General features: G+C 46.4%; 1 protein-coding gene, 2 long non-coding RNA genes and 1 pseudogene across 11 annotated transcripts; 3 read left to right on the forward strand and 1 right to left on the reverse strand.

Moving 5' to 3' along the window:
• The first annotated feature begins 28,648 nt into the window (after nucleotides 1–28,648).
• Nucleotides 28,649–29,653, forward strand: LOC120651692. Its single transcript, XR_005666280.1, has 3 exons — nucleotides 28,649–28,986; nucleotides 29,192–29,245; nucleotides 29,465–29,653. It is a non-coding gene; the product is annotated as an uncharacterized LOC120651692 (long non-coding RNA).
• A 1,075-nt stretch (nucleotides 29,654–30,728) lies between these two features.
• LOC120698456 lies at nucleotides 30,729–33,584 on the forward strand. 7 transcript variants are annotated; one of them, XR_005684863.1, is made up of 4 exons: nucleotides 30,729–31,006; nucleotides 31,128–31,284; nucleotides 31,380–31,477; nucleotides 32,503–33,081. It is a non-coding gene; the product is annotated as an uncharacterized LOC120698456 (long non-coding RNA). The 7 variants fall into 7 exon arrangements; XR_005684856.1 differs by adding an exon at nucleotides 33,131–33,584 and having other exon boundaries at nucleotides 30,747–31,284; nucleotides 32,503–33,057; XR_005684859.1 differs by lacking the exon at nucleotides 30,729–31,006 and adding an exon at nucleotides 33,131–33,584 and having other exon boundaries at nucleotides 31,013–31,284; nucleotides 32,503–33,034.
• A 10,823-nt stretch (nucleotides 33,585–44,407) lies between these two features.
• Nucleotides 44,408–47,047, forward strand: LOC120698486 (protein DETOXIFICATION 16-like). 2 transcript variants are annotated; one of them, XM_039982117.1, is made up of 8 exons: nucleotides 44,408–44,802; nucleotides 44,905–45,445; nucleotides 45,576–45,662; nucleotides 45,761–45,817; nucleotides 45,938–46,176; nucleotides 46,299–46,417; nucleotides 46,557–46,643; nucleotides 46,748–47,033. In XM_039982117.1, exons 2-8 carry the CDS (start codon nucleotides 44,907–44,909, stop codon nucleotides 46,808–46,810), a joined length of 1,191 nt encoding a protein of 396 aa, XP_039838051.1. In that variant the 5' UTR covers nucleotides 44,408–44,802; nucleotides 44,905–44,906; the 3' UTR covers nucleotides 46,811–47,033. The 2 variants fall into 2 exon arrangements, with proteins under 2 accessions (XP_039838051.1, XP_039838056.1); XM_039982122.1 differs by having other exon boundaries at nucleotides 44,537–44,802; nucleotides 44,901–45,445; nucleotides 46,748–47,047.
• Nucleotides 47,048–47,193: 146 nt separating this feature from the next.
• On the reverse strand, nucleotides 47,194–52,058 carry LOC120698475 (annotated as a pseudogene). The gene is made up of 3 exons (XR_005684867.1): nucleotides 50,161–52,058; nucleotides 47,994–48,838; nucleotides 47,194–47,582 (listed from the first exon to the last, which is right to left on the reverse strand). The product of XR_005684867.1 is annotated as a nucleolar protein dao-5-like (transcript).
• Nucleotides 52,059–71,859: the final 19,801 nt, after the last annotated feature.

A 71,859-nucleotide genomic window follows, 5' to 3' on the forward strand; every position in this document is an offset into this window, starting at 1 on the left:
AGCAACCAAGCGGGACGACGCTTATAGCCCTTGGACGAGTGCAAACACTCCTCCAAGGCCTCGGGGGCTACACCCGCGGGTGTGCTGACGCACCCCCACGGAGGAAACTTCAGACATTCGAGGACCAAAATCCCCTGCAGGGGTGGTACCCACCCATATACTTTCGGTCGTCCTCTCCGCGAAGGAGAAGGAGGCTTCATTGCTCTTTACAAGCAAAGATTACAAAAGGGCTACCGACTTAAAGCTGTCGAAAAGTACAAACGCATTGCCACCTGCATGGCAATTTTCCCTGTCTTGGGGAGGAGCGAGCGATGAAGAAGAGCACCGAGCCCTTGGCTGGCGCGATGGCCAAGCTGCTAGGGATTGCGAGGAACAGCCCCCAGACCGCACGGGTCCAGCGGGATGCCCTCCTCACAAGCTTTCTTCTAGCATCTCCTCCACCGAAGACCCTGCGGGGGGTCAAGCTGGCGAACAGCACCCTCCACACCATCTCCCCGAGAGCGACGTTGTCGCCAGGGGGGACGATGCGAAGAACGGCCACAAAACCTGGCACCAACGCCATGGTCAGGCGTCTCAATCCCCCTTCAGGCTAAGGGACATCGCAGAAGCAGGGCCCCACGGGTCCAATGCTCTTCTGCTGGTCCCACTGAAGCTAAGGGATGGTGTGCACGCCCTCTCCAGCTTTCCCCTACCGCTCGCAAGCATTCTTCTAGCATCAAAGCCTAAAAAGGCCAGGCCACCCCATCTGGGGGCTGGTCGTGAAAGGCAAAGGAAAACATTACGAGACTTAGGCGATGCTAGAAGTAAGAGCAGGGAAGTTGGAGAAGAAAGGGAGTCCCACGACCCCTATTTATAGTTGCGTCGGGCGCTAAGCTTCAAGCCTGTCGAAGGGCGAAGGCTTGGACCGCCCGTGACGACGCGGTCCCCCACGAGCGAAAGATACCCTCGGCTACCGTGCTGAGACATGACAGGACAAAGCAAAGATGAGCCCTTGGATGATGAGCAGCGCAGCCTCGGCGTTGGCCGACTGCCCTCGAATGGCACGCCGCAAGGCGACCATGGAAAGCAGGGCCGAGACCCTGAGCGTGGGACAGCGTGGCAAACGCACCAGCTGCAGAGCAGCAGGCGCCATCGTGGCCCTGGCCCGATCAGCACACTGACGCGTCTTGTCCCCGGAACAAAACAAAAAGGGGCGCGCGCCTCGGAGTACTCTCTCCACAGGCGCACTACCCCGACCGACGAGTTGTCACACCCGCTGGGCCGGCACCCAGGTGCGCCTGGCGGGAACGCAGCATCGATCGATCACGTCAAGAGGTAAAATCGCCGAAATACCCTTTGGACGAATCCCTTGACTCGACCAAAGCCTCGGGGACTACTGTCGGGGACCATGATTAGGGGCACCCTAATCGGGGTACTAAAATCACCCTAAAAACGCAAACACACATTAGGCAACTGGGCCCACGAAGGCCTACGGCTTCCTTCCAATCTGGAAGAAAGGAAAGGACTCAAAGAAGCCCAACACGCGGCCCGTCCGCACTCCCCTCGGACCCGCGGGGTGATCTCCGGCTCGCTCGAGGGCTCCCATCGAGACCCTCGACCGCGCCCCGCGTCTCCGCCTCCCTCGAGGGTAGCGAGCCTACCCTCGAGCGGCGCGAATCGTCTCTGTCTGGCTCGAGTCTACCCCTCAATGAAGAGGACAAGTGGCCCTTCCGCTCACCCGCCTGTCGTACGGAGGCATTAAATGTCAACCACTCCTCCACAGGACCCTGGTCAGACGGCGTCAGCCCGCCATTCCCCACACTAGCTGTGACCGGAGTCCCGTCCGCCAACTCCGGTCACTGCTCTGCCATGCCGGACACTGTGGGAACCTGCGACGCAGAACGAGACGTGCTCGGCACAGCTCCCTGCCAACTCCTGCTGTCCGGACTCCACCTCACCACACCAACAGCCCCGGACCCGTCCCCTGCTCGGGAAGGGAGTCCGGTGTCGCCACGTGTCCCCCAGGGAGGGACGCTCAGTACTAGCAGTCGGAGGCCCGGACCTCCTCCCTCGAGGGGGTCTGGGACCTCCACGTGACCCCCGGACCTCCTTAGTGCACGCGCTAGCACTCCGCCCAGGGGGGGTCCGGGACCGCCACGTGCCCCACTACCGCTGGCGCACATATATATATGCGAGACCCTGGCCTGCAGGGCCCACGGAGCGCCACCACGCCACATTTGGAAGACGGTACACCCTACAGCGATGACCACGCCGCCTGCTGGGGGCTGGCAGGACGCTGGCGCGATCTCCGCAAGACCAAGGACGATATCCAGGACGACTGCCACGCCCGACGCCATGCCCCACAGTGTACTTCCCACAGTGCTCGACCACTGCACCCCCGCGATTCGGGGGAAAGACGACGACTTCCACGATCCCCTGCGCATGTACACCGTCCCTCCTTGTGTCTATAAAAGGAGGAGGCAGGCTTCCTTTAAGGGGGTCGTCGCGCGCGATCAGATCCATTCGATACTACGCAACACTCAGCACCACCGAGCACCCGATATTGGCACTCGCCTCAATCAACTTCTCCTCTAGCAAAGACTTGGGAGGTTAGCTCCCTCTCTCGCCTCGCCTGTACCCCCTACTACAGGCACCTCCGGTGCAAGATAATACAATGCCCTCGCACAACCCCTTGCTGGACGTACGGCCCCGCGGCCGGAACCAGGATAAACCCATGCGTTATTGTATTGCCTCTTGCATCAACATCTAGGACGAGGAAACACGCGGCATCATCACTGGTTGGGTCCGGACCGCCGGGTCAGGACACCGACAACTATCATGGTCAAATCCATAGGTGTCATGTCCTCATCATTACAACTATTTTCACTATACATATATAAAACAAAGTGACCATAGAAAAGTTAAAGTGCAAACATATTACACGTACATCGGAGGCATATTGATATAAACACGGGCGCGTGGAGGTGCAACAGTGGGACAGGGGAACAATAGAGGGAGGATAGGGGTTCGGCAGTGCCATGGGGGCACCTGAAGAGGCCAGCGTTGGGGGAGGGGGGATGGGGAGCCAAGCAGCGCGGGGTGAGGTGTGGCGGTCTAGGACCCGCTAATTTATGGTGGTCCGTAACCTAGCAGTGGATTCCAAACAACAGGTCATATCATTATGATTTTACCACTGCACGTGACCGCATTTCCTTTCAGCGTCCCCACGCTCAGCTCAACCCAAACCGGGCATGAAATATCTACAACGAAACAAAAACAAAATATAATTTGAAACAAAAATATCCTAAGAACAAAAACTGGGGAAAATTTTGGGAGACGAAATTAGAAGCAAAACTGTCAAAGAAAAAAATTACGAACAATTGGAAGGAAAAGTTTAAAAAAAATTGGAACAAATTTTAAAAGTAACATTTGAAGAAAAATAATATAAAAAATAAAAAATATACAAATGGAATTTACTTTTTTAGAAAATTAAGTACATAAATTTTGGAATACCTGAATTTGAAACAGAGCTCGGAATAATATTCAGAAATAAAAATTATGCAAAACAATTGGAAAAAGTTAAACGAAAACAAACAAAAAGTTAAAGAAAACACATTGAAAGAAGGAAACATAATGTAAAAAATTGGAAGAAAAAATATTATGAACAAATGTACAATGTCCAGCTCAGGAGTCTGCAGGCTCCCGCTTGAAGTAGGCGGCTACGAAGTCGACGACCTACCGCACGCTGTCCCGAGCGGCGGCCTCCGTCTCCGCCACTGGACCATCGATCACGGGGCAAACGAGATGGCCGGGTCGTGGCGCCGAAGGCAGGTCAGGATGTGCTCCGCCACCATCCGGATCAGCTCGCGGCCCTCGGCTTCAAGCTGGCCAGCAAGGACCGGCTCCAGACGCCGGAGCCTATCCAAAGCGGAGTTCAACACTGGGAGGGTGTCAGCAATCGAAGCTGGTGGCTCTGCCACATGGATTGGGCTCATTCCAAGTGGCACCAGTGCTAAGCTCGCTTCGGTCGCCCAGTCAGCGATTCGCTGGGCCCCCACGCGCTGGTCCTCCTACAGCTTCCAGACCGCCTCCTGGACCGCCTCCTGCATCCGGGTGTCCAGTGCTGCCTTGGCCTCCTCCACCTCGCGGGACCTCTCCTTGAGCTGGGCTGCCTTCTTCGCCGCCGTCTCCTTCATAGACTTGGCGGCCTCGTGCTGGCGCTCAAGCTGTTTGTTGGTGGCGTGGGATTCCCGCTTTGCAAGGGACTTCCTATCCTCCTCCAACACTGACTCGGCAATAGCCAGCTTGCTGGCCCTCTCCTCCAGCTGCTTGCGCCATCCTTGCAGGGTCCCAGAGAGCTTGTCCAGCTCCTGCTTACGGATCTCGAGACCCTGGCTGCGAGTCTCAAGCTCGGACCGCTGGGCCACAAGGCGAGTCTCAAGTTCGGACCGCTAAGCCGCGAGGCTGGCCACCTCCTGGGCAAAAGCCTCTTCCCGTTGCACCAGGGTTTTTTGCCGGCTCGCTACTGCGAACTCCCGGTCGAACACCTTCCGAAGATTGGCTCGATAGGCCTCTTGGTCGGCTTTGAGTTTGGACTGGGCTTCCGCAGCATGGGAGGCTTCGGCCTTCGTGTGCGCCGAAGAGGCGCTGGCGCTCGCTCTCCAGAGCAGCCCACTCCTGTAACGCCCTGGGTGTCTGCACAGTAGTTGTGTATATTTTATATTCATCATGTGCTTGAATTGTTTGAAAAAGGACCTTTTTGTAATTATAAAAGGTTATATGTGTAATTATGATTTTATGCAACTGCAGTTATGTTTGATTTGGGTGTGCAATTATAGCTTTTGTGGATGGTGTTTTTGCAAAATTCAGTGCATTTATTGCATGGCAGCAAATTTTGCTTTTAAGTTTAAGATTAAAGTGAAATTTCTTTGAAAAAGACAAGTTTCCTTTGAATTCAAAATCCCTTCAATGTTTTTAATTTTACCTCTTGAATCTTTGGTCAAATAAATTTTTGCACAACATCAAAGTTGTAGATATTGAAAAGTTGAACAACTTTCATGTTGGGCACTTTTCCATTTGAGCTTTGGTTTAAAAGTTATCGCTGGTTTATAGTTTAGTCCCTGGAATTTTCAAAAATTGCAAACTAGCCCTTATCCCCTTCCTCCAGCTCCTTCCTCTGTTTTTCCACCGACGACCGACAGCGCCGCCTGCCGGCGCCGTGGAGAGCCTTCCCGGCCACCTCTTTGCTTCGCGCTGGCGCCCACGAGTCGCGTTGCTCCTCCTCCTCCGCCTGTTGCCTCGCGCTGGAGCCCCCCGGCCGTGCCACGCGCGCCGCCGAGCCCAGAAATGTCCGCGCCGCCGCCACCTCGCCGTCGCGGTGGCGAGCCCGCTGCAGAGGCCGCCGCCCTCTTCTAGCGAGCGCCCGAGCACTACACATACCCCAGAAATCGATTCCGTTCGCTATTTTGCTCTCCTCGCTCCGACGCCACAGAACGCCGCCGCCGCACCACCCCGAACGTCGGCAAGCTTGACGCCGCCGCGGAGCCGCCTCACCGCCGCTCCTCCGCCCGTGCTAAACCCCTAGAGAACTCCGCCGCGAGCCCGCGCAGCTCCCAGACCACTTCCCCTCGCTCAACCCTCACCGGAGTCACCCCGCCGCCGTTCTCCTCCGCCGCAGACCCGCCCTGCTCCGTCGAGCTGCCGCCTCCGAGCCTCTCCCCGCACCCCAACACCACCCTGTGGTGCGCCTTGAACCCGTGAAGCTCCCACACCCCTCCACTCTCGCCGCCGGTGAGCCCCTCGCCGGGAAACGGCCGGTCAAACCCTGCCTCCCCCTCTGACCCGGCCCAGGGACCTCGGGTTTAGAATTCCAGAAACTCCAGGGTGTTATTTGAATAGGCCTAGACTCATGTGAATAGTGCTCTAAGGACTTCTTTGTAATTTTTAGCTGCAAACTTTGAAATTCAGTATAAATTCGTAGGAAATTCGTAAAATAGCAAATATTGATGTTCTGGAATCCTTGTGTAAAGCTCTTTGCAGTAGAACCATAATATGTTAGGCTTTTGTTGCAAGTTTTTTCTGTAAAAATGGTTTTGTGTCACTAGGTAAATAAATACTAGATGTTTAATCTTTTTCTTATCTGATGATTTAAGCCATGTCTTGACGTGAAACTTTTGTGGTAGTTTGTTCTCGTAACAATAGTGTTGCTATAAAAATTTCATGATCAGTTCTCTTGTGTAACTATTTCTTTGATTTAAACATTGCTTATTAGACTTTAATTATGATAAATAGTTTATGCTGATGATAAATCATGAAAATTTTCTTGAGTGTTCTTTTGGAGAATCTTAGCTTGTACATGAAGTTTTAGCATCAGTTCTTGACTAGAACAGGAGCTAAAAATGAATCTTTCTAATCTGTTATTCTGTTTTGTTTATTTTCTCATAATTATTTCTTTGTAGATAAAATCATGAAAATTTCACAGTAGCTAAATCAAACCTGTGTAGGCCTTCTGTTAAATTTTGAGCCTTTTTTTTACTTTAGCTTAATCTGTGTAATTCAATCTTGTTCTAGGTGTGATCTGAATGATTGAGTTGTTATGAATAATTGGCTAAATGTTTTGGCATGATGTTTACAGGAGAGCTTACTCTGTTCATGTTTTGTTTAGGGTAATTTTTTCCAAATTTATTACTGTTTGTGATTTGAGTTATTAATTTATTAGCAATCCTAGATTTTATTGTTATAGGAATCAACCACCACTCACTCTATGAAGTTGGTATAGTTTTCTTGTGCTGTTGATCATGATGCCTTGTGTAGTTAGAATTGTTATTTAACTACTCTATAAACGATTGCCCATGTGTGTTTATAATTCTGTTCTTGCATTACATATAGATACGACTACTTTGTCGGACGGAAAGTACGAGCTGATCCCGGAGTCTGACGGAGGTGATCTCGAAGCTCAAGTGAACACTGCGGTACTAACTGAAGCCCCGGACCAAAGTTCGGAAGAGCCTAGAGCTGAAATAGTTAGCGACTACCGAGAAGGCAAGCCCCGGACATAACCTATATTACAAATTATTGTCATTTACTGTTATTACTTGCTTATGCATTTACAGTTCTTAGGTTTTGAATTGAAACCCTAGATGCATGATCCTAGGAACCTATGTACTGAACACTAGACTTGAGTTCGACTACTTGCTAAGCTTATAGGACCGGTAAAAGTCGAGTGATTGCCTGTCATTCGCGAGCTTTATAGGAATTGTTTGTTTACTTTCTGTTATCAATGTAAGGACGACAGACGGGGATTGTGTTCGATATCATGACCTTATGTGAGACACTGTCTGTGTTGATGAACTTGTTAAGGTCGCGGTGTGTGGTAGCAGTGGTTAAGGTTTTGAAAGTACTAGCCACATGCCGTAAATATGGTACGCGGCAAGCCTAGTAGCCGATTGGACCGGGGAGTGGATATACCTCCCACTCTCTCTTAGGGATATGTTTTATTTTTATGTTGCGCAACACTACGACTTCTAGGGACAAGGTTCGGCCTTGGAGCCCTGTAGTCGGGGAGAGTGGCAGTATCCACAAGCCGGAAAGAAAGGTCAACGGTTGTTTGGGAACGACCCGACGGTGTTCCAGACGTGTGTGTTAGGTTTGCCTTGCTGTTGAAACCCTTTTTCAGGTATGAGTTTTGAGGAACAGATCGCTAGCTTGACCTATCCTTGCTCATTGCCTCCTGGCTGGTCCGTAGAGTGGGATACGTCTTCGACCGGCAATGACTATGACGAGTGATACCATGCTTGGGCTAGCCTGGTGTCCTTTTGCGACGTGTTGTAGCCGTCATGTTTTACCTTCCGCTGTTTAAACTCTGAACTTATAGTTGTGGTTTGTATAACTGTTTTACCAAAGTTGGTTTTGTAATAATGATTTGATCTAGTTTGTAATCACTACTGAAACTGCCTGTGTTGTAAAATTGTGGTTGTAATATCTCTGGACTCGCCTTCGTGCGGGGTATGCTTGTTCGATCCGAGAACCGGTGGTTGTATCGGGACGTTACCCGACAGACCAAGAATTGTTCCGTTTGAAGTGTGTTTGAGCTGGTGTTGCCTTTATGGTGATGGCCTGCGCACTTGAGCCGGGATAATTCAGGTGGTTCTGCCACAGCTGGTATCAGAGCTGCAAGCGTACACCAGAGATGTTGGAACCTTAAAAATCATTTTCCGTATAAAATTGGACCAACAAGGTATTTCGGAAAACTACGTTGGATTCGTTAAGGGTTATGCATAGAACGTAAAGTCCTTGGGAATTTACGGGAATTACTAGTGGTTATTTATGTATGGTTTATGTTATCTGACTTCCAGCACTTTACATTTTGTTAAACCATACTCACAAGCAACTCTTAATTGTTGTAACGATGCACCTACGTTGAGGTAAGAAGGTAAGGATCCTCAGTCAGCTAAGGGAGTCTGACCTTCCCGTCGGTGATGCGAGCCGAACGCTGCCCTCAAGCAATGGCTTACTTGAGGTGCTTCCAATATACCGACTATTAGTTGACTATATTGGAAGTAAAGTGTGCTCAGTCAGCTGAGGGAGTCTGACCTTCCCGTCGGCGATGTGAACCGAACGCTGCGCTCAAGCAGTGACCTACTTGAGCTGCTACCAATATATCGATCTCGGTCGACTATATTGGGAGTAAAGGAACTCGTGAATACGCCACTGAGTAGCGTATGTTAACGTTGGCCATACGACGGGAATTGTATGGCTGCCGCTTCTATAGTGAGCGGTAATGTTTGGGGACGTTTTCATGAGTGCTGGCATGAAAGGTTCATTGGATATATATGTTCTGTCAATCTTCTGCAGGTACACTAACCGTAATTCGATAAGTTAAGAACGGTTAGAATGTATCGACTAGCTATATAGGGAGAGCCGTATCTATGTATGCCACCATGCTAACCACGTAAGCCCGATGATAGTTGGCAATTGTTTATCTTGTGAGGACGGTCAGGACGTGCATGCATATTTGGTTAATGTTTGATTTGGTTCCTAGTGTTTGAAGTTGTTACATGAGCTTTTTAAGGAATTTCTAGTATGAATCCTCATAGATAAATGTTAGTGTGCTTAAACCTTGAGTGAGTTAAATTCTGATTCTAGGAGCATGCTTGTTAAAATACTCAGACTTTCTTGGGTGAAAAAGTTGGTTTTGAGTCGTGTCTTCATTCTAAGCCCCATCTTGTTGTTATAAGGATCTTTTTATTCCTTAGAATCTCAAATGATGAACCAGTACCAATTGTGGTTTATTATTTTCTGAGTTTGGAACCATATCATCTTTTGAATTAGAATCACATTTGCTTTACCGCAGTCTTCTTAAAGCTTTATTTGAGAAGTCTTGAGATAATCATATTACTCACATTTGAATCCTTTTTGATTCAGATGGCGGCTTGTCCCCATATCTTTTGGGATGAGAAGGGAAATGCTCATACCGACTGTCTGTACTGGGAGGGTTTTCCAAGGATTCTTTGGGATTCACTTCGTATCTTCCACTACCCAGATCCACCCCAGTACACGGGACGCCAGTTTTCTGAGGATGGAATTAAGAAGAACAGAGTTACAATGACCATTCCTCAGCACCCCACCTTGGAGTGGCCACCGATTGAGATTGAGGTGATTGGGTACCGTCTTGTTGATGCTTTTGAGACAGCAGCTCTCAAAGCTATTACTACTTTTTGTGAGCACCATCCTGAGGAGGTAGCTGCGTATCCTATTCGTTTGTTTCCAGCAGTCAGTGCTGGCAATGCAGAATGGCTGTCCAGGATCACACACTTCGGGCACTTAATTGGAGATGTAGCGGATGAGACTGTTCATGCTGTGACCAGACATATAAATGCTCAGTCTCACTACCAGATACTTCAGCAGCGACACATGGACCAGGCAATAGACTTGGCCTAGAGTTTCCTGCGAGGTCTTCGTTTGAGGGATATTCAGATTCAGGGACTTCAGGATGCCGTTGCTGGTAGGGATCAGGCCATTGCACAGTTTGAGCATCAGGCTTTGGAGCGTGGTGCTGAGATAGTGCAGAGTGATACAGTGATTGGTTATCTTCAGGGGCAGGTGAATGAGCTTCAAGTAGATTGGGCTGATGCTTTAGCTCATGTTGGTGCGCTCCAGGAGCAACTGGATGCTCCAGCTGAGCCTGCAGCAGCAGATGAGGACCCCGAGGAGGTTGAGGGAGTTTCTGATTTAGATTCAGAGCACGCACTTGCTGAGTCTAACCCTCAGCCGGACGACTCTTCTTCCGGCAGTGCCTCTTCTGTGGGCAACCTCGACGACTTCTAGGCACCTTAGACTTGTCCTAGATAGTTTGTGTTTTCTCTTGTTGTAGCATATGTACATAGGGAAGAGATGTTGTAAAATAGCCCTAGAGTACCACTTGTTGTATTATATGTGGTAAGGGTGTGTGATGCTAGGTTGTAAGAAAAATGCTACTTTGGATGTAATATAAGTAGCGACTACCAGTTTGAAAATCATGATCTTCCTACTTACCAAATCTCTTCATTTGTGCATTTCTAGGCTTGTACATGAAGTTTTAGCATCAGTTCTTGACTAGAACAGGAGCTAAAAATGAATCTTTCTAATCTGTTATTCTGTTTTGTTTATTTTCTCATAATTATTTCTTTTTAGATAAAATCATGAAAAATTCACAGTAGCTAAATCAAACCTGTGTAGGCCTTCTGTTAAATTTTGAGCCTTTTTTTTACTTTAGCTTAATCTGTGTAATTCAATCTTGTTCTAGGTGTGATCTGAATGATTGAGTTGTTATGAATAATTGGCTAAATGTTTTGGCATGATGTTTACAGGAGAGCTTACTCTGTTCATGTTCTGTTTAGGGTAATTTTTTTCCAAATTTATTACTGTTTGTGATTTGAGTTATTAATTTATTAGCAATCCTAGATTTTATTGTTATAGGAATCAACCACCACTCACTCTATGAAGTTGGTATAGTTTTCTTGTGCTGTTGATCATGATGCCTTGTGTAGTTAGAATTGTTATTTAACTACTCTATAAACGATTGCCCATGTGTGTTTATAATTCTGTTCTTGCATTACATATAGATACGACTACTTTGTCGGACGGAAAGTACGAGCTGATCCCGGAGTCTGACGGAGGTGATCTCGAAGCTCAAGTGAACACTGCGGTACTAACTGAAGCCCCGGACCAAAGTTCGGAAGAGCCTAGAGCTGAAATAGTTAGCGACTACCGAGAAGGCAAGCCCCGGACATAACCTATATTACAAATTATTGTCATTTACTGTTATTACTTGCTTATGCATTTACAGTTCTTAGGTTTTGAATTGAAACCCTAGATGCATGATCCTAGGAACCTATGTACTGAACACTAGACTTGAGTTCGACTACTTGCTAAGCTTATAGGACCGGTAAAAGTCGAGTGATTGCCTGTCATTCGCGAGCTTTATAGGAATTGTTTGTTTACTTTCTGTTATCAATGTAAGGACGACAGACGGGGATTGTGTTCGATATCATGACCTTATGTGAGACACTGTCTGTGTTGATGAACTTGTTAAGGTCGCGGTGTGTGGTAGCAGTGGTTAAGGTTTTGAAAGTACTAGCCACATGCCGTAAATATGGTACGCGGCAAGCCTAGTAGCCGATTGGACCGGGGAGTGGATATACCTCCCACTCTCTCTTAGGGATATGTTTTATTTTTATGTTGCGCAACACTACGACTTCTAGGGACAAGGTTCGGCCTTGGAGCCCTGTAGTCGGGGAGAGTGGCAGTATCCACAAGCCGGAAAGAAAGGTCAACGGTTGTTTGGGAACGACCCGACGGTGTTCCAGACGTGTGTGTTAGGTTTGCCTTGCTGTTGAAACCCTTTTTCAGGTATGAGTTTTGAGGAACAGATCGCTAGCTTGACCTATCCTTGCTCATTGCCTCCTGGCTGGTCCGTAGAGTGGGATACGTCTTCGACCGGCAATGACTATGACGAGTGATACCATGCTTGGGCTAGCCTGGTGTCCTTTTGCGACGTGTTGTAGCCGTCATGTTTTACCTTCCGCTGTTTAAACTCTGAACTTATAGTTGTGGTTTGTATAACTGTTTTACCAAAGTTGGTTTTGTAATAATGATTTGATCTAGTTTGTAATCACTACTGAAACTGCCTGTGTTGTAAAATTGTGGTTGTAATATCTCTGGACTCGCCTTCGTGCGGGGTATGCTTGTTCGATCCGAGAACCGGTGGTTGTATCGGGACGTTACCCGACAGACCAAGAATTGTTCCGTTTGAAGTGTGTTTGAGCTGGTGTTGCCTTTATGGTGATGGCCTGCGCACTTGAGCCGGGATAATTCAGGTGGTTCTGCCACAGCTGGTATCAGAGCTGCAAGCGTACACCAGAGATGTTGGAACCTTAAAAATCATTTTCCGTATAAAATTGGACCAACAAGGTATTTCGGAAAACTACGTTGGATTCGTTAAGGGTTATGCATAGAACGTAAAGTCCTTGGGAATTTACGGGAATTACTAGTGGTTATTTATGTATGGTTTATGTTATCTGACTTCCAGCACTTTACATTTTGTTAAACCATACTCACAAGCAACTCTTAATTGTTGTAACGATGCACCTACGTTGAGGTAAGAAGGTAAGGATCCTCAGTCAGCTAAGGGAGTCTGACCTTCCCGTCGGTGATGCGAGCCGAACGCTGCCCTCAAGCAATGGCTTACTTGAGGTGCTTCCAATATACCGACTATTAGTTGACTATATTGGAAGTAAAGTGTGCTCAGTCAGCTGAGGGAGTCTGACCTTCCCGTCGGCGATGTGAACCGAACGCTGCGCTCAAGCAGTGACCTACTTGAGCTGCTACCAATATATCGATCTCGGTCGACTATATTGGGAGTAAAGGAACTCGTGAATACGCCACTGAGTAGCGTATGTTAACGTTGGCCATACGACGGGAATTGTATGGCTGCCGCTTCTATAGTGAGCGGTAATGTTTGGGGACGTTTTCATGAGTGCTGGCATGAAAGGTTCATTGGATATATATGTTCTGTCAATCTTCTGCAGGTACACTAACCGTAATTTGATAAGTTAAGAACGGTTAGAATGTATCGACTAGCTATATAGGGAGAGCCGTATCTATGTATGCCACCATGCTAACCACGTAAGCCCGATGATAGTTGGCAATTGTTTATCTTGTGAGGACGGTCAGGACGTGCATGCATATTTGGTTAATGTTTGATTTGGTTCCTAGTGTTTGAAGTTGTTACATGAGCTTTTTAAGGAATTTCTAGTATGAATCCTCATAGATAAATGTTAGTGTGCTTAAACCTTGAGTGAGTTAAATTCTGATTCTAGGAGCATGCTTGTTAAAATACTCAGACTTTCTTGGGTGAAAAAGTTGGTTTTGAGTCGTGTCTTCATTCTAAGCCCCATCTTGTTGTTATAAGGATCTTTTTATTCCTTAGAATCTCAAATGATGAACCAGTACCAATTGTGGTTTATTATTTTCTGAGTTTGGAACCATATCATCTTTTGAATTAGAATCACATTTGCTTTACCGCAGTCTTCTTAAAGCTTTATTTGAGAAGTCTTGAGATAATCATATTACTCACATTTGAATCCTTTTTGATTCAGATGGCGGCTTGTCCCCATATCTTTTGGGATGAGAAGGGAAATGCTCATACCGACTGTCTGTACTGGGAGGGTTTTCCAAGGATTCTTTGGGATTCACTTCGTATCTTCCACTACCCAGATCCACCCCAGTACACGGGACGCCAGTTTTCTGAGGATGGAATTAAGAAGAACAGAGTTACAATGACCATTCCTCAGCACCCCACCTTGGAGTGGCCACCGATTGAGATTGAGGTGATTGGGTACCGTCTTGTTGATGCTTTTGAGACAGCAGCTCTCAAAGCTATTACTACTTTTTGTGAGCACCATCCTGAGGAGGTAGCTGCGTATCCTATTGGTTTGTTTCCAGCAGTCAGTGCTGGCAATGCAGAATGGCTGTCCAGGATCACACACTTCGGGCACTTAATTGGAGATGTAGCGGATGAGACTGTTCATGCTGTGACCAGACATATAAATGCTCAGTCTCACTACCAGATACTTCAGCAGCGACACATGGACCAGGTAATAGACTTGGCCTAGAGTTTCCTGCGAGGTCTTCGTTTGAGGGATATTCAGATTCAGGGACTTCAGGATGCCGTTGCTGGTAGGGATCAGGCCATTGCACAGTTTGAGCATCAGGCTTTGGAGCGTGGTGCTGAGATAGTGCAGAGTGATACAGTGATTGGTTATCTTCAGGGGCAGGTGAATGAGCTTCAAGTAGATTGGGCTGATGCTTTAGCTCATGTTGGTGCGCTCCAGGAGCAACTGGATGCTCCAGCTGAGCCTACAGCAGCAGATGAGGACCCCGAGGAGGTTGAGGGAGTTTCTGATTTAGATTCAGAGCATGCACTTGCTGAGTCTAACCCTCAGCCGGACGACTCTTCTTCCGGCAGTGCCTCTTCTGTGGGCAACCTCGACGACTTCTAGGCACCTTAGACTTGTCCTAGATAGTTTGTGTTTTCTCTTGTTGTAGCATATGTACATAAGAAAGAGATGTTGTAAAATAGCCCTAGAGTACCACTTGTTGTATTATATGTGGTAAGGGTGTGTGATGCTAGGTTGTAAGAAAAATGCTACTTTGGATGTAATATAAGTAGCGACTACCAGTTTGAAAATCATGATCTTCCTACTTACCAAATCTCTTCATTTGTGCATTTCTAGGCTGTTTGATGAATACTAAAGATGTTGCAAGTTTTGTGGCATGTGTGCTCATCAAATTTTAGCCTATTGAGTCTGTGAGATTATATTTTTAGTCCAATCACTTCTATGATCTCTGTTGATTAGCAGCATAGCACATAGCGATGAATAGTGAATTGCTAGATTATCTTCTTTACCCTTTTGCTCTCAGCGTTGAGTATCAATACGATGGAGCATGAAGTTATCTAACCGTTGACCAATTCTGTATTATGTGGTTGAACAAATATGTGTTAGGCGTATTGTGCTACATCGTATCTAGCTAAATTCTGCTGGTTTTATTTTGATATCCAATGTATGATCATTGCACGTACCATTGATTTTGGGAGCAAGAAATATGTATCTAATGGATGTCTTCCATAATTACAGATGGTTGGTCATACTCGTGGAATGCCTGATGGCTTCGGTTGTGAAGCTGACAGTGGATCTCAGCAGCCACCGCCACCCCTGTCGAATCTGGCCGAGTTAATGGCCATGCAAACTGAATTACTTCGCCAGCTGGTCCAAGGGCAACAGAATCAGCCTCGCCAGCAGCATGGAGGACGGGATGCTCAACTAGCGGGTTACCAGGAATTCTTTGGTACCCAACCTCCACTTTTCAGCCGAGCTGATGACCCACTGGACGCCGATGCTTGGCTCCGTACTATCAATTCTAAGTTTGCTTTGCTAGCGGTACCTTGTGATGATGCAAACAAGGCCCACTTTGCCGCTCAGCAACTTCGTGGTCCTGCACATATATGGTGGGATCATTATTGTGCAATGCAGCCTGCTAAACATATCATATCTTGGGAGGAATTCAAAACTGCCTTCAGATCACATCATATTCCTGAGGGACTAATTGAAAGAAAGTTGAATGAGTTCTTGGTTCTAGATCAGGGAACCCGCACTGTTCTACAATATGCACAGACCTTCAATCACCTGTGCCAGTATGCGGGCCATCATGCTGATACTGATGCCAAGAAACGTGATCGTTTTCATCGTGGCCTCACTACCAAGCTCAAGGAACGCCTGAACTCGGTTCAGCCCAATACTTATAATGAGCTGGTTAATATGGCCATTACTCAAGAAGACTGTATTGCTGCCCATCGTGCTGAAAAGAAGCGGAAGGCACCAACAGGACCCTCGAGTGCTCAGCCACCGAGGTATTGTCTGGTGCAGAACACTCCACCCAGACCTCCATAGAGAAATGCCCCAGTGGGCAGGCTTGTCTTTAGGTCGCCTCAGCAGCAAGGAGGATTCAGACCTTCAGTGCCTCAGCAGCAGCAGCAGCAGCAGTTTAGCCCAAGGCCGAATGCCCCACAGTTCAATAGTGGGAATGGTAATAATCGATGCTTCAACTGCGGCAGTACTTCTCATTTTGCCAAGAATTGTCCGCAGCCCAGAAAGAATTATCCAAGGCAAAACTCCAACCAGAACAACAACAAGGGCAAGGGCAAGAGGCAAATGGTGCAAGTCCGGCAAGGGCGGGTTAACTTCACTACTCTTGCAGACCTTCCAGAAAAAGCACCAGTAATTACGGGTACTTTCTCTATCCACAATAAACCCGCATTCGTATTATTTGATTCTGGTGCAACTCATAGTTTTATAAGTGCCAAATTTGGAGCAAGAATAGGATTGGACTTTTGTCATACTACGGGATCTTTTATGACAACAACCCCTGGTGGGAAGATAGCTTCCAATCAAATCACTAGATATGTGCCAATTAAGCTGGGTAGCAAATTGATAAAGACAGATTTGATCTTGTTGAACTTAGAAGGCATGGATGTTATTCTGGGCATGAATTGGATGACTACACATAAAGTATTATTAGATATCTCTTCCCGAGCTATCGAGATAGATTCACCACATCAAGGAGCCACCATACTCTATCTACCACAACGAGAGTGCTTCAACTCTTGTGCCTATGCCGCAAAAGAAATTAAACTTGAAGATATCCCTGTTGTGTGTGAGTATGCGGATGTATTTCCAGATGATTTGCCTGGAATGCCCCCTGATAGAGATATTGAGTTTGTTATTGAGCTTCAACCCGGTACCGCCCCTATTTCTAAGAGGTCGTACCGAATGCCTCCAAATGAGTTAGCAGAATTGAAAGTCCAACTCCAAGACCTTCTTGACAAGGGCTTTATACGTCCAAGTTCTTCACCCTAGGGATGTCCAGCCCTGTTTGTGAAGAAGAAGGACAACAGCTTGAGGCTATGTGTTGATTATCGACCACTCAATGCGGTCACTATTAAAAACAAATATCCTCTTCCCCGCATTGATATTCTGTTTGATCAGTTAGCTGGAGCTAAGGTTTTCTCTAAGATTGATCTTCGTTCTAGCTACCATCAAATAAAGATCAGGCCTTGTGATATTCCAAAGACTGCTTTCTCTACCAGATATAGACTATATGAATATCTGGTTATGTCTTTTGGTCTTACCAATGCCCCAGCATATTTTATGTACCTGATGAATTCAGTCTTGATGCCGGAGCTGGATAAATTCGTCGTGGTATTCATTGACGATATTTTGATCTACTCCAAGAATGAAGAAGATCATGCTGAGCATTTGCGTATCGTTCTTCAACGATTACGAGATCATCATCTTTATGCCAAATTCTCCAAGTGTGAATTTTGGTTGGACAGTATGAAATTCTTAGGCCACACTATCTCCAGTGATGGTATATCTGTTGATCCAACTAAAGTACAAGAAGTGATGGATTGGGAATCTCCTATTTCAGTTCATCAAATTCGCAGTTTTCTTGGTTTAGCTGGATATTATCGTCGATTCATTACTGATTTCTCCAGAATAGCCAAGCCTATGACGGAGTTATTGAAGAAGGGAGTGAAGTTTGTTTGGAATGATAATTGTGAAGAAAGCTTTCCAAACTCTCAAAGCACGACTAACTACTGCTCCAGTATTGGCTACACCGGACAGTACCAAACCTTTTGGTGTCTATTGTGATGCTTCTGGTATGGGACTTGGTTGTGTGCTTATGCAAAACAACCGGGTTATTGCTTATGCATCAAGAGCTCTCCGGAATCATGAGAAGAATTATCCAACACATGATCTGGAGTTGGCAGCTGTCATTCACGCTCTTAAGATTTGGAGACATCATCTTATGGGAACTCACTGTAATATTTACACTGACCATAAGAGCCTTAAATATGTCTTCACTCAAGCTGATCTCAACATGAGACAGAGACGCTGGCTAGAGTTGATAAAGGATTATGATCTAGAAGTGCACTATCATCCAGGAAAGGCTAATGTGGTTGCGGATGCACTCAGCCGCAAGTCACAATGCCATTGTCTATCTGTAGAACCATTCAATGAAACTCTATGCCAGGAAATGATGAAGTTAAACCTAGAAATGGTACCTCAAGGAAGTTTGAACCATATTTCAATTGAGCCTACACTTCATGATAGCATCATCATGGGACAATTACATGATGAGGGTATCAAAATCATCAAGGAAAAGTTATCACAAGGAGAAGCAAAGTACAAATGTTTCCGAGTGGATCATAGAGGAGTTCTATGGTTTGAATCTCGACAGGTTGTACCCAAGAATCATCAGCTTAGAAAGCAAATCCTTGATGAAGCACATCTATCGAAGTTTTCGATTCATCCCGGTGGCACCAAGATGTACCAAGATCTTAAACAAAATTTCTGGTGGACTCGAATGAAAAGAGAGATCGCCAGATATGTTTCTGAATGTGATGTTTGTCAAAGACTTAAGCCTAGTCACTTGAAAGTAGCTGGTACTCTCCAACCTTTACCCATTCCATCCTGGAAATAGGAGGACATCAGTATGGATTTTATCGTTGGCCTACCCACTACTTCTCATAAGCATGATTATGTTTGGGTAATCGTTGATAGACTCACCAAGACCGCTCATTTTATTCCAGTACACACAACTTATTCTGCCAAGAGATATGCAGAGATTTATCTCGATCAGATTGTTCGTTTGCATGGAGTTCCAAAGACGATTATTTCTGATCGTGGGCCTTAGTTTATTGCATGTTTCTGGGAGCAAATGCAAGAATCCCTTGGAACAAAATTGATTCGTAGTTCAGCTTATCATCCACAAACAGATGGGCAAACTGAATGAATCAATCAAATCCTTGAAGACATGTTGAGGGCATGTACTATTCAATATGGCAAGAACTGGGTCAAGTGCCTACCACTGGCAAAGTTTTCATATAATAACAGTTATCAATCCAGCTTGCAAATGGCACCATTTGAAGCATTATACGGTCGAAGGTGTCGAACTCCTTTGAGTTGGTCACAAGCTGGAGAACGCAAAATTTTTGGGCCAGATTTAGTCTCTGAGGCAGAGGAGAAAGTCAAATTTATCCAGGCTAATCTTAAAGCAGCTCAATCAAGACAGAAAAGTTATGCAGACAAAAGAAGAGATCCTTTACAGTTCATGGTAGGGGATTTCGTATATTTGCGAGTATCTCGTACTAGAGGTGTTCAACGCTTCGGTATCAAAGAGAAATTAGCACCCCAATACATCGGACCATTTGAAATTATCGAAACTTGTGGACCAGTTGCCTACCGACTTCGTCTTCCATCTCAGTTGGCCGCCATTCATGACGTCTTCCATGTATCACAACTCCGAAAGTGCACCAGGGTACCTACTGAGATCCTTGAACCACAAGATATCAAGTTTGAATCTGATCTATCCTATACGGAGTATCCAATCAAAGTTCTTGACACCAAGGAAAGAAGTACGAGAAGGGAGAAAGTTAAAATGTACAAGATCTAGTGGAAGCATCATACCGAAGAAGAAGCCACTTGGGAGACTGAAAATTTTCTCCAAAGAAACTTTCCCGACTTTCTTAGAACCAATCCAGGTACCAAGTCTTTGCATCCTTTTCTTCCTGTAATCTCGGGACGAGATTCCTTTTAGGGGGGAAGGCTGTAACGCCCTGGGTGTCTGCACAGTAGTTGTGTATATTTTATATTCATCATGTGCTTGAATTGTTTGAAAAAGGATCTTTTTGTAATTATAAAAGGTTATATGTGTAATTATGATTTTATGCAAGGTCCTTTCTGCAGTTATGTTTGATTTGGGTGTGCAATTATAGCTTTTGTGGAGGGTGTTTTTGCAAAATTCAGTGCATTTATTGCATGGCAGCAAATTTTGCTTTAAAGTTTAAGATTAAAGTGAAATTTCTTTGAAAAAGACAAGTTTCCTTTGAATTCAAAATCCCTTCAATGTTTTTAATTTTACCTCTTGAATCTTTTGTCAAATAAATTTTTGCCCAACATCAAAGTTGTGGATCTTGAAAAGTTGAACAACTTTCATGTTGGGCACTTTTCCATTTGAGCTTTGGTTTAAAAGTTATCGCTAGTTTATAGTTTAGTCCCTGGAATTTTCAGAAATTGCAAACTAGCCCTTATCCCCTTCCTCCAGCTCCTTCCTCTGTTTTTCCACCGACGACCGACAGCGCCGCCCGCCGGCGCCGTGGAGAGCCTTCCCGGCCACCTCTTTGCTTCGCGCTGGCGCCCACGAGTCGCGTTGCTCCTCCTCCTCCGCCTGTTAGCTCGCGCTGGAGCCCCCCGGCCGTGCCACGCGCGCCGCCGAGCCCAGAAATGTCCGCGCCGCCGCCACCTCGCCGTCGCGGTAGCGAGCCCGCTGCAGAGGCCGCCGCCCTCTTCTAGCGAGCGCCCGAGCACTACACATACCCCAGAAATCGATTACGTTCGCTATTTTGCTCTCCTCGCTCCGACGCCACAGAACGCCGCCGCCGCACCACCCCGAACGTCGGCAAGCTTGACGCCGCTGCGGAGCCGCCTCACCGCCGCTCCTCCGCCCGCGCTAAACCCCTAGAGAGCTCCGCCGCGAGCCCGCGCAGCTCCCAGACCACTTCCCCTCGCTCAACCCTCACCGGAGTCACCCCGCCGCCGTTCTCCTCCGCCGCAGACCCGCCCTGCTCCGTCGAGCTGCCGCCTCCGAGCCTCTCCCCGCACCCCAACACCACCCTGTGGTGCGCCATGAACCCGTGAAGCTCCCACACCCCTCCACTCTCGCCGCCGGTGAGCCCCTCGCCGGGAAACGGCCGGTCAAACCCCGCCTCCCCCTCTGACCCGGCCCAGGGACCTCGGGTTTAGAATTCTAGAAACTCCAGGGTGTTATTTGAATAGGCCTAGACTCATGTGAATAGTGCTCTAAGGACTTCTTTGTAATTTCTAGCTGCAAACTTTGAAATTCAGTATAAATTCGTAGGAAATTCGTAAAATAGCAAATCTTGATGTTCTGGAATCCTTGTGTAAAGCTCTTTGCAGTAGAACCATAATATGTTAGGCTTTTGGTGCAAATTTTTCTGTATAAATGGTTTTGTGTCACTAGGTAAATAAATACTAGATGTTTTATCTTTTTCTTATCTAATGATTTAAGCCATGTCTTGACGTGAAACTTTTATGGTAGTTTGTTCTTGTAACAATAGTGTTGCTATAAAAATTTCATGATCAGTTCTCTTGTGTAACTATTTCTTTGATTTAAAACTTGCTTATTAGACTTTAATTATGATAAATAGTTTATGCTGATGATAAATCATGAAAATTTTCTTGAGTGTTCTTTTGGAGAACATTAGCTTGTATATGAAGTTTGAGCATCAGTTCTTGATTAGAACAGGAGCTAAAAATGAATCTTACTAATCTGTTGTTCTGTTTTGTTTATTTTCTCATAATTATTTCTGTGTAGATAAAATCATGAAAAATTCACAGTAGCTAAATCAAACCTGTGTAGGCCTTCCGTTAAATTTTTAGGCTTTGTTTTGCTTTATCTTGATCTGTGTAATTCAATCTTGTTCTAGGTGTGATCTGAATGATTGAATTGTTATGAACAATTGGCTACATGTTTTGGTATGATGTTTACAGGAGAGCTTACTCTGTTCATGTTCTGTTTAGGGTAATTTTTTCCAAATTTATTACTGTTGGTGATTTGAGTTATTAATTTATTAGCAATCCTAGATTTTATTGTTATAGGAATCAACCACCACTCACTCTATGAAGTTGGTATAGTTTTCTTGTGCTGTTGATCATGATGCCTTGTGTAGTTAGAATTGTTATTTAACTACTCTATAAACGATTGCCCATGTGTGTTTATAATTCTGTTCTTGCATTACATATAGATACGACTACTTTGTCGGACGGAACGTACGAGCTGATCTCGGAGTCTGACGGAGGTGATCTCGAAGCTCAAGTGAACACTGCGGTACTAACTGAAGCCCCGGACCAAAGTTCGGAAGAGCCTAGAGCTGAAATAGTTAGCGACTACCGAGAAGGCAAGCCCTGGACATAACCTATATTTCAAATTATTATCATTTATTGTTATTACTTGCTTATGCATTTACAGTTCTTAGGTTTTGAATTGAAACCTTAGATGCATGATCCTAGGAACCTATGTACTGAACACTAGACTTGAGTTCGACTACTTGCTAAGCTTATAGGACCGGTAAAAGTCGAGTGATTGCCTGTCACTCGCGAGCTTTATAGGAATTGTTTGTTTACTTTCTGTTATCAATGTAAGGACGACAGACGGGGATTGTGTTCGATATCATGACCTTATGTGAGACCCCGTCTATGTTGATGAACTTGTTAAGGTCGCGATGTGTGGTAGCAGTGGTTAAGTTTTTTGAAAGTACTAGCCACATGCCGTAAATATGGTACGCGGCAAGCCTAGTAGCCGATTGGACCGGGGAGTGGATATACCTCCCACTCTCTCTTAGGGATAGGTTTTATTTTTATGTTGCGCAACACTACGACTTCTAGGGACAAGGTTCGGCTGTAGTCGGGGAGAGTGGCAGTATCCACAAGCCGGAAAGAAAGGTCAACGGTTGTTTGGGAACGACCCGACGGTGTTCCAGACGTGTGTGTTAGGTTTGCCTGGCCAGTTTGAATTTCGATTCAGAATCGTCCGCCTCTCACGATGAAATGAGACTGCTTGATCCCTTTGCCACACAGAGTAATAAGAGCAACAATATTATTTATCAATCTTGATGTTTGCTTAGTTTTTCTACCATGATTGGATAGTAGTTGCTTACATAGAATGGTTAATCAACTAGAATCTTGAAAGCTAAAATATGAAGTAAGGACCTACTCTTTATTGCTTTTCAGCAAAAGGAAACCAGAGCCTCACAAACCCTGCATAGTCTAGCTACAGTGGGTTTAGTATACCCGTTGGCGGTTAAGTCTTGCTGAGTATTAGAATACTCAGCCTTGCTGTTGAAACCCTTTTTCAGGTATGAGTTTTGAGGAACAAATCGCTAGCTTGACCTATCCTTGCTCATTGCCTCCTGGCTGGTCCGTAGAGTGAGATATGTCTTCGACCAGCAATGACTATGACGAGTGATACCATGCTTGGGCTAGCCTGGTGTCCTTTTGCGATGTGTTGTAGCCGTCGTGTTTTACCTTCCGCTGTTTAAACTCTGAACTTATAGTTGTGGTTTGTATAACTGTTTTACCAAAGTTGGTTTTGTAATAATGGTTTGATCTGGTTTGTAATCACTACTGAAACTGACTGTGTTGTAAAATTGTGGTTGTAATATCTCTGGACTCGCCTTCGTGCGGGGTATGCTTGTTCGATCCGAGAACCGGTGGTTGTATCGGGACGTTACCCAACAGACCAAGAATTGTTCCGTTTGAAGTGTGTTTGAGCTGGTGTTGCCTTTTATGGTGATGGCCTGCGCACTTGAGCCGGGATAATTCAGGTGGTTCTGCCACAACTCCCGCCGGAAGGCCGCCTCGGCAGAAGAGGTTGCCTCCTCTATCGACTGCCGGACCCGGACCAGCACCCGGGGGAGGGGAGCCGCTTCCTCCTCCGGGGGACCTTGCAGGAGCTGCCTGCCGCAAACCTCCTCCAGCTCTTCCTCTGCCGAAGGTTGAGCACTGGGCGAGGGGACGTCTGGTACAGGCGTCGGGACCTCAGGAGCCGAGGAGCTCACAGTTGCCGCACCTGCTACCGCTATGTTCGCTGTTGCCGCGCCCGTCGCCGCTGCGCTCGCCGACGCCAAGTCCGGTGACAGCGCGACCGTCGCCGTAGCCGAGGCCTCGGGGACCACCACATCGGGTGTTGCTGCGCCTGACACTGGCGCAACCGTCGTCGCCACGTTGGGTGTGGCTGCGCCTGGCACGTCCGCCGCCACCGCATCGGGTGCGGCTACGCCTGACACTGGTGCATCCGCCGACGTTGCGTCAGGCGTAGCAGCGCCTAGTGTTGGTGCGCCCGCCGCCGCCGCCGTGTTGGGTGCCACCGGGCTAGCAGAAGCCGCCGCACCCGGGCTCCCCCATCCCGCTGTAGCTCCCGCCGTTGCGTCGGGCGTTGCAACGCCTAGTGATGGCGCACCCGCCGCAGCCGTGTTGGGTGCCACCGGGTTAGCGAAAACCGCTGCACTCGGGCTCCCCGCACCCGACGTCGCACCCGCCATCGTGGTTGAGGCCCCTGTCGCCTGGACCCCCGTTGACGAGCTAGCGGCGGCGGAAGAACTGCTTGGGCGAGAAGCCATGGCGAGCAAAGAGAAGAAGCCCTTAGCAAAAAGCGGAGCACCGAGAATAAGGGGAGTGAACAGAATAACACTAACCCTGAAGCGCCAGGTCTCCAGCGTCCACAGAGGCTCGATGACTACTTCTGCTGCTGTCGTTGCTCCTGTGGCTGCTGAGGCGCACCCCGCGCTTGCCGCTGCTGCTGCTGCTGCCGCTCCTGTGGCGGCGGTCGGGGCGCAACCCGAGGCTGCTCCTGCTGTTGTTGCTGCTGATGCTGCTGCTCCCGTGGCTGCCGCTGCTGCTGTTGCTGCCGGGGGGAGGTATCTCTCGGCGGTGATGGTGACGGTGCGACCACCCCGGAGGTCCCATGATGGCCGGGGGCCCGGGAGCTACCCTGGCCCGCGTCCTCAGCGGACCTCTGACGCTTCGCGGCGGGCTCCGCAGCTGGGGTCCCGTCGCCCCGGTGCAACCTGCGCCCGCCCGCTTCTCCTGACGACGCGCCGGAGCTACTCCGGGCCTGGCTGGGACCGCCCGTGGAGGCGCTTCCAGCCACGGCCTCCTTGCCCTTGGCAGTGGGGCTGGACCCCGCGACGCTCGGCACGGCTTGTTCCCCGGACGCACCTAGGATCCGGATCCCACGGTCCGAGTCGCCTCCGGTCTGGCGTGCGGCCAGCCCACCATCGTCAAGAGTCGGCTGGGTAGCCAGCACCGTGGTCCTCAGGCGCGAGTCCTCGCAGATGGGGATGACACCCTGGGGAAGGATCAGGTGCTCCGGGACGAAGATTTCCCCCGTCACCGCCCGCACCAGGACCTCCAAGGCTTCCTGGGTCAGGTCGCTCCCCTCTCCGCGGTGGGTCCTACTGCAGTCGTTGAGGCCGGTGAAGCTCTAAGCAGGACGCGGCCGCTGCTTCAGGGGGGCAATCCGGCGCTTTAGGAAATCTCCGAGCACGTGCAGCGAGGCGAGGCCACTCTCCGCCAGCGATCTGATCTTACTCAGCACGGAGTCGAAATCCGACGGCAGGGATGGCTTGGCCCTCCAGGACAAACGGTCGGTGGCGGGTCCCCCCGTCGGCAAGACCAGGTGCTCATTGGCTTCGGTGGTGGCAATCACCCACTCCCAGCGCCACTCCTCCCACTTCCCGCCGACGAGTCCGGGGATGTACGGCATCCACCGGTCGCTTCTCGACTGGAAGTAGTACGCCCCCACTTCGTCCTTGCCCTTCCTGGACTTCACCAGGATGAAGAAGTGGCAGAAGAGGATAACGCAGGGCTGCACCCCCACGAACATCTTGCACAGGTGCACGAAGATGGCCGTCAGGAGGATGGAGTGCAGCGTGAGGTGTTGAAGTTGGAGGCCGAAATCTTCCAGCAGCAACAGGAAGAAAGAGAAGATCGGTAACCCCAAACCGGTGGAAATGTGCGAGATGAACAGCACAAATTCCCCGGCGCGCAGGCTGCCGAGGGGAGCCGAGCCAGCTCGAATCCCCCAAGCAGCCTCCTGCGCACTCCACCCAAGCAGGCGGCGCACCGTGCTCAACTCCTCCTCGGTCTGGAAACGGCGGGGATGAGCAAGGGATGCCATCTCACTATGGAGGTGAGGAGCAATCTACGCGGGGGAGCAAGGGGCGAGGAAGCTCGAAGGCAAAGGGGCGCAAGGATTGGAAGGAAGAAGGCGAATGCGGGAAAGTAACCGCGGTATGCGGTTCGCCCCTTTATGAAGCCTGACCCAACCTGCGCGCCCCGGAACCGTCGTTGGAACCCAAGCGACGCCCGCACCTGGTGTTAACCGCCCAGTCCATGACAAGGGGGCCCAGACCCACCTGTCAGGGAGGACGGGTAACAAGCAAAGGTGTGAAAAGGCGGGATCTAAACCGTCGCCCGCGCGCGAAGCGAGGTGGAAGCTGAGCTGACGTGCGCGCATTAAGCGCTGGCATGACCAAGCTTTTCAGGAACTGCGCCGGTGGTAAATATCCCATTTACTCCGGCCGAAACAATGTCGAGCGCCGCGCGCGTGACTAGGTGAACCACTGTGCGTGGGGGCCACGAGTCAGTAAGCCGTTGCAATGTGATGAGGCAACAAACAACCCAACGGATGGTCAAAGCCGGTCAAGACCCCTGCAGTAAGAGGCTTCAAGTTATGCAGAGCCAAATCACAGTAGTGGCCCCACCTGCGTGTTCGTACCTCTCCCGAGGTGGGCCCGGGTGCCACTGTCGGTACCTTGTAGCAGGGATACCCACTTCTACTGCAGCAAGGCAAGGCTCGCGTAGTCATCGTAACTACGCGGTAAAGGGCGGAGCAGCTGGGCCCCACAGGTCAGGCCCTTACCTCATCGGGCCAATGGCCCCGAACCCACTCCCCGCTCAGGGATGGGTCCGGAAACGCCACGTGTTCCTGAGGAGGGGAAGCTCCGAGCCGACAGCCGAGGCCTCGGACCCCCCATAGGGGTTCGGGACCTCCCGCGTCCATCCGGGCCTCCCACGCGCATGGAACCAACATACCGCCGGGGGGGTCCGGAGCAGCCACGTGTCCTGTAGGCGCGGGCGCGGGCACGAGTCTTCCACTGGAAGACTTGCCCACCCACCGCATTCAATGCGGGTGATTGAGGCGTGCTCTGCCGCCGCGGCACGCGGGGCACACTTTGTCAGTCCTCACTATAGACCGCATATTACCGAGGTACACAGTGAGGCCGCCTGCGCCACACCCGCGCAGAGCCTGACTGCCGCATTAATTAGATACGATGGCACGGCGCTTTTCCATCATGCCGCCTACGCTGCAAGCTACACGGCCCGTTCAGCTACGTGGCAGGCGACGCCGCAAGCTACGCCAGGCGCCATTTCGACAAGACAGCGCCTGGACATACTGAACGGGGGATTCCAGGAGCAGGCAAGGAAATCCAGGAGTGAGATCTCCTCCGCCTGCAAAGACATAATGTATGAACTGTACGTTATCTTGTACTACATTGTTGGGCCCACCTGTCGGGGACCCAACGGCCATGTACGCGCCTCCCTTGAGATATAAAAGGGAGGCGCTCGCTGTATAGCGCAGGCTCTCTAGAGCACACACAGACGCACGCTGGACTCAGCACAAGCTCTCGCAGACCCTCTTGAGGCAAAGGAATACAACACACAGTGGACATAGGGTATTACGCTCCGGCGGCCCGAACCACTCTAAACTAGTTGTGTTCATCGTGTTCATGAGCGAGATCGAACTAATCCTAGCTAATCCCCGAGTATTCTCCCTCTGGGCTTAGGCGGGTGCATTCCGTCACCCAGCTGTGGTTTGCCACACCACGACACCCGGCTGTGCAATCTGCGCGAATCGCGGCGGCACGACGCGGAGATACTTCGCCACCGCTTCCTCTTTGCCGATGTCGACGCCGACCTGCGCTAGCTGGCTCACCAGAGATGGCCTTGCCATCGCGGAACGCGATAGCCTCATACTCCCACCGGAGCTGCTGCTCCTTGGCCTTGCGCACGCGGTCGCCGTCGAGCCGCATCGTCTCCAGGCTCTCCCACCCCTCCTTGGTGGAGTCCTTGGCGCCGAGCGGGATGACGTACTCGGTCGGCACCGACTTGAGAATGGCCTCCATGGCCGACTGGTCGTCTTCTTCGTCAGCGGTGCCCACGGTCACCGCCGCCCACAGGCGCTTCGCCTTGAGCATCACCTTCATCAGCACCACCCACTCGGCGTAGTTCATGCGAGTGAGCATGGGGTACTGCACGCCGCCGACGTCCCGCACCGTCTTCTTCACGATGTACGTCGTCTGGCGCCCACGGCCACGCTCCTGAGAACACCCGCGCCCATGCTCACGATCCAGGGAAGCCATGGCCACCAAGCTCGAACACTCAAGCTCTGAATACCACTTGTTAGCACTCCCTCACACACACGCAACACCCTCTTGTTTGCAGGTGGAGGAAGAAGATGAGAGGAAAAAGAAGGACTCGGGAAGAGCACACGAAGTGGAGCTGCTTAATCTGTGATCTGCAGCTGCTCTCTCCTTTTATAGACACAAGTAGTCAAGGTGAGTATTTACAAGGTAAGACGCTATAATGTTATGCAGCCTCTACCACTACTAGCTACTGCTGCGGCTACAAGGCACTACTGCTACCATGCTGCCAACTGCAGCGGCTACTATGCACAATAGTGTTTGCCGCCCAACATTGAAGAGACATCCTTGACTGAGCAGGAGCAAGAGCCCCTACCAGCGTAGAACCTAGACAAGCTAGAGCATAGGTAATTATCTAACAAGCGTGGAGGCCGGCGAGAGAGAAAGAGACTCGGGGGAGGAGACCACTAAGCAGGCTGATCCATTTGGATGTGGGCCCTACATCTCAAGTTGGCGCGTCTCGCTGTCCTCCGGCGGCGTGCCATCCGCGTGCCGCATTCCCCTCCAGCGATTGTCCCATCAGGCATGCTTGCTCCTATCTCTGTTCTTCTTCCATAGTTGTTTAGGGTTTGTTCGTAGGATTCCTCATTAAGCAATCGAATCCAGAACGGAGAGAGGGGGAAAAGAAAAAAGAAATCACCAGCCTCTCCTGGGCCTTGCGGCGGTGGCGCTTCTGGTGACTGGAGGCCAGCTCCAGATCATAGGAGGCGTACCCCTTGCCCACCTTGTATGCTGCGCACTATTTGCTGCTCTCCCTCTGCCGATGCACTCCCTCCATTTTTGAAGTGGAATGACTATGGAAACTGTTGAAGCTTTAGTGTGCCTAGACTGGATAAGGGCCATATGTATGTACTACAGATATATATAGTTGTATGTATGAAGTCTTTTTTATTTTGCTCCTAGTTTTATTACATGGTAGTGTTGAAATAGTTCCATGAGTACAATTTTAGTTGACAGATTGAGTTGCCTCTTTTTTTTCTTTGAATAGTTGTAGCAAGCTTCACACACAAATCTCATGCCCAACCGAAAATCTGCTCTTATTTTGTGCAGCTAATACTCAGCGTCCCATGGATTCAGTTCATGACATTATCTTGGCTTTGGAAGGTATTATTGTTTGTAGAGTTTTCAGCTAGCACTAGACGATACTATATTGGTTTGCTGTAATTAAGCACATATAAATCCATTTATGCTGTAGTACAATTGCCTCACATGTGAGTGATTAGTCCATTTGTATTCATTAGTTAATGTGTAGGTTATAGGTTACTTCAGCAAATTGGATAACAACTTCATGGTGGTTTTTCTCATGTACTTATGAACATGTAGGTAATGAGACTGTAGAGGCAAGCTCATATAGCAGGAGGAATAGCCATGCAGCGAGTGAGCAAGCAAGCAAGCGATTCAGTAATATCCAGTGGCAGAGTACTGAAAAAACTGAATGAATTATTATTCCATATTATTTATGAATCAGTGCCATCTTGATTGTTGCTGTAATAATATTTGCTTGTGATGATTAACGACTGAATTAAATGTTTTTTTAGATTATACAGTACAACTCAGACACTCACAACGCACATATACTCACACCCCTTATAAACACACGTAAGCAAACCCTACCCCTATGAGCATCTTCGAATACTGAGCCGACAAATCCTCGACGAAGTCACCACGTGCCTCGTTGTCGACGGAAACGTCGCCTACCACTGAATGCACAACATCGTTAAATCCTATAATAATATTTGCTTCCACGGGAAGTCGAACCCAGGATATGAGGTGTTACCGCGGCTCTTGTAACCACTAGACTACGATCCTTTTCGCATTAAATGATATTATGTGTCAGTGTCATTTTCATTCAATGATTGATGCAATATTTAACACATATATTATATCTGAATGGGTCTATCCATCATGCCCATTAGGGCAACAAGACCACATACAAGCAATAAATTGGATCGGTCCATGACGTTACAAATTGGCCCTGAGGCCATAGGGCTAGGTTCAAGGTCAGGTCCGAGCATGCCCATTCCCATTTTTACCCATATGTGAGAGGGGGCTCCTATATATCTTGTGGAAGATAGATAAGTCCTGTATTTTTAAAGCCTATTTTGACCCAATTAACTGAAAATAGAGATAAATTTGATGCTCAATATTTTCTTAAATATGTTCAACATTTTCTTAAATATGTTCAACATTTGATGTTCAAATATTAAAACTAGAAAGATGAAATGTGGAATCTGTAAACACCAAATGTTGAAAAGCTAAAATCAAAATGTTGAATTAATCCACGTGATCAGGACCTTCTTCTCCAGTGGCTTGGATGGCGAAGCGGGTGGCGCGGGGCAGTGCGCGCGCAGGCGGAAAGAGGACAGCGGCAGCACGCGGCGGCACGCAGGGGCTGGCAGCTGCAGTGCGCACCGCGCCGCAGGGGCCAGAGGCTGGCTGCACGGCCAGGGGCAGCGATGTGCACGGGCCAGCGGCGGCGTGCAGGGACCGGAGGCCGGCAGCACGGCCTGGAGCGGCGACGCGCCGGGACCGAGGATAACCCTTCTCTACTACTAAAAAGAGACTAAGGATCACTTCTTTTTCGTTCGTCATCCCACCTCTTCGTACCGCCCCCTCGCTTCGTGCAATCGTGCGTCGCCCCCCTCCCGTCAAAAAAAAACATCGCGTCCCCTCTCCCTCCCGTTCGAACGTCGCACCCGCCGCCCCATCCCCGGCCCTGGGTCCGTGCCATCCCTGGCGGATCCCGGCCGCCTCGCCGCCATCCTCGCCCGGCCGCCGCTCCGTCCCGGCCGCCGGCTGCACCGTCCTCCCCGCGCCACCGCTCCGTCCCTGGTGGATCCTCCCCTGTCCCTCTCTCCATCTACGGTGGGCCCCTCCATCCTCGGCGCCTCCTCCCCCATCCTCCACTCCTCGCATCGATCGACTTCCCCCTTCCTTTCCCTGCAGCGCAAATCGACTTCGATTCCTCATGGATTGCCTCGATCAGATTTGCAGAAATTCAATCGGCCATGACGAATTGTTCCTCGATGCGACTTTAGGTCCCAGCTGCTCACCACCTCAGAACTAGAGGCCCGGTGTCCACAGGCGTTTTCAGGTCTTTAGCAGCTGCGTGGCACTGGCACCCCGTCGAGGACAAGCTCCAGGTTCTGCCCTGTTTACATTTATGTATGCTTCTTTTCTTTCTATCATTATCGGTACAGCTGACTATGCATGATTTATGTTGGATTGAGAGATGTAGCTCTGCAAGCTCATTCCGGAATATTCAAAATGAGATTGAAACAAGAAGATGGAGGCTTCTGACCACTGTTGGCACAACAATGTCGCTATCACCTATAGGTTAGTGAACGTGCTCATTGCTCAACATAGATGCGTGACTTTTAACATGCCCGCAACTTGTTTGATAGATTGAGACATTTTACCTCTTCTTTGATAACGAAGATTACATGTTTTTAATCTGCAAAGGTTAATCTCAGATAACCATGTGTTCTAACTTGTAAGGCCTATGTTCTTAATTTATATTTTACCTCAGCTCAACCTTATATATATATATATATATATATATATATATACAACTATAGCGGTTCCTTACCTTATTTGTTTTTTTTCGCGAACACGTTCCATATACCTTATTAGTTGCTTGCAGAATTGTTGTGCTGGCCATAAAAATCTCTCCAAATAAAAACTTAGTTGAAGTAGACATGAGTTCATGACGACCACCGGCTCCTTTACATGGGTAAGGCAACACAATTCCAAATAATTTGATTGAGCTTTCTTTTCAAGTTAATAGTTTCACAGGCTTGATGATCTCTATGGATTTAATCCCATGGTACATTTGTTGTTTCATAAACATAGTACAAAGCTTTCTTCTGCTATGTTAGTTCTGACAACATCGAATGGGTAAGCAATTACTGAATGCTACTGTTACAATTAGTACACAAAGCTAGCAAGTCGAATTGCTGGGCACTACACTGAATTTCGCTATTTGAAATACTTCTTTTACAAAAGTATACATGTTTAGGGAAAAATAAAGAAACATAGGATGCATGCTCTGTTTATGTTGATGTTTGCAGAGTTATTTTGTTTTCTTAATTTTTCCCTAAACATTTCATTGTTTTACACCATAGCTTTTCATTATAACATATATGTGAGTCCTGAATACGTGGTTAGAAAACAATGATATCCTTATGCTTACAATGTTGTTTTCTTAACTTATAATGTGCATATCTGGTCATTTTCTTTGTGCTTATCCCAATGCTTACAATTTATAAATGTTCCTCTGAAACTGCCTTTTCCTAAAGTATATTGATGCATAATTAAGAGACAAAACTAGCCTGGTTGAGTGTTTATTTTGACTTTTGAAGATCCTTTGGCCCCGATGAAATACAAGAATGGGAGGAGCTTTAGATGCCACTGGGGCATGTCCATTTGAATGAAGGTCCTGATGTGGTGGTTTGGGCTTCGGAAAAATTGGGGAAATACACTCGCCGTCGCCGTTAGCTAGAGCAAGAAGATGACCCTGCAGCCTTAGATCTTCAAATCAATGGATTATATTAAATGATGAGGACACCCTTTCACTTAGGCTTGGTGTACCATCGACCATGGAATGATTTCCTCAGTCCACAAACCTGGGGACCGAGGTCACAATACAGTTCCTCTATTGCCCCAATCTTGAATGCAGTTTCACTGGATGGCAAGGAGCGCAGAGCAACAACGTCTGGGCAACAGTGGGCCGCGTAGCCAATTACTTTTGGATATGATGTACATCAATCAAGCTTGTGTAAATCTATTTACTTCCTGCTTGTTGCAGTTTTCATGGTGACTGCAGTATTTTGAGCACAGAAATTATTGTCTGTAGAACAAAAACATGTTCGATTACTTCTATTTGGAATACTGGTCAGATGTTTTGGCCTTGGCAGGTGTGTATGGATTGATTTTTGTTAGTTGCACTTCTCTAAATGTGTTTTAGTGTTCTGGCATGCTTTTGTGCAGAGAAGCAAAGAACAAAGACTAAGGCGAGATCATAATCGAATTGGCAGGTTATTGATCAAACAATATAAAAAGGAAAAATACGGAAATGGAACAATCAGTAACCGAATTGACTGTGCCTTCGGAAGATGCCTTCGGAAGACTTAAAAACTTTGGAACTTGGAAAAGGCAAGTTTCAGTTTGGTTCAAAACTTATAAGAGCTGTCTTTAATTTCTCTATTTTGTGGAATACCGTTAGTTTATCTATTTTGTGAAATTCTGCGTCTAATGTATTAGTGATAATGTGTAAACTAGCATGTTTGTAGGGTAGGAGGATTCAAATTGAGAGACTACAAAAGTATGGTTGACCTCATGTATTTGGGCTCACCCTCTTACCCATCAAATGGTATGATGACAAGAATTTGTAAAAACAACATTCATATGTCATTTAAATTGATTTAGATGAACATTTGAGATCTCTTCACATGATACATTGGATCGGACCAGCATCTGTTGTGCCCGTAGCAACGTACGGGCACGAACCTAGTAAACTATAATTTGGTTCAATTTACTCCCTAAACTATATTAAAAATGTTTGTTATAAGTTTTTCATTGTTATTTTTCATATAATTTTGAACTCCAATGATTAATTTATTACTAAATATCCTAACTGTCGCGGCCGGAATTGGGCGACTACCAAACTACTTGATTGCTCGTGTTCTCGCGCGTCTGATCGGAATGGTCTAGCACGCAATGACTCGAGGGATTTAGACTGGTTCGGGCTGGAAATGCCCTACGTCCAGTATGAGGGGGTGGTGTTCTCTCTCTATTGCTCAAGCACAGGTGCTCAAAGTTGCCGGGGAGCTTTACAAGCTTTTCAATAGTGAAAAGAGGAACCCCCCCCCCCCTCCTACTTGGGTTGGATCCCCTTTTATACTTCAAGGTGGGACCCCATATTTACACAGTTCTATTGCTAGCGTGTGCTGCTTGATTGCCGTGGTTGACTCCTTGCCTTTGTCAGTCGGGGGGCCCTGCTCCGTCGGTCGAGAGTGGCGGCAGTTGTCCTGGGCGGTTTTATTGGGCAAAGGGCCTTCATCTTCCCGTCTCACCCTTGGTCGGTCGGAAGCCCAGCGGTCGTCCCGTCGCTTGTCCGTCCGTACACGTTCCGTGCGTCCTCACCTGAGTGAGTGGGTTCTGACCGGGGAGTGGCATGCCTGCTGACGAATTCAGCTTGTCAGCAGCCTCGCCCGGTCACAGTCACCTATCCCTGACGGAGTGGCGCCAGGGGGTCATGATGACGGCGTGTGTGGTGGAAGAGTTGACGCCCTCTCTCCCTTTCTCTATCTCGGGTACGGGTAGGTGGCACAGTCCGCACTGTGGCCCCGTCAAGAAACCCTGTTCCAGCGCACGGTCGTGCCTTGCGGGAGTAGGCAGCGCGTATGGCGGCATGGGGAGTAGGTGTGGTTGCCACGCCCTCCCTCGGGTCATCTCCATGGAGAACAAGGCCCGGGCTGCGGGGTACGGGCGGTCACTGTTTGCGTCCGCGGTCGGTAGGCTGCCGCGTGTGTGCCTCCTCGCTGGGTCACTCGGGCGCCGGCCGTCCGGTGTAGGCGCTGCAATCCGCCTGGGCCCTTAGTGGGCCGGTCATTGGGCCTTGGAGAGGAGGAATGGCCTTGTTGGGGGACCCCGGGTCCTTACCTCTGTCACTAACCTATCAAAATAATAATAGAAAAATATGATGATTTTTTCTAAGATGTGTTATAATGTGTTCTATCATTTTGTAAAATTTTAGTTTAAGACTCCACCTATGCATTGGGAAATAAAAAAGCCAAATTGTATTAGGGGATAATTTGAACAAAGGTGAATAGTTTGGGGGTAAAATGAACCAAACAATAGTTTATGGGGTTATTCAAACTTTACTATAGTTCAGATGAGTAATTTAGACTTTTTTCAAAAAAAAAGTTTTGTTGTGTAAATAACTGTAGTGGTGGGCAATTATTACTCCAAACTCCACATCTAGATTTATTTTAGAGTGTTTTGGAGCAGCCAGAGAGGTGGTTCAAGAAAATTAACTAGGCTCCACTAACTCCATGTTGTGCTTTATCAATTTTTAGAGTTGAGGTATTTGACTGGCTCCACTCATCTCTAAACTGGAGTTTGGAATTAGAGTCATACCAAACAGGATCTTAGTTGGCATAGAGTCGGAACAGCCCAATTAGCCGATAACCCAATAGACCCTTACGGTTAGCTCCTAAATCTCGATGTATCTCTTGTTGGCTGTTAGTAGTACGCCTGTGCGGCGCTCGGACACTCGATAGCAACTAAAACATCCCACCAACGTTCCCGTAGGTGTTCCACATCTTGATTCGGTGCTCCAAGGTGTATACCCTCTTCGTCTCGCCTGCTCCGCGCCCCGGGTCATCTCGAGGGCGACACGGCGACCCACCCCCTCCTGCCGATCCACAGGCTCTCCCCTCCTCCACCGTTTTGGTCCCCCTCCCTTCCCACCTCTGGCATCTCGCCCGAGGCCAGAGGGAGTGGGGATCCATCTCTTCCAATAATAATGTCTAATAGATCGAGTTTAGGTTAGGGTTATGGTTTCTCCATGCTGTGTTTCGTGGTATGGGAGATTTGTTTCCTCCTCCTCCTCTCTGGCAATGGTGAAAAGATAGGGTGGATTGGATCTCTCCATGGCGGCTCTGATGAAGGAGGTGGCGGCATCTACGATGTCTGCAACTTTCTTGGGGCGACGACATGAAGAATTAGGTTTCTAGATGGCGTCATTGAGGCGGGGATGGTGCTGCTATCGTGGAATAATTTTCTCCGGCCACTTCTCCGTTTTGTCGTGGTTAGATCCAACCACGGCGAAAGGCTTGTGAGAATAAGTCTGTCCCCCAAGCTGATGTCGATCAGTCTTGGATCAGATAGATTGGAATCTGTCCCTTTTCTTCATTGGTGGCAAAAAGAGGAAGAAGACAGACGCAATAAGGAAGAAGATGATTGTACTCGTTCCAGCCTACAGGAATGTTGGTCGCTTGTTCTCAACCTGCTTGCTAAGTGTATGCCTGTGTGGCCTTCTATTTAATTTTTTACATAGGTTTGGGATTGAGATTTGGAGCAGCTTAGTACGTGAGTACTTTGAGAGGGCTTGTTCTCAGCCTGCTTGCTGAGTGTATGCCTGTGTCGCCTTTTATTTAATTTTTTACATAGGTTTGGGATTGAGATTTGGAGCAGCTTAGTGCGTGAGTACTTTGAGAGTGCTTTGTGTAACTTGATGATGTACTCAGCTTTGATATAATACAATTCTTCCTTTGATCTAAAAAAAAGGTGTATACCCTCTTCTTTCCATGTTTTTATGAGACTATGTTCCAAGGTCCGCATCCCCACCTCGATCCTGATCCTAATGTTCTGGGAACCTGGTGACGAATGGTTAAAAATTGCAATAGTTCGAAAAAAATTCCTCATTGAAATGGAGAACTTGTAGGTTGGTTTAATTTGGATTAGGACCCCATGGCAGCACCAAGTGGGGCCATGAGTGACAAGGAAGTAGTGTTCAGGTTGAAAAAATCACAACAATTAGCATTATATCGGATTCAAGCAAAGGGCAAGGTAAATTGTAGAGAATTAGGAAGTGTGAAATGGTTTTCACCGGATGGAGTAAAAAGGCCTCCAACCTAGTGGCCAGAGCACATGAATAGCACCTAGTTGATTTGTCTTATAATCCTCGCGGGAGCGAATTTATGAGGTGTTTTTTTTAAAAAAAATCCCCTCTTCCTGGCAAAGCTGGGAGAAATTTATTTCTTCCTAATACAAAACCGTGGAGCGGTCTTAACCCCACTAGTCTATTTTTTTCCCCTTTTTGGTTTTCACCGGATGGAAAAGCATGGCTATAGCTGTTTCCAGCTTTAGGTTAGGGAGGAGTCTGTCTGGACTATTGGACTGCATAACCGGGAGCTCAAAGGACCACCACTCCATGCTGCATCTAGACCAGCCGCGCTTGAGGAATGGCTCTCCATGTGGGAAATGGGATGGAAAAATGTACCTCTGCTCACAGTCTCACCAGACCATGACGGTGGACGATGGCAAGCTTCAGGAAGAATCGGACGCCGCAAATGCCTCGACTGAGAAGCCCATCCAGGTGGTTTTGTACGCAGTGGTGAATCTAGGGTTTATTGTTAGGGTGGTCCAATAGATTTTTTTTAAATATTTTAGTGAATAAATCAATTTTTAGTGTAATTTCTCACATTTCCACTTTCTCAATTCAACTACCAATTGTTGTACATAAAAATAATCAATAACTATTTTTTATTAGTAATAATAAGGACATAGAGGGTTGTCTTTGGGCCAAATCTTAGGGTGGGCCGGGGCCAACCCGGCCCACCCCTAAATTCCCCTATATTTGAAGTGCCACTAGGGCCATCAATTCAAATAGAGGTATTTTCGCGTGAGCGGACTTAGGGGAAAGCTGCCTAAGTAGGTGCTGGGTATAATGAACCTCGTAGGATAGCCGTGACCGTAAGCTAAGCTAGCTGGTCATTCGGGTTACCGCTGCACAGAGTATTTAAATGTCCGGATAGCCGTAGGCCATTTTGCTAAAGCATCCAATGATTAGTCTTTTGAACCCTTTGAAAAAACCATAGTTTTTGAAAGTGTGCCCCAGCAGATGGATCAAGTATACACTACATGCCAAACTTAAAACTTGGAGGTAGCAGGTGATGATGTTGTCCCCCAGGATCACGACTTTTATGTGTCAAAATAATATTTTTCAATGAGTCCTTTTTAAAAATACAAACAGCCTTAATCACTTAAATGGTGAGATGCATCACGCTTAGTATTAGAACCCTTAAACTTCCATGCTACGTCGTTTTTTCTCCACGCCCACTATATGATGTATGGTGATGGCATGATATATATCTATAATCTATGGTGATGGCATGCGTGCCACGTCGTGTTTTTCTCGACACCACTACAATGTCATGGCCTAACTTGCACCTTTTTTTAGATAAAGGGAAAGTCATATTCCGGCCTCTATATCGCAAGTTATATCTGGCCCTTATTACAAAGTAAACACCACCATATCCAAAGAAAGAAGGGAAACGGTTTTAAAAGCAAAGTCTATTTCTAAACTGCCACCCATGCCTCGCGAAGATCTCCATAGCGGTTGATTCCAAGGCCCGACACGCTGCTGAGATGATGTCCCAATCCTCCTCCTTGTGAAGTATCGCCCACGTCCTTACCAAGTGTGTGGCCCTGAAAAGAATCTGCAAACTCGTTTGCTTTTTAACATTATCAAAAACAATATCATTTCTGCAAAGCTAAAAGGCCCAACATAAAGCGCTAACTACACAAACATAAGGCGTAACTTGCACCTATAAATCGATTTTTAAGGACGGGCGACGACGGTGTAACCCACCCTTGGAAAATGACTTTACGGAGGCAGGCATATTATTACCCACTACACAAATAGCTATTTATAGCTGTAAAAAGTAGAAGTGGGTACTACAACCGTCCCTAGAAATGCAGATTCAACTGTCCCTAAAAACTGTTTTATTGTAGTGTTGGTCGAGAATCTTGTTATAGCAGGCAAAATGACAAGTCTTTATGGTGCTCTCAGAGTCGCAGTTAGATCGATCCGATCAACCGAAACACATGCTGAAAGATATACTAGTTTAGGGTTTCAGGATGCATCTTCATGTTACCATCGAAGCAGCGTACGCCCTTTTGTGTTACTCCTGTTTTTAGGGCTACAACACCAGGACTAATAAAGATTGGATGCAGCTAACTTACTGCCAGCTGTAATATTAAACGTCCGTACAGCCGCTCCTTTTTTAGTAAGGAGACGAAACTCAACTTGCCAGTTTTCCTTTTCTGGCATGCTAGCTTCCTATCCTATCACTCAAGCATAGTAAAAATGGTTGCTATCACTCATCGTGTCCGTAGAGAGCAAAATAACATTACATACTGCCAATTGGATGTCTGTATGACATAAAAACTGCTAAACAACATTATTTTTTCACATTCAGTATCTCTTTACACGCTGCTAATCCAAGTCAACAATTACAATAAGCAAATTTGTGGAACCACATAAGCAAATTATTTAAAAATTCTGAGCGAATTAGTACATGGACAAAAGCATTTACAACTGGAGACTGACATTAATTAACACATAAAAAACAAATTCTTCACACGTGAGCCGCCTCCCCCGCCTCCCGCACAAAAAGCATGGATTGGTTGCATCATTTGCTTTGAGTGAACCCACACTAGCACTGAGCAACAAACTAGATCAGAATATTAAAAAAAAATATGAGCTAGAATTGCACTAGTATATTTTGCCTAGCAAAGAACAACAGCAAAAAGGATCAATAACCATTAACATGTAGCTGACTAAAGCATTTACAATTTTAGAGCTATATTATTGCTAAGATGGGATTCACATACTTCACTCTCATCTAAATTTTCTCTTAGAATCAGCTATTCTTCATGACTACGAGTTCAGTTTTAGTTGAAAAGAGAACAAATACTTACGAAACTTTGAGAATAACTGCTTTGGTCATTCACTAAGCAATTATGAACACAACAAACTGCTGCTAGCTAGGAAACACAATAAACTGTTATCTTTCTGCACATATGTTCAGAGCAAAATGAAATCAATTCGCAAAAGTAAATACAAGCTCCTAGGCGACCCTAATTAGATTTCCACGCATGTGCTCCTCGACAACAGCAACAATGAGAAACAGAGAACCAAATCAGTTAGCATATAGCATGCAAGAAAAGCGTCCCAGTGCATGCATGAGCATTTAGATTAAATATTTAGTATGCATTTTAATGATACCAAATAAGCATTTTAGATGTCCATTCCAGGTAGTTTGTTGCCTAATGAAGTATATTGATTTGTATAATCTAGAACCATAATATTTCCTAACTCCCCCCATATTATTGCCTAGCTGGAACCGTAATTTTGCCTAACAAAGTACAAAGTTTTGCCTAGTTACAACTTACAGATGGGATCTAGTAGGAATGCTCCTAGATATTCTATCATAGTTCAGATCATGCTACAAAAACTGAACAATAGTTCTAAAGATCTTACATTCTTACTTTTAGATCTAGCAGATCTCTCTATGACATACTGAAAATTAGATGTTCAATAATATTGCCAAAAAACTAAACTATTTTGCCTTTACATTCCCATATTATTGCCTAATTGAGAGCCACGTAACTGCCTAATTTATCCCATATTGTACATGTACTGTCAAGATGACTGCACACATAAAATTTACTCCCATATGGTCAGATCATGCTAAAGAACTAGGTTGACATTACCTAGCACTTGAGGCAGCCAGTGAAAATGAATTATAATATTCTAAACTAAATATTAGCTAATGAAGTAAACTGTTTTGCCTAGCTCAAAACCATATTATTGCCTTAAGTATACTGTTTTGAATAATCCAGAACCACATTTATTTCCTATAACACTAATTTGCCTATCTAAAAATAGAACTTTGACTAACTGAGAATAGTACTTTGCTAACAAAGAATACTGTTATTCCTAAATGAGAATATTACTTGTCATTTGTCACATTTGCTCATGCATGGACATGAATAAAAAAGTGAAAACAAAATAATCAAAGGAGCTAAAGTAGCTTATCAACCTAACTAATCACACTAGGAAGTAGTCATATTATTTGACTGCACATATGACATGCCTAAAAAATTGGTCTGAACCATATATGATGCACTCTAATAAGCTCGAATGTCTAAAGTATGAAGGAAAGTACACTGATCACGATTTCTTCATCTTGGTATTGATGGAGCCTCCCAGAGAATATACTTTTATAAAGCATAGAAAGGTGAGGTGCTTAGGTCCCCATAAACAACACCAAAGCTAGAAGTAATTTACTCATGAACAGCTGAAAATGCATAGCAGAACAGCTAACAGTACAAACTATTCTTGCAGCAGAGAAAATAATGGTGCATGAGTTTGCATGCAATACTCTAAAGTATCAAAAACCATTCATTAATCATAATTCAACAAGAAAATGAACAAAGAAAATAATTCATATACATGAAGCTAATATAATTCTTAATGTAACATAGTGATAAATATGCATCAGTGATCCCCTATTCAAATAGTGAAAGCTACAACATTCCTAATCCATTATGGTCGCTGCAATAGAACCAAAATGCACAAACCAAATATGCAGCAGGGGATTTAACAAGAGAAGAAACTAGCCTCCAGATTCAAACCCAGATGAAGAATGAATCAGAGAAAATATGAGAGTAAATGATAGACGTATATCTTCTGTAGGTAGTGTGTAGTAATCCCTGATTTGGTGAGAATCACACATTGAATCCCCTAAATCTCACCCTCAAAGGCATCCCATCGCATGGGATCCATCCAATTCAGACCCACCCAACCAGCACAAACAACCAACAAATTGTAGCATGAAGAAGAGATGATTTGTTGCAATGAGACGTCCCTTACTGTCAGGTGGAGGACGCCGACGATGCCGGTCCCAATGTCCATCGATTCGAGCAGCAGCATAAGGCATCTGACCATAATGTGCAACTCTCTCCACCTCCGCTCTGCAGTTCCCACCGCGCAAAATCACCGGATCCGAGAGCAATGAGGACGAATTGCTGAGGGAATGAGAGAGGAGAGAGAAGTTGAACCTCGAGGAGAGGAGAGGCGGCGCGAACCCGGCGAGGAGGAGGCAGAGGCAAATCCACATGGCGCCGACGATGGGGCACCGGATCTCTCCCAGTGGAAACCTGCACTAAACAAGGAAGCTCCACAGCTAAAAATGATAGCATATGTCCTACTGGTAGCAAAAATGACAACCAATTTTTTATCCATCCAAATGATAGCATACATCCATCTGATAGCAACAAAAAAAAATCTATCTCAAAAAACGCCTGACCACACATGAGGATTAACGAAAAGAAGCATTTCCTAAAATCTAGTGCATCGGCACAACAAGAAGGTGGGAGAGAAGGTGCTCACAATATTTGACAGTGATGATCTCAAAATGTATTTCCTAAAAAAATGCTAAACCAAATTGAATAATTTACATATTCATTTAGCATAAGTTGCCTACATGAAACCCAATAAATAATGAGTAGGAACATTGAAAAATGCTAGAATTAGAATGCAAAAACGTGAAACTGAAATTAATAATTTACTTGATGATTTAGCAAAATTTTTAATGGACAAATCACAGATTACCAAGAGAACATAAAAGATGGAATAAAATGACTAGACAATGGAAAAGACATGATTGGTGTCAACAGTTGCAGAGGTGCATTAGACATCTCACCATGTGAGCCGACCTCCATGTCAACTGGAATGGCAGACTCAAGGAAGACCTGAAGATTTTGGGGGCAGACCCAAATCTCTCTGCTAGCCGCACCTTCATGGACATCACCTCCCAAAGGCTCTCTGATTTTTTCTCTCCACTGCATCTAAAGCATAAAAAAAATCAAGCTATAGGATGGCAATGAATTTGTGCAAGGGGCTGAGCAAAATCACCGCATGAAGCAAAAACCAACTCGAAAACAACACGGTGCACAATCTCACCCCTCACCTAATCGTTTGAAAGCAACCGCTTGCCATTATGCCTGGAACTTCTACAATTAGCAGCAAAAAGTGGTAGAATCACCTAATTGAAATAGTAAGATTGTCTAGTTCAAAATAGTAGAATTGCCTGGGCGAGAAACATAATATATTAAAAAACGGATTTGGTCCTACAAACTATGGTACTAATTGCTATGCTATAGGATCTAGTCCTATGGTTCTACAAATTATGGAATATGTGTCATGTAAAAACTGATTTAGTACTTTGTCATATCATATTTATGTTGACTCAATGGATTTGCATCAAATTTCATGGGAGATGATCTTAAGCAGAATATCAACACATCTGATTGAACTCTTCACTCCTAGTGACTGTTTAAGACCCCAAAATCAACATCACGATCTAGACAGTGCTGCTATATTGGTGGCAGAATTAGAACATATAACTGAGTTTTTTTTGGGAAATGACCTAGAAAAAATGGGGGAGAAATTCTTACGCACCTAGCGAAAATATTCATCATTCTCCTCGCTGCTCGTTGGGATGAAGACTTCGACGCTTGTGGCTTGTCCCTGCATCCGCGCCCTGCCATTGCCGTGCTCGCCGGGGATCCGTCCCTCCGCCGCGGCCCTCGGCTCCAAGCCACGACCGCCAGCTCCGCACCGCGACCCTTCATCTATGCCTTCGCGCCCTGCCGTCGCCATGGTCGACGGGATCCATGCCGCCGCCCGCGGCCCCTTGCTCCGCGCTGGTCACCACGGCCGCCGGCTCCCGCACCGCGGCCCTGCATCTGCTCCGTCATGCCGCACCGCGGATCCATGCCATGCCCTGCCACAGCTCCTCCATCAGGAGAGGGGGAGGGGAGGGGAGAGGTGGCTCCGCGCCTCCGCGAGCCCTCGCGCTGTTGGCGGAGCACCGAAAAGGAGGGGACCGGAGGCGAGGAGAAGGACGGCTCCATGGGGAAGGGAAGGTCGGCAGGTTGGGTAGGGGGGAGGGGAATGGGATGGCCGGCACGGGAGAGTGGAGATGCAGAGAACCGTCGGGTAAGAGATGGTAGGGAGGATAATAATTATTACGAGGTGGGCCAAACGCAGCGCGTGGGTAGAGAGAGCCGGCCGTGCATATGAACTAAATTACGGCGGGCCGGTTTGAAGTTATTACCATAAAGATTAGCTCTAGTTATATTAATGGACTGAACATGGATTAATTAGAGGTTAATTAGGGCTAATGAACTTTAGCCACCAATTAACCCTTATATGTTCCATTAGCTTAGTAGTCTTTTCCTACTTGGCATCCAACTAAGAGGATTAAAGTTTAACCTCATAATTAATCCAAACGGATCCAGTAAGAGTTTGATCTTATTAAAGTTTGGACACCTGATTTTTTAAGCCATGTATCTCGAATCCAACGTCTCTGGATATTAGATCCGGACAACCTATCTTATGAAGTGCAAATTGTAGAAGTGCCAAACTTTAATAAACCATGTCGAAGCACGTCTTTATAATTACAGTAAAAATGTCCTATAAGATAGGGATGTAAAAATCAAAATGACGTAGAAGATAGTAAAAAGGTTTCTGCAATTTTTTACTACTAAGATAAGATAGCACTCGCACACCGTGATCACATCTGACAAAGATCTGATCTATCTATACTATCTTTGTCCTTTGCCCTGTTAACTTCCTTTCGGCGCTAAGCGGCGGCCAAATGGAGCAGCTTGTAGTTGTACTCTTCTTTCCTGCTCACACCGTCACATGTACACATAGCAGCACTCCATAACTAGTCTAGAACAAGGTGAGCGTCAGTGGCGCCCGGCTCGACCTCCATTGCTGCCATCGTCTCGGCTTCTCACCTGCGCGGTGAAGCGAGAAGGCAAGCATGGAGGAGCCGCTCCTCGCCGCAGCGACGGGGACGGGAAAGAACATCGGAGCTGGCGAGGATCAGGAGAGCCCGGCCGTGCGCGAGGTCAAGAAGCAGCTGTACCTCGCCGGGCCGCTCGTCGCCGGGTTCCTCCTGCAGAACCTGGTTCAGATGGTCTCCGTCATGTTCGTCGGCCACCTCGGCGAGCTCGCGCTGGCCAGCGCCTCCCTCGCCACCGCCTTCGCCGGCGTCACGGGCTTCAGCTTGCTGGTGAGCAAGCATCTCCAGCTGCCCCTCTCTCTTCAATTATCCTCTCGTTTCTGTCCATCCGGGGTTCACCGACGGGCCGGCGGCGTGCTCGTCGTCAGGCAGGCATGGCGTGCAGCCTGGACACGCTGTGCGGGCAGGCCTTCGGCGCGCGGCGGCACCACATGCTCGGCGTCTACAAGCAGCGCGCCATGCTGGTGCTCGCGCTGGTGAGCGTCCCGGTGGCGGCGGTCTGGGCCTACACCGGCGAGATCCTGGCGTGGTGCGGCCAGGACCCGGAGATCGCCGCCGGGGCCGGCAGCTACATCCGGTGGATGATCCCGGCGCTGTTCGTGTACGGGGCGCTGCAGTGCCACGTCCGGTTCCTGCAGACGCAGAACCTCGTCGTGCCGGTGATGCTCAGCTCCGGCGCCACCGCGCTGTGCCACCCGGCCGTCTGCTGGGCGCTGGTGCGCGGGCTCGGCCTCGGCCGCGACGGCGCCGCGCTGGCCAACGCCATCTCCTACCTCGCCAACCTCTCCTTCCTGGCGCTCTACGTCCGGCTCTCGCCGTCGTGCAGGGCCACCTGGACGGGCTTCTCCGCCGAGGCGTTCCGCGGCGTCCCCGACTTCCTCAAGCTCGCCGTGCCGTCCGCCGTCATGGTCTGGTGAGGTTGACAACTACTGAGATTCTTCAATTCTTCCATTCTACTATTAGTCTATTACGACATCGATCGACGAATCGATGATCCATGGCGTCGCTGATGATGAGACGCGCCTGCGCTGGCTGGCCCGCAGCATGGAGTGGTGGTCCTTCGAGCTCCTTGTGCTGCTCTCCGGCCTTCTCCCCAACCCCAAGCTCGAGACGGCCGTGCTGTCCATCTGGTCAGACTTGATCTCTGTTCTTCAGTAGCTAGCTGCTAGCTTCCTGAAATTTGTCCCCAATCCGTCACTCATTCCTGCGTTGATGATTCTGCTTGTAGCCTGAACACTAACGGCTTCGCGTTCATGGTGCCGCTCGGACTTGGTGGCGCCATAAGGTCAGTAGCTCCAATGATCAGTTCCCCTCTAGAACACACAGATCTCTCTCGTCTCCATGCATGCTGACTCCATCATCAGGAGCTCAAGAGAATGTATAGGTCTGACTTGGGTCCCTGCAGCACGCGCGTGTCGAACGAGCTCGGCGCGGGGCGGCCGGAGGCGGCCCGGCTGGCAACCCGGGTGGTGGTGCTCCTGGCGCTGGCGGTGGGCGCGTCGGAAGGGCTCGCCATGGTGCTGGTGCGCGACCTCTGGGGCTACGCCTACAGCAGCGAGGAGGAGGTGGCCCGGCACACCGCCAGGATGATGCCCATCCTCGCCGTGTCCATCGTCTTCGACGGCCTACAGTGCGTGCTCTCAGGTGAAACTGAAACTTGTTAACTCTGAGCAGTAAAAACATTTTAGCTTGATGTCAAGTGTAGCCACTGATGTTACATCATCACATTGTGGTATCTGAGCGTAATCGCTGGCATTGTTCTGCAGGTGTTGTCAGGGACTGCGGCCGCCAGAAGGCCGGCGCCTTCATCAACCTCGCGGCGTACTACCTCGCCGGCATCCCCTCGGCGTTCGTGTTCGCCTTTGTTTCGCATCTAGGAGGAATGGCAAGTGTTCCGCCCTTTTGGCCTTTTCAACATTTCAATTTAGGATTGCACTATTTTCCTTCCATTTTGCAACTGCTTTTTTATATTTTTTTTATTAGATATAGGTTCTGAACGCTGGTTTGATTTGAACTCTGAACAGGGGCTCTGGTTCGGGATCATGTGTGGATTGGTAGTGCAGATGCTCCTGCTGCTCTCCATCACATTGTTCACCAATTGGAACAAGGAGGTAAGCAGCAGTTCACTCTATCTTCAATGCAAGTGGTTTTCTTGTTATTTTCATCTCAGTTTCTGAATTGATGTTGTTTGTTCTTCATGGGTAAACTTCTTCAGGCGTTGAAGGCGAAAAACAGAGTTTCCAGTTCTGCTCTTCCTGTGGACATTGCAACAGCATGAGGTGGTCTAGTGTAGAAGTAGAACATACACAGGGGTGAGGTAATAACGCTCAAGGAGGCATCGAGTCAAGTGGCCTTGTGTAATAATGCCCACGCTGTTTATTTTTGAGCAGTCCTGTTCGTCCCCATGTCTTCAATAAAACACTGAGGCATGAATGCAAGAGATCTGTGTTCTTACACCAAACCAGAATACTCTGCTCAAAAAAAAAATTCAATACCTGGTTGAATTTTTTTTTTTTGGTGGTTACCCTTCATCTCAGTATCAGCATGGTATGCGCACAGGCTGCCTGGAAGGCTGCCAGGAAAATAACAGAATTCAAATGCCAATATTTTGGTTTGCTTTCAGACAAAGCATGAACAGTGATAGCTGCACCAATGTTCATGTTATGAATGCCAATGGCAACTCAAATGTATAACCATGCCCACGGGGGCTAGATGTATGGTTCTGTACAAAGTGCAAATAGCACCCTACACTAGTGAGAAAATACACTAGGGTGTATCTGCATCTAACAGTTCATACCTGCCGCACAAAAATTAGCTCAACCACCTACCTGAAAGTTAAACCTACGGAGCCCAAAATAAATTTGAGCAACACCTCACGCCATAAATCCACGAGATATTCCAACACAGCAAAAGACATCAGTCATCTGCCATACAGGGCAAGGTTAGCTCTTGGACCTTGGTGCCGCACATGATGCCATGGCAAAGCTTCCTGGACGTTGATGCCAACTTGCAAGTTAAAAATGCAAGCTGCAAGATCTGACGCTTAGACCCTGTTTAGTTGGTGAAAAATTGTTAGTTTTTGGTACTGGAGCACATTTCGTTGTTACATGATAAATAATGTTCAATATAAACTAATTAGGCTTAAAAGATTCATCTCGTGCTAATCAGTTAAACTGTGTAATTAATTATTTTTTTCAACTGCATTTAATGCTACATACATGTATCCGAACATTCAATGTGACAGATACTGTAAAGATTTTTTTGAAAACTAAACAGGGCCCTGATCAAGAAACCTAGGTATAGAATTCCTTCTCTCTTCATAGTTTTACCTACACTCAGAACTCTTTATGGTTCCTACATTTCTTGAAGAAGAGTATCCGCGAACCCCATCGTCAACATCCATAGGGTGTGGATGTTCATTGATGCATAGGTAATTCAGCTGTTCAGTCATGTCTTCATACCTGATGACTTCAGGTTATCAGGATCCCAGATATTTGATCTGATCCCTTTTTCCATTCCATCTGAACAAGGCATGGATGGGTGGAAGATTCAGCTCCCCACATCAGCGAACATGAATCACATATTGCTATGAATTTGGATCTCCAGTACCAAGTAAACCTACCACAAAGAAGAACAGGACATGCATGTCGGTAATGGGACGACGATAATGTAAAGTGGCGTGCATAGATGACAGACCAGAAATATCTCGGCTTATGACATGGCTTATGACATGCGAGAGCCTTCAGAGTTCAAGGTATGGCTACAAATCAACCTGATTCACAAGGCAATGCCATACAAGACAGATCAATGATAATCGCACAGATCTATTAAAGCAAACTGGTCTGCAAATTTTAAAGAAACTACAGACCCTTGGATCACAGATTAACTGGTCTGCAAAGTTTAAAGAAACTACAGGAGAAACCAACCTTGGATCACAGATTACAGCTTGCATTGAAAATGGAAAATCATACTGGTGAGACTGCAACAAAAAAAGAGCTACTACTAGGAATCATGGGGACTTTACGGCCTAACAAAGACAATTTTAAGTCAAACCTTGACAAAAATTTACCATCCCATTAAGTACACCTGCCAAAACAAAATGCTATGACATAATGTCTCAAACACTAGCAGAACCAACAGTTTAAGCCATAGCTTGGAGCAAATACAATCATCTCATCACTAGCACTCACTAACATGATAATAGCTCATAAGTACAGAAATATGGCCACCTGTTGAACACCCTGAATCTCATCCCTTAAACTAATACTAAATCACCTCTTGCAGCCTGAATCTTCTATCCAGTCATCTGATTATGAACAATAAACAGGGCTCATGAAGTGCATCAACCATTGATATCACAATTTTAATTAAAATAACACAATAGATGAAGATACAAATTGACAACAGAACAGACATGCACTGTTGCACGCAAATAAAATGTTCAAGTGTATCCAAGTGTGCATGGTCAGATTTTGTTGACACCTCTAAAACAGCTCTACATATGACCATAGTAGCAGGCATGGTTGAATAACATTCAGCCCCAATATTGAGTTGGATTACTTTTTTGAGTAGACCCAAAGGTGGTCCAATTCTCCAAACAGGCACAGCTTAAGCTGTTTATCATCCTCAACTAACAAGGCACACAGTTGCACAGATATCAAAACTCAAAAAGTATGTATTAAGTTTGTAAATCATGTTAAAACCCCAGGTTGCCAGCAACAACTTGGTTTATGCAGCTCAGAACATATATCTGTGCTGAACCTCAAAATTAGGTTCATGTCAATTTTAGTTACAATTACTCTGAGCTAAAACTTCTCATCCTTCGACCCCCATGCTCATACCAAACTTATCAAGTGTAGTGCATTTGGGAAATCAGCTCTTTTCAACAAAATCAACTGTCTTGTTATGTCTCAGTAAACTAAATGATATGTCTCAGTAACCTTACTGGAACCGTCCAATATTTGAGAGGCAGTAAACTCATTGAACCAATCACTATCATACAAGCTACTTTCAAGGCAATACATATGCTCAAACGTTTATACTAGAAATGTTGGTGCAATTAAATGAAAATCTAAATCACAAGAATCACAGTTTGCAAATTTCATCTATTGCTACAGCATTTTAAGGGGACTATAAAAAATAATTATTGTAAAGAATGAATTACTCTAAACTGATAATTTAGGGTTTAGGGTTTAACATAGTAGAACTTCCTACAAATTTTCAAAGTTATACCTAAAGAAAAATATGTGCTAGCCTAGACTAAAAGTGAAACTAGATATTTTAACAAGACCAGAATCATGTGATGATATATCAATTTTGTGGATTTTGTTTCAGGAGATGCTACATCAATCTTGTGTCTCTTATATCATCAGCGAAAAAACTGTCCCGCTATCCCCTGAAAAGTGCAACTTGACACATGCTCAATCAAACGCCCACACAATCTGCAGGTCCCATGTTGATATACAATTTATACTGACATTCTGAACTCGGATCAAATTTTTATTGCTGTCATATTTATTTAGCACAGAAAATTAGAGACATTTCAGAAACTGTTTCAGAATTGAAATTCAATTCTAGGACCTGATATCAAAAGGAAACAAAATAAATCCAGTAAGAAGAATGGCATACCAACAAAAGACTTGATAACGCCATATAAGTTCAGTCCACCAAACTCATCAACATATTAAGAACGTCCTTCTTTACATCTGCTCGACGGATCAGCACCTTTGCCTCATTTACTCGTTGCTTCTTGACCTTGGATTCCAAAGATTGTGCCTTCTCATCACCAATGAACTCAAATGCTCTCTTCAGAGTCTCCCCACATGGATTTCGGGCTTCAATCTCCGCCACATAGGCAGCAAGGTTAGAATACTGTGACTGCAACTCATCAAAACCCCTACGCATACCTTGCACATTAGCATCTCTTTTTATTTCCTCATCATGAGTTTTCCCTTCCTTATTCTTAGTCGAAGTGCTACCATTCTGATTTGGAGCTGTGGCTTCCTTTGGCATAAGACTATCCCTATCAATGTCCATCTTCCCTTTGTCAGTCTTCTTCCTCTTGCCCTTGGCCAAATTACTGCCATTTTGAGTGCCATTAGTGGTAGCATCCTTCAACACGTCACTCTTTGCATCTTTGTCTAATTCCTCATTATGATTTTCCCGCTTCTTATTCTTGCTCGGCTGACCAGTGGTGGTGGCCTCTTTTGACAACCTGCTCTTCAAATCTCTCTCTGTTTTCACCTTGCTGCCCTGCCCCTTCTTACTTACTTTCTGAGAATCACCATCTTGATTGGAAGTACTGGCGGCAGCCTCCTTTGGTGCGCCACCCTTTGAATATCCATCTATTTTCTGTTTGTTAGCATGACCCTTCTTACTCTTCGTCACAGCGCCATCGTCTTCTCTCCCCAGACTGCTTCCGAGAGTTCATACATCTGGAGCTCATCTTCTTTACTTGGCACAATGCCTGTGCTCACTGCTTTCTCATACCGCCCCTTGAGCTGTCGTACCTTCTCATACATATCTGTGTAGGTGCAGTTCTTCCTATCTAGGCGGTCACCAATAGTAGAAATGATGAAATCTGTCTTTGGCAGTGTGCCCTCGCTCTTGACATGCGCCGCAAGGACCTCCAATATCTTCATCTCATCATTTTTCCCCCAATGCCGCTGGTTGCGTGCAGGCTTCTCAGACTTGCTGCTGGACGGCGAGGTATCCAGAGCCACTGGCTTCTCCGGCTTTGCTCCACCCTTCTTCCCCTTGCTGGCTGGAGTGGCCTCTGGTGCCGCCTTCTCTGGCTCAGCCTTGCCTTTCTTCCCCTTGCCGGCTGGAATGGCCTCAGGCGCGGCCTTCTCTGGCTCGGCCTTGACCTTCTTCGCCTTGCCAGCTGGAATGGCCTCAGGCGCCACCTTATCCGGCTGGGCCTTGCCCTTCTTCGCCTTGCTGGGCGGGGTGGCCTCAGCCGCCGCAGCAGCAGCCGCCTTCTCAGCCCCGGCCTTGGCCTTCTTCGCCTTGCCGGACGGAGCAGGATCCGCCGGCGGCCTCTTCCTCTCCTGCTCCGCCTTGGACTTCCCGGCCGCCGCCGCAGCCGCCGCCTTCTGAACCACTGGCTCCGGGTTCTCAGGCTCCGACTCCGACGCCGGGACCTCCTCGTCGTCGCCGTCGCCGTCGGATTCGGGCTGGGGATCCTGGTGCGGCGGCGGCTGCTTGGTGGGGGAGCGGTGCACCTGGAGCTGGAAGGCCTGCGCGTCGGTGTCGGAGTCGGAATCGGAACCCTCGGACAAGTCGGCGGCCGCAGCCGCGGCGGCGGGAGGGGGCATACGCCGCCCGGGGGGGCTCGGAGGCACCAACTCCTCGGAGCCCGATTCCTCGGAGGACTCCTGCTCCTCCTGCGGCAGCGGCGGAGGAGGCGGAGGCGATGGCGCGCGGCGCTTGCGGGGGGCCATGGCTCGCCGCTAGGGTTTGGAATGGAGAATGGGAATGGATCAGAATATCAGATGCGGGAGGAGGTTTTCTTTTTTCTTTTTTTGAGATGGAGGAGGTCAGGAGGATGCGTGAGGGAGACTTTGGACGCCTCTTGGCCTCTTGGGTTGGACCGTTGGACGGCTTAGCTGGACTCCCAAAAATTCGTGAACTCGAACGTTTTCAAAACCGGTGGCATCGAGTGAGTCACCCTCTAACTCAGCTGACCTCGGTAAAATTAGAACAAGTTTCACAGTACTGCTCCTTCCGTGCTATTATATTAGCATTTGAAGAATTCAAAAAAAAATTCAAAATATAGCATTTTCTGATTTGTGGCCCACACTTTGCATTTCCCTGCCCCAAAAAACAATGCCATCCTATACACATGAGAAATCTCCAATCTCATCTCGTCTCCTATTCCAGCCGCATAAGGGCCCCCACATATCTCGGACCCCCTCGCCGGATCATATTTAAACAGAAACCTGCTGCTTTCTAGCCTCATATATTCCATAATTTAAAAACGAGCTCCCACATAGCAACATACTTGTGCTTCTCTCTTCTTCACTTTCAAAACTTTTATTGAAGGAAAAATAAATTGAGAAAGAAGGAAATTATATTTAGAGATGAGGAAAATACCCAGATAATTTCTGATCCCACCTAAAAATATGAGACATGTATATTTTATTATTATTTCGTGTAAGGCTTAATTGCAATTGACATAGGTATGTATTTGGTTTGAGAAATGCGATAACTCACTCCTCATCCTTTTTGTTTCATTTGCCAAATGGAATTGGATGAGTCTTACTCTCAATTGAGCGACTCTTGACTGACTGGTACGGTTCGTTGAGAGCACCATATTAATCATTTGATCTGTTGCAGATTGATCTGAACCGATAACAGTGGAGCTGAATGACAGCATTATAGTTTTCTAAGTGAGCTGTCCAGTGATCATGACTTCAGAAACTGTCAAGGGGGCTTCCTCCATTTTATCTCCCAAGTCGAGATGCAAACCTGATTTTAAGGTAGAGAAGGCAATGTATCTTTATTTACTTTGTCTGTTTGTATGATATAGTAGGAATGTAGGATGGATGTTTGTGTCTGTATCTCCATAAGCATACTTGTGAACATGTCTATTTGAGCTATCTAACAATCAGCTCTATTTTGAGGCAATCTCTAGAGATGTTCTTATGGCATATTATTTTCAAGCCTGCAAAGAGCCAGGTGGTGAGCAATTGTGCCCATAAAATGAGTTCAATTCATGATGAATTCTTATATCTCTCCTATTCAGTTACTACTTCTGGCCATTTTCAATGCACCATTCTTAATTAAAATGACATTGACTTTTATCAATAGTTAGATTAGTGCATATTAAACAAGCAAGTTATCTGATTTGAGTACTAATGGCACACAAAAATAGGAGTACATTGAAAGTATTTGTTGCATGCAAGGACCTTGTTTCAGTCGGAATAACGTTTAGCACTATTTTATGTGTATGCAAATAAACATTAGCCTCGTATGCTTAGTTGAGCGCTGTGTATCTCGTATTAAAGCGAGATTGATTATTATGCCATGTTTATTATGAAATGGTATGAAATGCTAGGCTAGTTTATGAGGTATTAGAGCTATTAAGTGATTGAAGTTGTTATCCACGAGAAAATGTGAACACTCGTGTTTAAATCCTTAGACCATCTCCAAGAGACTCTTTATATCTATCCTAATTTATAAAAATATAGATTTTAATTAAAAATATCATCCAACGGGCTCTTCAATTGGATATCTAAATATAGACATCCTCTATTCCGGATTTCTCGCTAGACAAAGATGAAGAGCGAGAATAACTCTCTAGACTATGCACAAGATATAGAAAAACTGTTGGAAAGCATAAAGATATAAAAAACAATTTTTACTTAAATGACTCTCTAAATGATGATTTAGAGAGTATATTTTAGAAATGCGCTTGGAGATGCTCTTAGAACTCCGGCGGATATTTTTTTGCGGGTATAACTGGCATGAACACTTAGGGGTGTTTTGGAACAGGGACTTAAAAAAAGTCCCAGGGACTTTTTAGTATTTAGAAATATTAAATAAAGGTTAATTATAAAACAAACTGCAGAACCCTGGGGCTAAACTGCGAGACGAATCTAATGAGGTATCTTAATCTATGATTAGCGAACGGTTACTGTAGCATCACTGTAGCAAATTATGAATTAATTAGGCTCATTAGATTCGTCTCGCGAAAAAGCACTCAGCTGTCATAAAATATTTATAAACAGATTTTATTTAATACTATAAAATAGTAAGATTCCTTTTGATGTGATAGGGACTTCTGAAAAAAGTTTGGTTCCAAACAGAGCCTTATATTGTACTCCCTTCGTTCCAAATTATATGTTGTTTGATTTTTTTACTCTAAATTTAATCACTCATCTTAATCAAAAATTTGTGCATACGAGACTACTTATAATAGTATTGTGAAATGAAAAATGACATCATTTTCTAGATCTGAATACCAAAATTTTAAGTCAAGCTTTTGAAAAGTCATCCAAGAAAATTTTGAACTCAGAGAATCCACATGCTCCCAAAATCACCCCTTTCCCGTTCCGCCATCGTCTTGCTCGTCGGCTCGTCGCCTCTGTTGCTTGCCTGCTTCTCTCCAAAAAAAAAAAACCACTGGATCCGTGCTTCTCTTCTCCGATCTGCGCTGCGTGGCCGCAATGGAAGCTCGGGTGAAGAGGTCGCAGCCTACTCAGCCGCCGACGCCGACGGCAGCCCCGGCCTCGTCGTCGTCGGTGCTCGGCGACGACGATCTCCTCGACGAGATCCTCCTCCGCCTCGAGTTCCCCACCAGCCTCGTCCGCTGTGACAGAACCACCAAGTTAAAAGGATTAATTAAACGTAATGGTCATCATTTGAACGCATCAGGCGTATTAGCTTAATTAAGTGTAACTTGACAGTCTGTTTTCAACTCACATGCCGATCGAAACACACCAGAAGTCTCGCGCGACGGCGAGCGCAGACGGTACCAACATGATACAATTTTACAAAATAGTAAACAATATTAAAGTATTTATAAAATGACTTTTACAAATTAAAATTCACATAATAGATAATATCAGCGGTAGAGAGAGCCTAACCTGGGAAAGATTTTCATTAGAAACCAATTGAAATAAATTGAAATAAAACGATAACTACGAAGATGTGAGGATGTCACATCGAGCCCACCGATGTGAATTCGGGTTAGCTCCTATACCTGAAACAGAGTAAACAACAAATCCTAAGTATACTAATACTCAGCAAGACTTACCCGACTAAGGGTATACTTAGCCCATTATCTAGACATGCAAGACTTTTGGCTGGTGGATTTGTTTTGGCAAAAAACATCTAAAATAGATCCTTAACTTCAAAATTTTAGCTCCAAATTATAACAATAAATTGGCTAAACATCTATGATTTCCATATCTATAGCAACCAAGGTGGAAACATAATTAATTAGATAACATCAGCATTTATCAACTCGTTTTGTTTCATTTCTTTACTACGATGTGACTCGGAGATCAAGGTGCTCATGTCCGAGAGCGACTGACGGCGAATCGATCCGATTTAACCTTGCAAGGTGGACCTAACCAACACGGCACGCAAAAGCCCCGTTGGACCCCACGCACCAACCTTTCCCCTCCCCGCCTCGAACTACAGAAACCAGCCCAACGACATATAGTCAGTCGAGCCCTATGTGAGACCACCAAAAGTAAACATATGCGACCCCTTTCTCCGCGGCCACTCGACTCGCCCTAGGAGTTGGGTGCGGGTTCCTGTACTTTCGAAGCAAAGCAGTACTCGGCTTACCGGTTTCGACTACCTCCTACTCCTGGTATGCGGTTACTACAATTCAAACATGATCAGCAGGGCCAACAACGGTACGGTCCTCAATCGACTCGGACGGGGCTAAGACACCCAGGAACCCCGTTCTGCTGCCATACCTATACATCATCATCATTCCCCGCCCGGTCTCATATTTCCATGTCAATTTCAACAACTCAGGTACTGTATATAAGTATATAACCTATATCTTGCGAGTAACCGGAAATTACTCGATTTCTAAGTATCCTATATCTCGCGAGTGCAAAAAGTCACTTGACTTCTATCGAGAAGTATTAAGCATAGCATTTATATCGTCATATACATGCTAGTATAATTCAGGGAAAACTAGGGATCATGCAACTAGGGTTCCAATCAACTCCTGAAAACGTAATGCACAAGTAATAAATACATATATAGGTGTCATAATTTCACATAATAGGATGTGCACCGGGGCTTGCCTAGGATTAACACTAGGTCAATGTTTGTTAGATGACACTCGCTTGGCGAGTATTCTGGTCCAAGCATGTACTCCTGGTTCTATGCCTCTTCTGGATATGTCCACCAAACAACGTCTTCGTGTTCGGTTCCAATATCACGTCCTTCACGTGGTTCATCTATTATACCTAAATGAGGTGCAATAATGCATATGTATAAATGCATGAAAGTACAATGCGCAAAGCATTCATAAAAGTGCAACACACTATACAATATATCATTTGATATTAAAGAAAAGATGAATCACACTTCAAAAAGAGCATAATTATTATAAACAAATGTATCAATAAATGATCATCTAAAACCAGCACTTACAGACATTGCTCTGAGCTATAGCACTATTTATTTTGTCAGACTAAAATAAAGTCATATTTACTACTACTTAACGGTCATTTTAATTACAAAGCCAAACTAGAAAATTTGCAAACATTTCATAAAGACGGGTGCTTTGGTTCAAAAATAAATACTACTACTCTAAAGTGGGGTTTTAATTATAAATACAGAGCCTATATTTTGGATGATTTTTAATACTTTTATAAAGTACTATTGTTAAATACAACATCGTTGAAGCAAAAAGGAATGAAATGCACCGGATAACACTTATAGCTCCTATGATCCTGTAAAGATGCAAAACTGATATATGTTACATAATTAAAGTCTTGAACTAAGTCTCATGATTTTTATCCATAGGGATTTATTTTTACTAGAAGAAATATTAAAGCATCAACATTAAATCATTAACTCATGTACACATGCACCAAATAAATCTAACACCTTTGCCACAACATATGTATCACATGAACAGCCTACCATAAAAATTTCATAGCAAACGGAGCAATGTAACTATAAATATAAATTTTATCCTTAACAAGCATGAATAAAATTATAGGACAATATTTTTCTACCAACCCATGTCATATTATAGGTTCATTGCATAGATCTAATCACAAGGATTCCAAAACATCTTTATTTTCTATTTTATGATTTTTCCATGATTTACTATGTATTTTCAAAGTTTACGGTCACTTAAACTAATATTTAAACTAGAGCACAAACTATTTAGAAACTGAAGATCAACCTGTAAGGAAAGTTGTAGATCTTAGAACAAGGAATCCAACAAATTTTAGTTTGCATTTTTCTGATTTTTCTATGATTTACTATGATTTTTCAAAGTTTTAGCCAATTTATTGTAAAATAACCCTTCGTAGCACTATTCATATGAGTCTACGGTTGTGCAGATAGGCCCCTGAACTTGTTTCAATTGTCGCACAAGGTCCCTGGTCGCAATTTTGAAGCAGGGGAGAAAGGGGAATGGCGATTCCGGCCATGGGAGGGCTTGCTGGCAGCGAGGGAGGGGTGGAGGAGCATGAGGGCGACGAGGACTATCTGTAGGTGGGCTTGGTTGGGGTTGGGGGCGACCGGAGAGGCGCCGGCAGCGGGAGCAGTGAGCGGCGGCAGCGGCGGCCATGCTCCGGCGGTGATCTGGCGTGGGAGAGCGACGATGGTTGGGCTGGGAAGCTTCAGGGGGCCGAGGGCAAGCGGATTTGGGGGTTGGTGGGGGTCGGCGCTGGCTTGAGCGGCGGCTCGGTGTGGACGCCGGTATGGCGCAGGATGGCTCGGCCGGCGCATAGGTACGGGTAGCGCGCGACGGCGCTGGCGTGGTGGGTCGTGGAAGGCGCGCGAGGCGGCCCGCGGCATGCACTGGCAGAAGTCGGGCGGACCAACGGCCATGGCATGCACATGGAGCGCTCGCGAGCAGAGGGAGGAGGAAAAAATTGCAGTGAGCAAGCAGCAGCAGCAGAAGAAGGAAGGGGTGGCACGGCAGCAACGCGGGACACGCGGAATGCGCGCATCGTTCGGCGGTGCTGTGGCCAATTTGGCTTTGGTGACCCCGGGCAAAATATCGGGGCGTTACAATCCTACCCCCTTAAAGAAATCTCGTCCCGAGATTTAAATGGAGAAGAAGTAATCGAGAACAATTGATAAACTCAGGGACAAAGATCGGCTGATGTGGGGTGCTAGTGTGACAGTACCGCCCTAATTAATTCGGCTCAAGTGCGCTAACCATTATCTTAAAGAGAATCCCGGCTAACACGCACTTCAAACGGAGTAATTCGGCAGTGCTGTCGGGTAAAGTCCCGAAGAATCCACCTTAGCGTCGATCGAACCCAAAGCTTACATGCAACCCACACGAAGGTGAGTCCAGAGAGTACAACATTTCACAGATACATTACATTACAGGGTCTTAACTTAATTATTACAAACCAAGTTCGAAATCTCCGAAAGGTACTTGAAGTTCAAATTGAAAGTAGTTCAGAGTTCATTGCAGCGGAAATAAAACGAGTTCTAAACGACAATACATGATGTCATGATGAAGCCCGTACATGACATCACTCGGCATTGCCATCGTTGGCCGGAGTCGTATCCCACTCCACCGACCAACCAGGAGGTAAAACACACGGCCAAGTCAAACTAGCTATCTGATCTTCAAATGTATCACCTGAAACAAAGTGGAGCCACAAGCAAGGCTGAGTATACTAATACTCCGCAAGGCTTACCCGACTAGGATATAACTAACCCTCTAACTAGACATGCAAGGCTTTTGGCTTGAGGGGTTTGTCTTTGCCGAAAAGCAGTAAGTCCTTATTTTTCGATTTTAGCTTTCAAGTTCTATTATGATTAACCATTCTATATTAGCATCTATCCTAAAGCATACATGGTGGAAAGCAATTATTTTTCATCATTCAACCATATTTCTCATCATCATTGTTCCACTTCTTACTCTATGTGGCAAAAGGGTTAAGCAGTCTCAATATCCGTGAGAGACGGACGATTCGAATCGAATTTGTTAACCTGGCCAGGCAGACCTAAACACACGCATGGGGAAAGCAATCACACACGCGACTTTTCCCCTTTTTCCCCGGGCATGAAACAGGCCCACCGTCCTAGGGTGCCCTGCACCCGTGCGTGACCATAGACCAGACAGTGGGGAGTATGTTCCACGGCCGGTTCCATCAGGTACTTAAGCTTACCGATTACCATATTCTCGGCATGTGGTTAGTATGTTCAAACGCTTAACCACCACTACCACACACCGCGGCCTTATCCATTTTGACTAAACAGACGGGGTATCACAAGTACAACAACCCCGCCCGTAAACCTTATATTGCAGTGTGTAGTAAGCATTCAACTCCTATGAGCTCGCGAGTGACAGGAAATCACTCGACTTCTACCGAACCATTAGCATAGCCAACTAGCGACCTACACATACTAGTGTTCAAGCATAGGTACCTAGGATCATGCAACTAAGGTTTCAAACAATTCCTGCAACTTAAATGCGCAATAAACAGGAATACAATAGTTGCATAAATTAAAATAGGTAGGACATGCTCCGGGGCTTGCCTTCCTGAGTGTAACTAGCTGTGGGCTCTTCCGAAACTGGGTTCGGGTCTTCAGTAGCTTCAGTTAGATTCACTTGAGCTTCACGCTGCTCACTCTCGGACTCCGGCACCAACTCGTACGTACCGTCAGGGAGAGTAGTCGAATCTATATGAAATGCATATGCGTGAGTTAATTTAGTGATAACGATGTATTCCATTCTTCATTTTAGAGTTGTAGTCCAACGCAACTCAAGATGATTTATAAAATATTCTATTACATTATGTGGGCAACCATTTATAGAGTAATAATCATTATACTGACTTCACAAAGTAACTCAGATGGGTTTTCTCTTTTATCCCTATGCAGCAAAAGAAAGATTTCTCTTATTTATTACTAGGTTAAGCATGTCCTTATCATAAATAAAGTTACACAGAGATTCTGGGTTTGAAATTTTTATGTATGACACATATCTAAATAACTTGCCTACTGTGAAATTTTCAGCCCATTTCATGCAGCCTATTAACCACGAAAAATAAAACAAACAGCTACTGCTGGAAACAAAAATGAATTTTACAGGTCAAATTATGCAAGTACTGGTAATGAAATTTTAACTGAGGGTTGTATACCTGAAGATAAATTTGCCATAAATTTTTCAGAATTAAACAAGCATTTTTTAGGGCATGAAAAATAGCACAATGTATTGCTGCATGGATCAAAATTAAATTCTACAGACTGTTACAGCAAGTTCCAGAGCCTCATATTTTACCGACATGGTTATAAACTCAAACTTATCCCCTAGAAAAATTATCAGATTTTTATATGAAAAGAAACTATTTTTCTTGATTTAGTGTAAATATCTATACTATTAATTAGTTGGACTGGTTCCACCTATCTAAAATTTCTCAAAATTTTTGTACAGTAACTAAATATCAAGTTAAAGGCACTGTAAAAGTTGGAGCTCAGTAAACCAAGTTAAACAGTATGTACAAACAAACTAATTTAAACAAGGCATAAAGCAAGATTTAAATAAACAGATAGCTAGTCAAGTCAAAAGTCTATGAAACTTCTACACAGGGTTATACATCTAACATGTACCCCACTGACCAAAAATGGCTAACAACTCATGCTTGTAACTTGAGATCTAAAATAAAGTACATTTTCTTTGTATTTTAAATGAAGTAAAAACTATTGAGCAAATGAAAAAGTGTATGTAACAAAAGTTGTAGATATCTTTGCTAGGATTCCAGAACAGTTGAGTTTGCATTTTTATGATTTTTGTACGATTTTTAAACGAATTTACAAGTTCACTAAAAAATCTAGAAAATCAAAAACACAGATTGCAAGGGAACCCCTGGGATTTTCACAAAACCCCCTGGACAACTAAAACTAATAGCGCCGGGGTCCCTGGTCGGAGTTGGGGACAGAGGAGGCGGCGGCGGAGGTTTCCCGGCGAGGAGGAGGCTCGCCGGCGGCGGGGATGGGGTCCAGGGGTAAGAGCTCACCGAGCTCTACCTAGGGGTGGGTGATGTGGTCGACGGGGAGGCCGGAGCAGGGTCGGCGGCGGCGGCCAGGGAGCGGCGGCGGCGGCTGCAGCGGGCGGCGGCGCTCTGGCGCGGGAGGAGGGGCATGGGCAGGCCGGGGAGCTTCACGGCGCCCTGAGGAAGCTAGCTCGGGGGTGGATTGGAGTCGGGGAGGGGCGGAGCAGGGTGTTCCGCGGCGGGCGGCGGCCGACGGCGGCTCTGCCCACGACGGCGGCGCCCGGCGGCGATGGGGATGGACGAGGCGTGGTCGTGGAGCTTTACTGCAGCGAGGAGGTCCCGTTCCGGGGTTTGATTTGGACCGAGGGGCACCGGGGTAGGGGCTCCACGGCGAGCTCGAGCGGCGACGGCAATGGCGTGGGCGGCGGCGTGTTCTGGCACTTGGGCGGCTTGGCTCGGCTTGGGAAAGGAAGGGGAGCTGAGTGTGAGGGTGGAACGCCCTTGGGCGAAGAAAGGGGGAGGGAGAGCTCGGCAGGACGAGGAGGGAGTAGAAGAAGGGTAGCGGCGGCGTGCGCGCGGCCTGGCGGTGGCGTGCTCGCCAGGCGGCCTTGAAGGCGGGTCAGGGCGCAGCGAGTAGGCTGGTGGCGTCGGTAGCAAGCGGCAATGAAGGCTGGCCATGGTCCGCGGCTCGGCAGGGCACGGCTGGCCTGTTTGGGCGCCACGGCGACGATGGCGGCGCGTCGCCGAGCGCGTCAACGGGCAGGGCGCGGCAGCGAGCGGCGTCCGGGAGCGTGCGCACTCGAGTGGGGCGGGGGTCAGCGGCGTGGCGAGGCAGTGCGGGGCGGCAGCAGGGCAGCGAGCGCGGCAGCGGCGCAGCGAGGCACACGCGACGCGCTCGATTGCCTACGCGCGCGCGCAGAGCAGAGAGGGGAGGGTCAGCGAGAGAGAGAAGAGAGAGAAAGGGAGTGGAGAGAGAAAACAAAAGTCAGCGGTTTGACTTGGCCAAAACTCGAAATTTTCAATTGAAACTCGAAAAATTTTGAACACGAAAGTTGTTCAAAATTAAATTTCCTACAACTTTCCTTTTAGGCAAAAATTCAATTGAGCGATGGTTTGAAAGTTTCAAATTTGAATTCATGTTTACTGATCCTGCTTGTTTTTCGGGGTTAACTCAAAATTTCATGTTAGAACTTGAAAAACTTTGAACGTGAAAGTTGTTTAACTAGTCAAACTCTACGACTTTCATGTTGGGCGAAAGTTCATTTGAGCGAACATGTGAGAGTTGACTTTTTGGTTTATTCAAACGGAAATTCAGCTTTTACGCGATCACCAAAACAGGGTTCACTATGTCATTTGATGTTAATGGCATTGTTTAAGTAGTGCTAAACACCGGAGGTGTTACAGCCTACCCCCCTTAAAAGAATCTCGTCCCAAGATTCAGACAAGCAAGCTAAGTGCAGGAAAGAGGTGTACCTCCAGTTGGATTCAGAAAACCGGGGAAATTTTGATTTAGGTAGCTTTCAGTTTCCCAGGTAGCTTCCTCTTCGGTATGGTGATTCCATTGAATCTTGTACATTCTAACTGCTTTTCTTCGAGTGACCCTTTCCTTTTGATCCAGAACCTTGATAGGGTATTCGACATAAGAGAGATCTGGTTCTACCAATATTTTTGTTTGTTCAATGATCTCGGTGGGAACTCGAACACATTTCTTGAGTTGAGAAACATGGAAAACATCATGTACTCCTGCCAGTCGAGGAGGAAGTCGTAGTCTATAGGCCACGGGTCCACAAATCTCAGTGATTTCATAAGGGCCAACATATCGGGGAGCTAATTTGCCCTTTACTCCGAATCTTTGTACACCCTTGGTTGGCGAAACTCGAAGATAGACATGATTACCCACTTCAAATTGCAAAGGGTCTCTCCTTTTATCAAAATAACTCTTTTGCCTAGACTGGGCGGCCCTTAAATTCTCTTGTATTACCCTCACCTTCTCTTCTGCCTCTGTTACGAGATCGGGCCCAAATACCACTCGTTCTCCGACTTGCGACCAGCTCAAAGGGGTATGACACCGTCGACCATATAAGGCCTCAAATGGTGCCATTTTCAAACTCTCTTGATAACTATTGTTGTATGAGAACTCTGCTAGAGCTAGACATTTGTCCCAACTCTTGTCATAATGAATGACACAAGCTCTTAACATGTCTTCCAGGATTTGGTTTACCCTCTCAGTTTGTCCATCAGTTTGGGGGTGATAAGCTGAGCTTCGAATTAATTTTGTCCCAAGAGATGCTTGCAACTGTTCCCAAAAGCGTGCAACGAACTGGGTCCCACGATCAGAAATGATTGTCTTGGGTACCCCATGCAAGCAAACAATACGATCGAGATAGATCTCGGCATACTTCTTGGCAGTGTAAGTAGTATGTACCGAAATGAAATGTGCCGTCTTGGTGAGTCTATCCACGATAACCCAAATGGAATCATGCCTCTGGGATGTGTTGGGTAATCCAACAATGAAGTCCATACTTATGTCTTCCCATTTCCACGACGGGATAGGTAGAGGTTGAAGCAAACCGGCTACTCTCAAGTGGCTGGCTTTTACTCTCTGGCAGGTGTCACATTCCGAGACATATTTAGCAATTTCTCTTTTCATCCTAGTCCACCAGAAATTTTGCCGAAGATCTTGATACATCTTGGTATTGCCCGGGTGAATAGAAAATTTGGAAAGATGTGCCTCGTCGAGAATTTGTTTCCGAAGATCTTGATTTTTCGGAACAACTAAACGACTTTCAAACCATAGGACTCCGTTATGGTCCTGACGAAAACACTTATACTTCCTTTCTCCTTGAGAGAGTTTTTGTTTGATGATCCCAACACCTTTATCATGTAATTGAGCCATAATGATTTGATCCTGAAGAGTTGGTTCAACTGAGATGTGATTTAATGTACCTTGGGGAATCATTTCTAACTGGAGCTTCCTCATCTCATGACAGAGGGTTTCTGAATAGGATTCCACGGATAGGCAATGGCAATGAGCTTTGCGACTTAGTGCATCTGCTACAACATTAGCCTTGCCTGGGTGATAGTGCACCTCAAGATCATAATCCTTAATTAATTCTAGCCACCGTCTTTGTCTCATATTTAGGTCAGCTTGAGTGAAGATATATTTGAGACTTTTGTGATCGGTGTAGATATTGCAATGAGTACCCATAAGATAATGCCTCCATATCTTTAGAGCATGAATGACAGCTGCTAATTCAAGGTCGTGAGTAGGATAATTCTGTTCATGGGGTCGAAGAGCTCGTGACGCATAAGCAATAACTCTATTGTCTTGCATGAGCACACAACCAAGACCAGTACCCGACGCGTCACAATATACGTCAAAGGACTTGGTATTATCAGGTTGAGCTAGGACAGGTGCGGTAGTCAACTGCTCCCTTAGGGTGTGGAAAGCCTTTTCACATTTTTCATCCCACACAAACTTTACTCCTTTCTTCAATAGTTCAGTCATTGGCTTAGCAATTCTGGAGAAATCTGGAATGAATCGGCGATAATATCCGGCTAAACCAAGAAAACTGCGAATCTGATGGACGGAGCTAGGAGGTTTCCAGTCCATCACCTCCTGTACTTTGCTAGGATCCACGGCTATGCCTTCGCGGGAAATAGTGTGGCCCAAGAATTTCACACTATCTAGCCAGAATTCACACTTAGAAAATTTAGCATAGAGCTGATGGTCCCGAAGACGTTGGAGAACAATGCGCAGGTGCTTGGCATGGTCTTCCTCATTCTTGGAATAAATAAGGATGTCATCAATGAAAACCACGACGAACTTGTCGAGCTCAGGCATGAATACCGAGTTCATGAGATACATGAAGTAGGCAGGTGCATTTGTGAGACCAAAAGACATGACTAAATACTCATAGAGTCCATACCGTGTGGAGAAGGCGGTTTTAGGAATATCACATGGACGAATTTTGATCTGATGATAGCCGGAGCGAAGATCAATCTTTGAGAAAATTCTAGCTCCAGCCAGTTGATCGAAGAGAACATCAATGCGGGGAAGGGGATATTTGTTTTTGATTGTCACCGCATTGAGAGGTCGGTAGTCCACACATAACCTCAAACTATCATCCTTTTTCTTTACAAAGAGAGCTGGACAACCCCAAGGTGATGCACTGGGGCGAATGAAACCTTTGTCCAGAAGCTCTTGAAGTTGGATTTTTAACTCGGCCAACTCTTTGGGTGGCATTCTATATGGCCTCTTTGAGATAGGGGCAGTGCCTGGCTGTAGTTCGATAATAAACTCAATCTCTCTATCTGGTGGCATTCCCGGCAAGTCATCCGGGAATACATCGGTGTACTCGCATACCACATGAATTTCTTCTAGGTTGGATGTGCTCATGCACAAGAATTGACACACTCTTGAAAGGGTAAATAGAGAGTAGTGGCTCCGTATTTTGGTGAATTTAGTTCAACAGCTCTGGCGGGAATATCTATTATAACCCCATGCTGAGTCATCCAATTCATCCCCAAGATGATATCTATACCCTCAAGTGGTAGGAGTATAAGGTCGGTGTTGATGATTAGGCTACCCAACTTGATTGGCACAAGTCGTATTATTTGGTTTGAAGCAATTTTACCCCCTGGGGTTGATATCATGTATGACCCTTTCGTGTGAATAAAATCCAAACCCACTTTTGCACCAAATTTTGCACCAATGAAACTATGCGATGCACCAGAATCAAATAATATAACTGCAGGCTTGTTGTGGATAGAAAATGTACCCGTCATCACTGGTGCGCCCTCTGGAAGTTCTGCAAGAGTGGTGAAATTGATGCGCCCTTGCTTGACCTGAACTGTTTGCCTTCTGCCCTTGTTCTTGTTGTTCTGATTAAAGCTTTGGCCCTGGTTTTGTCGCTTGGGTTGCGGGCACTCACGGGCGAAATGAGTTGAGCTCCCACAATTGAAACAACGATTTCCCTCACTTGGACGGGCTGGCGGTGGAGCAGTTGGCCTTGGGCCAGTTAACTGAGGAACAGGGAAACGTGCAACGCTCTGCTGCAGTGGAGGCCTGATAACCCAACGCCCTGGCTGAGGGACTTTCTGAGGAGTCTGGGGAGCAACATTCTGCACTATGCGATACCTCTGTGGCTGCGCACTAGAGGGTCCAGCTGGCGCTTTCCTCTTTTTCTCAGCACGGTGAGCCATGATACAATCTTCTTGAGTGAGTGCGAGATTAACCAGCTCGTTGTATGTGTCTACCCTAATGGGGTTTAGTCGTTCCTTGAGCTTGGTGTTTAAACCTCTACGAAAACGATCACGCTTCTTAACATCTGTGTCAGCATGATAGCCTGCATACTGACAGAGATTGTTGAAAGCTTGGGCATATTGGAGAACTGTGCGTGTCCCTTGAGTAAGAGTCAGGAACTCATTCAGCTTCCTGTCCATGAGTCCTTCTGGAATATGGTGGCCCCTGAATGCAGCCTTGAATTCATCCCAAGTGACAACTTGATCAGCTGGGAGCATGCCAAGGTAGTTATCCCACCAAAGACGTGCCGAACCGCGAAGCTGTTGCGCGGCAAAGCGAGCCTTGTTTTGTTCTGAGCATGGTGCCAGAAGTAGTGAAAACTTGGACTCAATTGTGCGAATCCAAGCATCCGCATCCAGTGGCTCTTCGGTCTTGTTGAACAGAGGGGGCTGAGTTGCCACGAATTCCGGGTAACCAGCAGCTTGAGGTTGATGAACATTGGGTCCACCCCGCTGTTGTTGCTGTTGTTGCTGTCCCTGGACGAGTTGACGGAGTAACTCGGTTTGGGCGGCCAGATACTCCGCGAAGTTGGGTGGCGGTGGTGGCGGTCGCTGCGAACTGCTACCATTCGCGTCCCCAAAACCCTCAGGGTTGCCATGTGTCGCTCCTACCATCTGGAATGGCAAATTCTCTCATTAGTAGGATGACATATGACATTCCCCAAGAACAGAAGGGTAAGCGCTGAAAAGTAGAACTGAAAGGAGCACGATAACAATAGGGACAGCAACGCTGTTTGTTACAAGAAAATTCATAACTTGTACTCTGTTCATCGAAATACGCCCAAATTTTTACAGCAGATAGATAATTCATCATACTACAACTTTGGTATTCAACTCCAAAGCTAAATCGACCGTTAAGGTGGGCGAAAAATACAATTTGTGCCGCTCTGTCCAGTCTGCTTTTCAGCAGGCCGAGGTGCACTGTTCTGGCCATAACTTTTGGCACACAAGTCTAATGATGCTGAAATTTTATGAGCAGCCAGATCATGAAATTAACAACAACTTTGGTATTCAACGCACTGCCCAGAAATGCAAGGAAGCATGGATAAAAATTTAGACAAGCTTCTGCAGCGATAGTCTCCACTGCAAATCAACCATTACAACCATCCATCGAGTTCTTAGCCAAGGCCTAAGCGATTAAGGTACTTTTACATATAAGTGGCACTTCTTTACAAAAGCGAGGTACTCCACTCTTAGTTAGCCTATTACATCACCATCCAAAGTTAGGCTACCCTATAGAGGAGCATGCGCGAAAGACTACTTAAGACATCATCTAAAAGTCGTCCAGGTTGTTGACGGAAGACTCGCTCCTCACTGGAGAGTGAGCTCCCGGAAGTGGTGGCAGGGGCACTCCAGACGTAGTGTCAAGTCCTGAGATACCTTGAACCTCCTGGGGCTCCTCCTCCATGGCCTCAGGCTGGGCCTGCTGAGCCTCCAACATCTCAATGTGATCAAAGGCAGCATTTAGCTGAACCTGCTGGGCGGTGAACTGCTGCTCAAGAAGTGCAAAGTCAGCATCCCTATTGTCCAAGAGAACATCACGCTCCTCAATTAGACCCTCAAGTTGGCCAACATGGGCATCAAGATCCCTGATCTGCTCATTCTTAGCAATCACTATCTCATGGCTGGTCTGTGCAGAAGCAATGATCTGGGCCATGGCCTTGGCCTGTAAAGTCTGCAAGCGGTAGAGTGCATTCATGCACTTCACTGACATGGATATAGTCTCTGCAGCTCTGTTCTGCTGAAGGTACCCAGTGTGTCCGACCCGACTAAGCCAGTTAGGGTCATTGGGCTGCTCTGCTGGGAAGAGGCCAATAGGAGCTAGTGTGACAACTGCATAATTCTTTTCACAAAACTTGTTGAGTGCCGTCATGGCTGCAACTTCCCAAGTATCAACCAGACGGTGTCCAACTACCTCCAGCTCCAAGGAAGCCCAGTGATCTGGAAAAGGGTGGGGAGCATGAGTCATGCGCACGCGACAGCGCGCAACTCCCATCTCATGGAACTCTTCGCCCACATAGCGCGGGGGACTGGGATATCTGGCATCACGCATCACTTCCCAAAGAATGGACGGAAAACCCTGCCAGTGTGTGCACTCGGAGTGTGCACGCCCATCCTCATCAAACACCAGGAGAGCAGGGGCAGCCATCTGTACAAATAGATATGCACAAGTGAGTGATGGCTGAAACAGATTTTGGATAGTGCACGAAAACGAGTATAACTGAAAGCACGGAGATCTAAAAATTCTCAAAATTTACAGGAACATTCCTTAGGTTCTTAGGAACAACTTTTCTAGTCAACTCAAGAGCTAGATTAGAGCCTAAGATGGTCTTATCCTTATGGTTTTGCTTTGCTGTCAGCCCTGAATTCTCAGGGACCAGAGTGCTAGTAAACTGAGTGCTGAGAACAAACCACTAAGCCTAAAATCACCAAATTTTGACAGAAGGTCGGTGAGTAAATTCGGCACAAGTTTTGTGTTGAACACTTCTGCATAAAACATCTCTAGGAAGGCCTAAAAATTCGTGCAACACAGGTGTTCAAAGCTGACAGAAAAACAGGGTGTCAATGTTTCTAGTGTTTCCCCACTGTATACTAGTCGACAATTTTTCAAATTTAAACAGCAGCAAGTAGACAAGGTTTGGAGAAAAATTTTCCACTGGCACTTCTACAGCTAGGGCCATCTACCATGTCAAATAATTTCATCTTCCAGGGTATAGCAGAAATGACAGATTTCTAGATAGACCTTAATTGAGAGAAGATGAACCGTGCTCACGTGCAAACCTTAACCTTGCCGACTAATCCACATCTACTTTCAGTGGCTTTCAATTATATGAGTATGATGCATGCACGACCTAATCGTCCTCCCAAGGAAAACACACCATTTACGTCTCTCCCTATATATATATTTCTAGCCGAGTTCTAACCGTTCTTAACTTACGTAATCGCGGTTAGTATACCTGCAGAAAATTGACAGATATAATTTTCACTGAACCTTTCATGCCAGCACACATGAAAGCGTCCCCATACATTACCGCTCACTATAGAAGCGGCATCCATGCGTCCAACACTGCATGGACAGTGCTCATACGCCACCGAGGTGACGTATTTACGGTTTCTTTTACTCCCAATATAATCGACTGAGGGTCGGTATATTGGCAGCAGCTCAAGTAGGCCACTGCTTGAGCGCAGCGTTCGGTTCGCATCACCGACGGGAGGGTCAGACTCTCTCAGCTGACTGAGTATACTTTACTCCCAATATAGCCAACTGAGAGTTGGTATATTGGCAGCACCTCAAGTAAGCCACTGCTTGAGGGCAGCGTTCGGCTCGCATCACCGACGGGAAGGTCAAACTCTCTCAGTTGACTGAGGATTCTTACCGTCTTACCTTAGCGTAGGTGCGTCGTTACATAATGTAAAGTGCTGAATTTAAAGTACAGAAGGAATGTGCTGGAAGTCAGTTATAAATAAACCATAAGTTAGATAGCCACCTAAAAACTCCCATAACAATCCCTAGGGCTTTACGTACTATACACAATCCTTAACGAACCAACGTATTTACCAAACGCGATTATGTGGTTAAGTTTTAAGTAAATCTTTTAAAATTTAGTCGCACTCTCGGGAGTGCGCTTTGTTCGGCTCTGATACCAGCTGTGGCAGTACCGCCCTAATTAATCCGGCTCAAGTGCGCTAACCATCATCTTAAAGAGAATCCCGACTAACACGCACTTCAAACGGAGTAATTCGGCAGTGCTGTCGGGTAAAGTCCCGAAGAATCCACCTTAGCGTCGATCGAACCCAAAGCTTACATGCAACCCACACGAAGGTGAGTCCAGAGAGTACAACATTTCACAGATACATTACATTATAGGGTCTTAACTTAATTATTACAAACCAAGTTCGAAATCTCCGAAAGGTACTTGAAGTTCAAATTGAAAGTAGTTCAGAGTTCATTGCAGCGGAAATAAAACGAGTTCTAAACGACGATACATGATGTCATGATGAAGCCCGTACATGACATCACTCGGCATTGCCATCGTTGGCCGGAGTCGTATCCCACTCCACCGACCAACCAGGAGGTAAAACACACGGCCAAGTCAAACTAGCTATCTGATCTTCAAATGTATCACCTGAAACAAAGTGGAGCCACAAGCAAGGCTGAGTATACTAATACTCCGCAAGGCTTACCCGACTAGGATATAACTAACCCTCTAACTAGACATGCAAGGCTTTTGGCTTGAGGGGTTTGTCTTTGCCGAAAAGCAGTAAGTCCTTATTTTCCGATTTTAGCTTTCAAGTTCTATTATGATTAACCATTCTATATTAGCATCTATCCTAAAGCATACATGGTGGAAAGCAATTATTTTTCATCATTCAACCATATTTCTCATCATCATTGTTCCACTTCTTACTCTATGTGGCAAAAGGGTTAAGCAGTCTCAATATCCGTGAGAGACGGACGATTCGAATCGAATTTGTTAACCTGGCCAGGCAGACCTAAACACACGCATGGGGAAAGCAATCACCCACGCGACTTTTCCCCTTTTTCCCCGGGCATGAAACAGGCCCACCGTCCTAGGGTACCCTGCACCCGTGCGTGACCATAGACCAGACAGTGGGGAGTATGTTCCACGGCCGGTTCCATCAGGTACTTAAGCTTACCGATTACCATATTCTCGGCATGTGGTTAGTACGTTCAAACGCTTAACCACCACTACCACACACCGCGGCCTTATCCATTTTGACTAAACAGACGGGGTATCACAAGTACAACAACCCCGCCCGTAAACCTTATATTGCAGTGTGTAGTAAGCATTCAACTCCTATGAGCTCGCGAGTGACAGGAAATCACTCGACTTCTACCGAACCATTAGCATAGCCAACTAGCGACCTACACATACTAGTGTTCAAGCATAGGTACCTAGGATCATGCAACTAAGGTTCCAAACAATTCCTGCAACTTAAATGCGCAATAAACAGGAATACAATAGTTGCATAAATTAAAATAGGTAGGACATGCTCCGGGGCTTGCCTTCCTGAGTGTAACTAGCTGTGGGCTCTTCCGAAACTGGGTTCGGGTCTTCAGTAGCTTCAGTTAGATTTACTTGAGCTTCACGCTGCTCACTCTCGGACTCCGGCACCAACTCGTACGTACCGTCAGGGAGAGTAGTCGAATCTATATGAAATGCATATGCGTGAGTTAATTTAGTGATAACAATGTATTCCATTCTTCATTTTAGAGTTGTAGTCCAACGCAACTCAAGATGATTTATAAAATATTCTATTACATTATGTGGGCAACCATTTATAGAGTAATAATCATTATACTGACTTCACAAAGTAACTCAGATGGGTTTTC

Source organism: Panicum virgatum, chromosome 1K (assembly GCF_016808335.1).
Source record: "Panicum virgatum strain AP13 chromosome 1K, P.virgatum_v5, whole genome shotgun sequence".
NCBI lineage: Eukaryota > Viridiplantae > Streptophyta > Magnoliopsida > Poales > Poaceae > Panicum > Panicum virgatum.

Excerpts from the sequence above, each read along its gene's own strand:
- LOC120698486 (XM_039982122.1), top strand. The coding sequence starts at position 44,551 with ATGGAGGAGCCGCTCCTCGCCGCAGCGACGGGGACGGGAAAGAACATC. Across the intron at positions 44,803-44,900 it reads TCACGGGCTTCAGCTTGCTG|GCAGGCATGGCGTGCAGCCT; the intron begins GTGAGCAAGCAT and ends GCTCGTCGTCAG. Across the intron at positions 46,418-46,556 it reads TTTCGCATCTAGGAGGAATG|GGGCTCTGGTTCGGGATCAT; the intron begins GCAAGTGTTCCG and ends AACTCTGAACAG.